The sequence below is a fragment of the Drosophila obscura genome, unplaced genomic scaffold (assembly GCF_018151105.1).
Source record: "Drosophila obscura isolate BZ-5 IFL unplaced genomic scaffold, ASM1815110v1 contig_9, whole genome shotgun sequence".
Lineage (NCBI taxonomy): Eukaryota > Metazoa > Arthropoda > Insecta > Diptera > Drosophilidae > Drosophila > Drosophila obscura.
Genome location: NW_024542883.1, coordinates 1,320,069 through 1,381,016, shown reverse-complemented (window position 1 = coordinate 1,381,016; position 60,948 = coordinate 1,320,069). Strand labels below are relative to the sequence as shown.

The 60,948-nt window shown below is 40.9% G+C and overlaps 3 protein-coding genes and 1 non-coding gene across 6 annotated transcripts; 2 read left to right on the top strand and 2 right to left on the bottom strand.

Annotated features, from left to right (window-relative positions):
* Nucleotides 1-8,236: 8,236 nt before the first annotated feature.
* LOC121405346 lies at nt 8,237-9,031 on the top strand. Its single transcript, XM_041596015.1, has one exon. The coding sequence runs from the start codon at nt 8,237-8,239 to the stop codon at nt 9,029-9,031; it is 795 nt and encodes a 264-aa protein (XP_041451949.1).
* Nucleotides 9,032-13,911: 4,880 nt separating this feature from the next.
* LOC111078935 lies at nt 13,912-29,186 on the bottom strand. 3 transcript variants are annotated; one of them, XR_005968516.1, is made up of 4 exons: nt 29,063-29,186; nt 28,653-28,991; nt 28,411-28,596; nt 13,912-14,327 (listed from the first exon to the last, which is right to left on the bottom strand). It is a non-coding gene; the product is annotated as an uncharacterized LOC111078935 (transcript). The 3 variants fall into 3 exon arrangements; XR_005968515.1 differs by having other exon boundaries at nt 28,411-28,591; XR_005968514.1 differs by lacking the exon at nt 28,411-28,596 and having other exon boundaries at nt 29,063-29,174.
* A 7,026-nt stretch (nt 29,187-36,212) lies between these two features.
* On the top strand, nt 36,213-40,681 carry LOC111078931 (cullin-associated NEDD8-dissociated protein 1). The gene is made up of 8 exons (XM_022373878.2): nt 36,213-36,401; nt 36,467-36,850; nt 36,912-37,201; nt 37,259-37,424; nt 37,482-38,840; nt 38,900-40,124; nt 40,182-40,328; nt 40,390-40,681. Exons 1-8 carry the CDS (start codon nt 36,357-36,359, stop codon nt 40,518-40,520), a joined length of 3,747 nt encoding a protein of 1,248 aa, XP_022229570.2. The 5' UTR covers nt 36,213-36,356; the 3' UTR covers nt 40,521-40,681.
* A 74-nt stretch (nt 40,682-40,755) lies between these two features.
* On the bottom strand, nt 40,756-41,804 carry LOC111078933 (ATP-dependent Clp protease proteolytic subunit). Its single transcript, XM_022373879.2, has 3 exons — nt 41,642-41,804; nt 41,157-41,582; nt 40,756-41,098 (listed from the first exon to the last, which is right to left on the bottom strand). The coding sequence occupies exons 1-3, from the start codon at nt 41,681-41,683 to the stop codon at nt 40,811-40,813; spliced, it is 756 nt and encodes a 251-aa protein (XP_022229571.1). The 5' UTR covers nt 41,684-41,804; the 3' UTR covers nt 40,756-40,810.
* Nucleotides 41,805-60,948: the final 19,144 nt, after the last annotated feature.

Sequence of the window (60,948 nt, the reverse complement as noted above, 5' to 3'; positions counted from 1 at the left end):
AGCTGTCGCTCTTACATCGAATGCACGCCCGCTCTTAGCATCAAACGCTCGCTCACTGATCGTAGATCAAGCCCGAGTGCATAGCGTTGAGCGGGCTGAGTGAGTTACATTGCTCTTGAGAGCGGGGGAGTCGAAACCGTGAGAGCAAATGGAACGGACTAATATAGTCCAACGACCCTTGAAAATTAGTTATATGTTCAGTAACCCTTCGCCATAAAACACACGGATTGAATTTGTCGCTTGTCGAGAATAAAGGCATTGTTAATGTTCGGTCTCCCAGCCGAGCATTAGTTAGTATTTATAGTCAGTGGTGCAGTCTTAAAGTTAATCATGTTATTTGTTCGTTATTTGCACTGCACACTGTACCTAATTGTAATCGACATGTATCTACACCCGCCCCCTCACTGTAATAGCCGTTTCAACCGTTCTTTCGTCTCTTCGTTTCGCACCTTTCTTTCTATCGCCTTTCGAAATCACTCTCTCGATCTATAAGCTCTCTCGTTCTCTCGAACACTCTCTCGCTCTCTATTTCGTAGCATCGCGTAGGGCACGGGCAATTCGGTCCGTCTGCCCTAACATGCCTTCGCAATGGTCATGATCTGGTCCAGCACTTGCATGCCTTTGCAATCTCTCGCACTTTTCTTTCGTCGCATATATAAACACGAATCGCGGTTTATATATGAATCTAGCTTTCGTCTTTCTTTCGTCTTCGCTTTCGCTCTCTTCATCTATCTTTCTCTCGCTTGTATTAGGGGCGGGCAAATCGGTCCGACTGCCCTTAGCAGAGTCTTGACGTAGCACTCGCACTTGACACATCGTCGCCTAATCGACCAGACATTTTATCAATAAACAAACATATATGTACATTAATCTGTTCGTGACGTTTCATTGTAAATAAAGGTGATACATTTGGTATCCTCCTCTAAACAGTTAAGTTTAAACGATTTCGCGTTCTGACTTTATTTTTTTTTTGTAAATTATTCAAGCGGTCGGAAAAGCCCGACAGCTCACAACAAAAATGTCTTTTTTTTCGAGAAAAAAAGTTAAAAACAAATAGCAATCAAACCAATGTGCAGAGCAAATGCTTAGAGCAATGCTTAAAGCGAAATAGGTAAAAATAAGATGAGATAAGAGCGTGGTTGCAGCAGCAACAGCTTATAAGTGAGAGCGTTACTGCACAGAAAGTTACGAGAGAGAGAGAGAAAGAACAGTTATTATGAGTTAGGTAATAGAGAAAGAGTGATAGACGGCAATAACTACGACAAAGTGCGGCTAAATGTAATGAGAGGGCGTACTTACAAAAATCAAAAATACAAAAACACGACTAACCGACGCACAAAATTAATTAAATAAGTTGGGGTTTTACACAATTATTAGGCATGCACCCGCGGTAAAGATTGATTTTAATGTTAGATAGTAGGAGAGATAATTTAAAGATAAAAACACCGGCTGTTTAAGCAAAATAAAAGGAAAATGCGGAGCCCAAAACGTGTTTTTGTTTGTTTTGTTTTTTGTGTTTTTGTCTGGTCACTACGAAAGAGAACGAACGGTTTGGTCTTTCCCATCCAATGGCTTCCAATGTAGGGAACCTTTGCTCGAGGACTTTCATAATTCCTTTGTATTTTGTATGGACTGCTCATACAGCGTATGAGTTGGACGATCTAATTTTTTCGTCAGGGAACATAGAAGAAGCGTATCCCATTTATCCGCTTCTATGTCAATGTTATTTAGCGCTGCTAAAGTTTCTTTTATGTTATCGTGTAATGCCTTTATTGATTTGGCATCATTCGATATGTTTGATTGATCCAATAATTTTTGAAACAATGCGTTACTGAGCACTCTCTTGTTGCTGAAACGCTCTTGTTACATATTCTAAGCTGTGATGTAAATTTCTTCTGTTAACGAAAGGGTGCGTACTTAATTTTCTGCCTCGCCCGTAACATTAGTCTTTAAATTCCACATCTTTTGAATGACGGGTATCAAATTTGGGGATTGCAACCTTAGGCAGGGGTAATGCTTTATGCATATGAGGAACAGCGCTAAATTGCTGCGCAGGTTCTGTTACAGCTATTGTTTGAACTGTTAACACTGCGCCTTCAGCTGCTTCAGCCGCACCTCGAAGCTGTGTAAACTCAGAAGAAAAAGGTGCAGTACCATCATACGCTCCCTTACGGGACATTGGTTAATAGGCACTCACGCAAACAAACTGGGTGCCCCTTATTATAATTTTTGCCGAAGCTGTATAGATGAGGAAGAGGAAGAAACGGTTCTGCTCCTGCCCGGCGCTCAGTAGAAGAAGGCCACAACACTTGTGCTAGCGCTTTTATAACTGACATTTCGGAACAGTCCACAATCTGTCCCAGAAAGATAGAAAACTTTATAAGCGCATCCGGATGGGATAACGGCTGACTTCGCGTCTCCCATTGCAGAGGGGGAATGGATTCCAAGCGGTATCACAACGGGCCGAACCGGCCTACGTGGGTCAAGCTCACAGCGAGTACTGAAAGCCGCCCTAACCTAACCTAACCTGGGCTACTATAATAAAAATTACAGCTTATACAAAAGTTTCGTTAACGGACAGGTGGCTGTCGATACTAGGGGCACCGCCAAGTGCGGAACGGCCGCGAAGCATTGCTTCGCACACACATAGCTACAGGGACTTTCGTGCTCGTTTGGTGTAAACTCCGCGGCCGCTTCCCATACCTTTAAGTCTGCCAGCATCACCGGCACCAGAGTCTCGGCCTGCTCCGGCCTATATTTCGGTATATTTCCTTCACCCCTCGCATATAGCTTTTCACAAAGTATTTCAATTGTGTAGGAAAAGGATTTCAATAGTGTTAGAGAAGTATCCCAATAGTAGCGGAAAAGTATCTGCACGGCGCACAACGTCTGCAACGTCACTTCGCTCTTTAGCATCTGGTTGCTTACCTTGGACCTCTAGTGTACAGTAGCGTCCTGGGTAGAACTCGCTAGACTTCCTATGAACGTACTCCAGAGGCTCCTTGAAGGACAGGCGCGTGTCGTTAAGAACTCCTGGTACCTAATCGACTTCTGTGATTGGATCGTACGCCGGGAATGCAACGTCGCACGACGCCGCTGCCAGCGGTCGCGCGGGAACCCTACGTTTGGGCAATGTACAGTGGGCGGAAATGCCGTTTTTTTTTTTGGCATTAACCTTCACGGTAAAGCTAGAAAGTTTAAACACGGCATATTGGCTGTTCATATTATCAGTCAATTTCGAATTAATTTTCTGACCGATGCGACCACGCCTTCTCCGCCTCTAACATATAAAAAAAGCATTAAAATTAAAGCTTTTAAAATTTGTAATGTAAAAATAGTTATAATTACTTAGGATGGTAATTATAATAATAATAATCAACAAAAAAACATTTAAATAAAAAGTTTCAAGATCGTCAATAAATTAACATTTAATTTTATGCATCTTCTAACTCTAGTTCAAAATCAAAACGTTCTTTTACTTTATGATCGGTTTCGTCTTCTGCTGATCTCTCTGCTATGTCGATTGCTGGTAACTCTAAAAGCGCAAGGACTTCACTCGGCTATTTTTCCTGGCATGAAATATTCGATCACGCTTATAATATTTATTTCCTTCCAAAGTTTGGCTTCTATTTCTTTTTTTCGATTCAACATTGCGGCTTTGTCTTAATCGCTACTGACTCGCCATTTGTGCAGACCATTTCGGTATGATATGTTTAAAACGAACTCCAAGAATCGAATCCATGCATGCAAAGGACTTACTGTAGAGTATTAGGGTTTGGCTCAAATGTTTGACTATTAATATCCGTTATTTTTTAAAATGTTTTGGACCAGCACCACAAATAGGGCATGATTGGGTGGAACGTGTCCCAGTTAAAGTATTTAATATCTTTGCATCAATAAGAGTCATGTGTAAGTTAAAAACAACTTCTAAATTTTTTGGCTTTCCTCATAAAGAAATGTATTTAAGTTTTCAATTTGAAAATCTAAATGTGCTTTTGAATTTAAAATGTATTCCCGACTTTCCTTAGCGAACTCGATTTATAGTGGCCTACAAACTTAATAGACTGTGGGTTTTGGTTCCTCCAGAATATTCGTCCATGTTCATCGATCATTTGAAGTGGGATTATTGTCTTGACGAACCAAGATTTGTCCAGGCTTTTGTGGTTCTACTTCATTAAACCCTGGCTTGAATATTCTCTCCCCAGTAGAACCGTCAAATCCGTATCTTACTGATTGCGTTATTTTACTTATATTTGAGAATTGTTCGAAAACTGGTCGTTGAAGTAAAATTATTCGAGATGCAGTGTGGTCCAGTAAGTTCTGCAAAGGCACTTCAGCATTAGTTTCTTATATACTCATACTCCGAGGTCTGCACTGTTTTTTAGCTTCCTTCACCTTCTCATAGCTTGGAAATATGTTGGAATACTTTTCAATATTCATTGCTCGTATGATTTTGTATTGTTGCTTGTAAAACGAATTTTCAATAATAAAGGCTAAGGCCTCATCAGGTGATATGTGAAAGTTGTTCCCTTAGCTTTGATTTGTTAGCAGCTTTTAAGGTTTCATTTAGAATATGTGAGGTGTCTTTATCCCGAGATTTCTTAGCAGACATGGCAGCTGCGTGAATAAGGAGAGTTGTTGACTTTTCTTTAGAAAGCTTCGAATCCAATTTTCGTTTCAAACGCGATCCTTCTTCTTCATAAGCTAGAAACGGCCTTCCACCTTTATCCTTGTCTCTTTTAATGGAAAATGATATTTCTGATGCGAGCCAGCTCTCTGTTTGCTTTATCCAACATCTGGTTAGTTTGGGCAAAGACAAGAGAGAGAGAGAGCGCTCTAGAGCCAGCCGCTCTCTTGTATGCATACAGCATACGAAGGCACACGAAATTGGTTCTTTACCGATGAGACAGCCGAGCCGAGTTGTCGTGACGACTGTATGTGTGCACATGCATACGATTTTTACAGCGCTGTCGAAATATATCCTGCACTTTATAAGTGTAAGTTAATTTTCTCGAAAATCGTCCGCTTCGCACAAGTACGCACACATACACACTTGCTGTTCTGTGTGTACTCACACATGTAAGCGGATTCTATTTTTAGATCCGTACGCTCTCAAATTTGTGCCAGCAAGATGGCGCGAATTTCGTCGCTGGCCAAAGAATTTGCTTGCATATGGCAATTGAAATGTATGAGCGTTACGCATCTTATACTTATATTGTCTTTGGTTTGGGCAATGAAGTTTTTTATTTTTATGTCATTCAGAGCAGTCTCTGGAAAAGAATCTTCATTTATTTGTTGGCACATCAAGTCAAACGTAATGCTTCTGCTGCGCCGATTGCTCAACCAAATTTCCAGCAAATCGCCTCGACGAATATTGACCTTGTCTGAATACATGAAAATAATTCGAAATTGCGGAAATATGCGCATAAGTTGTTAACTCAAATATACATACAATAACACACACTACAACATAAACAATATGACCAACCCCGCGCAATCTTACTACTTCTACTCCAACAAAGATTACTATTTTAAGGTTAGGCTAGAAATAAAACATCTGCCAATAAAAGCAATAAAATCAGAACGAAACAAAACACCATCTAACTAAAGCATTCTAAACTACATTCTTAATACCTTGATGAAAACTATCCACTTTAAATAAAGATTAATTAAATGGAGCTGGTGGAAACCATAAAACATTTTGACAGGCTCAAACAGCCGACTTTAAAGCAGGGGTCGGCACACAGACTCAAACATTTTTTTGGTGCGTTTATGTGCGAAGACAACAGACACGAAGTCAAACACTTTACTTATTTCTCTGCCGCTCCGAAAGCCGAGCAATTGTGCATAGGGCACACGAATATTTCCCTGCCGCTGAGGCAAGCGAACAGAACATAAAGCCGTTTGTGCAAAGCCCGAAGCATGTTTTTCTGCCGCTACGTCAGTGGGGCAGAATTTTCTATGCCGCTGCGTCAGCAGCGCAGAATAACGAAACCACACGAAGTCTTTACGCTGTACGTGTGCCGACTGCGCTGCCCGAAATTGTTTCCTATGCACAATGCATACGACTCTGCCGGCCTTTTTGGGCTACCAAAAAGCCAGGGGTGGCCAAAAAAATATGCAGAGTGGACATTTATTAAAAGGGAGTAATAATAAAATAATGATAATATTACAACTTAATTTTGGGGTTAATGCCAAAAAAAAAAGGCATTTCCGCCCATTCCATAAAGGTCAGCAAACTGCTTTCTGTCGCTATGTGCTTCTGCCGAACACGACCCTTAGGGAAGGGCATCGGAACCCCATCGGAACCCGACTTGGTCAGATCGATCATGGAAGAGCTCTTTCCGGGCATGGCGGACCACATCGGGTGATTAGATTCTTATCGAATAGGTGACGATCGAGGAAGTGAAAAACGCAGCCAGGAGCATTACCCCAAACAAAGCACCAACGCCAGACTCTATCCCAAATAGAGCGCTCATACTCGACCTCTCCCTGCGCTAGAAATCTTCGTGACGCTTCTAAACCAGCGCCTTCGGAAAGGAGTATTTCCTGAGAGGAGGAAGTCGCAAAAGCTGGTGCTCATTCCCAAGCCGAGTAAGCCACCAGGGTCAGCTTCGTCATACAGGTCAATCTGCTGAGTCTTTGCGGAGGCGGGCGACCCTTCACCGTACCAGTAAGGATTTCGCAACACCAGATCTACTATTGACGCCATTAATCGAGTGGTGGACATTTTCTCAAGTGCAATTGCCGACGAAGGATTTGACGGTGGTGGAGTCGACCTGCAATAAGTCAATTACTCTCATGCACAAGCGGCTGGAGCAAATTGTACTTGAGCTCGCGCTCCGAGGTAGTGCTGGCGTCCTGTCGAAAGGTTGAGACTGTCGTCACAGTCACAAACAGCACAGTGACGTCCAAGAGAGTGGTGAAGGATCATGCTGAACATCCAAGGACCAAAGCATTGGCAAAGACTGCTGCTGACGAGTGTGGCGAGATCGGTAATGCTCTATGCGGCTCCAGCCTGGTCCAATGACCTCAAAACTGCGAACTACGCCCAACCACGGCTGTTTTCGCTGCTACCTGTACCGCTTTGGGTACGACCAGACTACGGAGTGGAGTAGGACGCCGAGCACGTCATCTTTTCGTGTGGCCGATTTGCAGGACCAAGACATCAGCTGGAAGTCGTCCGACTATCACCACTCGAAACCTCCTCATGCTCCAGTTACCGGGCAAATAGAAAGCGACCAACTTCGCGGCAACCATCATGGGGGAACTGCGCGCTGTTGAGCGCGACAGACAGGATGGACTAGCCGAGGTCACGCCCCTGCAGGTGTGAAGCAATGCTGCACGGGCGTACCAAACATGTAGGGCTCGCTTAGTCAAATCTATAAATATATTAACTTATATTATATATATATATATATATATATTATATTATATATTAACTTATTAACTTAAAAAAAAAACCACCTTCATAATCTTGCGATATGATGTTCGGGCCAGCGGCTACTTAAGCGTCTATCATAATATTAAATGTAGCTGTAACTAGTTGTATAAGAGTGTCGAAACCTAAGCTTATGTATGTCCCCAGCGTTCGGCAGTGCTGCTGCGCTCTCCCTGTTAAAGGGCGCTCTGCACCTGCCGCGTCGGCTCTTGCATTGATCGGCCGTCGTGGCCCAAGTAGTTCTATGCTAATCTCTCGCAGCATAGGTTGCATACTGAACCCCCGCTTGTGCACATTTATCTGGCTGGGCAAAAGAACGAGCAATTGGCTTCAGCTAGCCGCCGGTATAAATAAACATTATAACGTTATAAATCAAAGGTCTTTAACTGATTTTGGATAAATATAGGTGCCAAAAAAGCTTGGCATCTCAAACATTGGTGACCCCAACGTGATTTAACTACAATTTTTAATCGCGTTACGTTTAAAAACTATAAAAATCGAATAAGATGTTCGTTGCTGTGCCGTTTAACGACCAACAAATACATTTTGTGCAAATAAGAACAGTTAAAGTGCAAGTTCATTGAGACTGCAGCCGTCTAATATTCCGTTGCTTAATCGCCGATTCTCTCTTGCTTTGCGTCGCTGCAGCCGCGGCCCTTGACTTTCCGTGTCTTCTATTCTCGCTCCCGTTCTTTCGCCGTTGCTTAAGCGGTCTTACATTTTCCGTTGTTTCGTTGCATTACACCGGTTGGCATGGGCAAAGAGCCGAATACAGGTGCGGGCGGAAATATTGCGATGGAGGAAAAAATGCTGAGGTTTTACAAGCGTAAAGCTGATCGGCTGCAGCGTCTTGGCCAGTCATTCTCGGGGAATAAAATCGACAATCTAAGTGCGGCTGATATAGATGTGCGCCTCGATATGTTGGCTGAAATGCGTGAGGAGTTCAACAAGTCCCATAGTGAGTTGGAATCACTGGATGAAGACGAGATTGGAAGTGAGCTGCGTGAAACGTTCAATACGCTCTTCATTTCTTTGAAAGCCGAGCTGCTGGCGGCTCTCGAACTGGGACATTTGCGCGTAGCTGCTCATTCCACTAGCATGCCAAATAGCTCTGTAGGTCATACCATCATCATGGCTCACAAGCAGCGGCTTCCTGTGCTGAAGCTACCTAGCTTTTCCGGTGGCTATGTGGAATATGCGGATTTTATTGCCATGTTCAATTCGGTCATCGAAGGGGATGCAGATCTCAGTGAAATCGAGAAGTTCCAACATCTTCGCTCATGTCTCTCGGATGCGGCCCTGGATTCGGTTCGATCGTTGGAGCTCTCCAGTGCCAATTATCGTGTGGCTCTGGACATACTTAGCAGACGTTTTAATAATAAACGACTTGTTTTGCAGTCACACATCAAGGAGATTCTTGGGCTCAAGAAGGTAGATTCGCCTTCTGCTAAAAGGCTTCGGGAGTTTTCGGACGCAGTCAGCTTGCATACGCGCGGCCTGCAGACATTAGGAAGTGCTGAGGAGATATCTGGATGCATGATAATCCACATGCTGCTGCAAAAGCTAGATGAGAAGACCCAAACCAAATAGGAAGAGACTGCGTCATCGGACAGGATACCCACAGCTGGGGAATTCTACGATTTCCTGGAAAAGCGATGACAGAAGATGGAGAACGTGCAATACGCTATAGCGACACACGCTGGTAGCGCTCAGGTAGGAAAAAGCTAGTCTACACACCTTAAGAAAACCTTTGTTGCCTCTAACTCTACCGCCGACCCGTCCGGATGCCCTTTCTGCCATTCAGCGGGACACGGAATAAACTCGTGCAGCATCTTCACAAATTTATCTCCTTTTCTGCGTCACAAGGAAGTGAAGAAGCTGTCGCTTTGTTTTAGCTGCTTAAAATCGGGTCATGGTACTCGTGCATGTACACGTGGGCAGTGTAGAGTTTGCGGAAGGAGGCATTATACCTTATTGCACTTCGACTCATCCATAGCGCAAAGCTCCCCAGCTGTTTCTCCTCCAGAACGAGCAGTACAACCAGGATTCTGCTAGCAGTGTGCCGTCTCATGCGTCTACCTCTCTTGCTGCCCAAGGTCTCCACTCCGATGTTGTGCTGTTGGCCACAGCTGTTGTTTTGGTGAAAAATCGATCTGGCGTTTTGGTTCCTTGTCGCGCCATTCTAGATTCAGAATCCCAGCTTCATCTCGTTACATCCAAGTTAGCCCAGCCCTTGTTTTTGGTCTGGGCGATACTAGCGTGTCCGCTGAGGGATCCACCGTCAGCATTTGCATGCAGTCTCGCACTTCAGACTATTCGACCACACTCACTGCTCTCATCGCACCCACAATCACAGATAGCCAACCAAGTCTGGCAGTTAATGTAGCCGATTGGAACATTCCCTCCAATATTCAGCTTACCGATCCTGCACTCTTTAATCCTCAGCGAGTAGATCTCCTCATTGGCGCGAGCATATTCTATGGCCTTCTCTGCGTAGGGCAAATCAAGCTCATAGATGGATTGCCTCTTCTGCAGAAGACCCGGCTTGGGTGGATCGTATCTGGTGGTGGACAGAGGGTATCAAGCTCGTCGCTTTTGGCAACCCAAAATTCTCCGGATTCGGATGATAGAATGAATGCAAGGTTGGATCGAACTCTTCGTTTGTTTTGGGAAGATGAGAATTGTGTGGAGGCTAGCTTAAGTACAAAGGAAGAAGTAGATTGTGAGGCGCATTTCGTAAGCCACTTTTCACGGTTGCCATCAGGGGAGTACTCCGTTCGACTGCCTTTAAAGCATGATGCTGATCACTTGGGAGAGTCCTATACTCAGGCGTATTGACGATTTCTCAGCTTGGAGCGAAAGCTGGATCGTAATCCCGCGCTCAAGGAGCGTTACTCAGCTTTTATGAAAGAGTATACTGATTTAAAGCATATGTCCAAAGCCCATCCTGACTCACGTAGCCCTCTGCAAGTATTTTCTGCCTTATCACTGCGTTTTAAAGGAGGATAGTACCACGACAAAACTCCGTGTCGTTTTCGATGGCTCTGCAGCTACATCAACTGGATGCTCCTTAAATGATGTGATGATAACAGGTCCTGTTATTCAGCCAGCATTGTTTAACATACTGATCCGGTTAGGCACATATCCCCCCTCACTGGTGACATTTGTAAAATGTACCGCTGCGTAAAGGTATCTCCACCCAACAATTTTCTCCAGTGTATCCTATGGCGAGATTCCATCCAGTCCGAGGTTCAGGTCTACACATTAGACACCGTCCCATACGGTACGGGGGCTGCATCGTTTTTAGCGGTCCGCGCAATGCACCAGCTGGCCATCGACGAGGGTAATCCCTACCCTCTTGGCTCAGCTGCTCTGCAACAGGAGTTCTATGTTGATGATCTCATCTCTGGCGGCAACTCGGTCGCAGAGGTCATGGAAAAGATGCGCCAAACTTCAAGTCTACTGTCTTGCGGTAACTTTAAGCTTAGAAAATGGAACCAGGAGGTGCTCGATGGACTTCCAGAGGACGACGTGGAGAAATTTCTGCGGTTTCATGATGGAAGCGACATTACCAAAACTTTTGGTTTAGCTTGGGACCCTGCGTCGGAGCAGCTGCTGTTTGCCATGTCCGCGCTGGACACGAATTCAAGGCCCTCCAAGCGGTCGGTTTTGTCAACTATTGCGAATTTCTACGACCCTCTTGGATTGATTAATCCTGTTATTGTCAGCTGCAAGATCTTTCTTCAGCAGCTTTGGAGAGAACATTTGGACTGGGATAAAAGCCTACCGACAGCGCTGCACTCAACTTGGATTGACCTGAGAAACAGTTTGGCAAGCATCTCTCGCATTTCCTTTCCTCAAGTTGTCCATCATTCCAGCGCAATTGTAGAGGTTCATGGATTTTGTGATGCCAGCATGGAAGCATATGGTGCTTGCATATATGGCGTGTCCAGACAAGAAGAGTCGTCGAGCAATGTTTTGTGCTCAAAGTCTCGAGTGGCGCCACTAAAATCATTGTCGATTTCAAAGCTGGAATTGAGTGGAGCCCATTTGCTTGCGAAGGTTATGCGCAACTTAAAGAAGACGGGAATTTTCCCAGGTCAGTTTTACTGCTGTCGGATTCGTCTACGGCGTTATCTTGGATTCGGGATGAGCCAGCCAAATTTCAGGTTTTCGTGGCAAATCGAGTGGCAACAATTCAAGAGTTGACGCAAGGCATGGAATGGCGCTATGTTCCCACATTGTTGAATCCCGCTGATATCCTCTCCAGAGGCTCGCTTCCCAGCTACCTCATCCAGTCAGATCTGTGGTTTCACGGCCCCTCGTTTTTGTTAGGTACTAAGGATGAGTGGCCTGTATCTGCCGTTTCTGAAACTCCGACTCCACATGCCGATCTCACGTCCGGATGCAAATTTGCTAATTCTTTCCTTGGCATGCAGCGCACATTCGCCTACATGCATAAATTCGTTCATCGTCTTAGGCATCCTGGACTCACGGTTTCTGACATACAGCAAGGAACGCATCCTCTTGTTCGACACGTTCAGCTGGCAAGTTTGTGGTCGGACATAAAGGAGATTAGACGCATCGGGCAAGTCAGGAAGTCTAGCTCTATCAATTCGCTATCTCCGTTCATCGATCCGTTAGGTTTACTTCGAGTTGGAGGTCGTCTCAGCAACTCATCGCTCCCGTTTAATGCTCAGCACCCGCTTATTTTGCCCAAGGGACATCTCGTAACATCTGCAATGATAAGCAATGATAACCTCGCGCCTTGCTTGCTAAAATTCGATTAGAATATTGGCCTATTGGAGGAATCAAAGCCGTCTCGAAAGCGGTTAGCAAGTGTGTAAGATGCTTCAGGACGAGGCCGCGCATGGTTGAGCACATAATGGGAGACTTGCCTAAGGAGCGTCTGGAAGGATCGCGGGCCTTCGAAGTAACTGGAGTGGACTATTGTGGACCCTTTTTCTACCGATCAGAAATCCGCATGAGGCCTCCGATCAAGTGCTACATAAGCGTGTTTATTTGCTTCACATCTAAGGCCATACACATGGAGCTTGTTAAAGATCTGACCACCGCATCGTTCCTGGGCGCATTGAAACGTTTTACGTCCACTCGAGGAAGGCCAAGTCATATTTGGTCGGACAATGCGACAAATTTCGTTGGCGCTAAGAATGAGCTTCTGGAGCTGAAGAAGCTTTTCCTGAGAAGCTTTTCCATGAATCCTGCTTGGCTGACACCATCGACTGGCATTTCATCCCCCCGCGCTCTCCGCACTTTGGCGGATTGTGGGAAGCGGCCGTGAAGTCCGCAAAGTATCACCTGTACCGCTCAGTTGGGCCATCCATCCTTAGCTTCGACGAGCTCCGCACCTTGATCTGCCAGATCGCGGCAATTGTTAATTCTCGCCCTTTGCTCTCGCTTTCAGAAAATCCTGATGACTTGGATGTGTTGACGCCTGCTCATCTGCTTTTGGGAGGCCCGCATCAGTCAATTCTCGAGCCTGACCTAACGAAGCTCAACTACAACCGTCTGGATGGTTGGCAGCGGGTCACTCAACTGCAGCAGACATTCTGGAGGCGTTGGCGCGAAGAGTTTTTGACTCTTTTGCAAGAGCGCTCGAAGTGGCGTACGCCTACGAAAAACCTCTGCGTCAATGATGTCGTCTTGGTGAAGGATGAGAATCTTCCTCCAATGCGTTGGCCACTGGCTAGAGTGGTCGACGTCGTCAAAGGCAAGGATGGAGTAGGCCGCGTGGCTGATTTGAAGACGGCTTCAGGAACCATCAGGTGGGCCGTTACTCGGCTGTGTTTGCTGCCCCTTGAGAAGTCAGTTGAAAGGCGAGCTTCCAACGGGGGGAGTATGTTCGGGCCAGCGGCTACTTAAGCGTCTATCATAATATTAAATGTAGCTGTAACTAGTTGTATAAGAGTGTCGAAACCTAAGCTTATGTATGTCCCCAGCGTTCGGCAGTGCTGCTGCGCTCTCCCTGTTAAAGGGCGCTCTGCACCTGCCGCGTCGGCTCTTGCATTGATCGGCCGTCGTGGCCCAAGTAGTTCTATGCTAATCTCTCGCAGCATAGGTTGCATACTGAACCCCCGCTTGTGCACATTTATCTGGCTGGGCAAAAGAGCGAGCAATTGGCTTCAGCTAGCCTCCGGTATAAATAAACATTATAACGTTATAAATCAAAGGTCTTTAACTGATTTTGGATAAATATAGGTGCCAAAAAAGCTTGGCATCTGTCTATACAGACTCAGCATAGAACATTGCTCTGCCGTTATTCGAGCCAGCGCGGGACACTGAAATCCATAATAATGATTTCTTCAGAAGATGCTGGGACGAATAAGAGTAGGACTATAGTAGGACCAAGTGAGCTGGGGGGAAGATTTCTTTTTAACTACCGCCTTAACTTAACTTTGTTTGTAATGCGTAACATCGCAATACAAATTAAACTTCGTACTCAATATTTTTATATCGGTTTTTATAATATGATGCAAATATAATTTTTTAGGGTTTTAACTTATGTACTGCGCACAGCAAAAAACAAAGCAATGTTAATTAAAAATTTAATCTATTAATTTTATAAGGGGTGGACGCGCCATTAAACCTGAGAGTGCTTTATTTTATCTTGTCTAAAATGGTATATCTATATCATCTAAATTGGGCATCGTCATCTGTGAATCCAATGTATACTCGCCGTGTTCAGTCCCAGTGTTATCAGTATCATCTAATTGAGACCAATTGTCAAGGTTTTCACAAAAAACATTGCGTATTGAGATAAAACACTCATTTCCCAAATCTTCTATCAAGCTGCCCAGATTATTTAAAAATTTTTCAGTAAATATATCATCACCAGATTCATTGTCCAACCATATTTCGGTAATTGCTAAAATAAAAAATAAATGTATTTTTAATATGTATATACATTAGGTTGAGTCAAATTAATTTTTTTTTTTTTAATTTAAACGGGACCCCTCCTCATTTTTTATACCCGTACTCAAAAAAGAGTTAAGGGGTATATTAGATTTGTGGTAAAAGTGGATGTGTGTAACGCAGAGAAGGAAACGTTTCCGACCCCATAAAGTATATATATTCTTGATCAGCATCAATAGCCGAGTCGATATAGCCATGTCTGTCTGTCCGTCTGTCCGTCTGTCTGTCTTGTTGAGCGCCTAGATCTCAGAGACTATAAGAGCTAGGGCAACCAAATTTGGTTTCCAGACTCATGTGATATCCCACTGCTACAAGTGCATTTCAAAATTTCGCCCCGCCCCCTTCCGCCCCCACAAAGGACGAAAATCTGTGGCAGGCACAATTTTAAAGATACGAAAAAACTAAAAACGCAGTATCGTAGAGAATGTCCATATCTACCAGACTGCCAAATTTGAATCAGATCGGATCATAATTATAGCCAGAATGAAGAAATTAATTTTCAGTTGCTTCCCCTCCCCCTCCCGTTCCAGACAACGCAACTCATTTTCCTTCTCGCTCGCACACTCTGCCGCGTTCAGTGCGCGAGCAACCCCCAGCGTATAAGTAGAGTCGTGTCCCCAGAAACGACTCACACGTTCCTTCTCGTTTTATATTGGGTTTGATAGTAATATTAAAGTTTTTATTTTATTCTGGAATTTTTTTATATAGCTTTTTTCAGAGGTAGAGTTTTTTTCCCCATAGCACTAGTATCTTACTTCTGGTTGTAAAGAACTTTGCTATTTTGAAAAGATAATTTAAACAGGGTAAGCCCAAATACTTTGTGATTTTAGCGTACCGTCTCGGAAATATAAAGCCTTGAAATGCCAAAATTATGAGTTTTCTGTGGTATTTTTAACGAAATTTTTACTTTAAAAACTCAGGAAAAGTCGAAAAAAAATTATATTCTGTGTTCTCTATTTTTCCCAATTCCCAATTGGCAGTTGGGCCCGCAACCTTCAAAAAGGTATTTTTTGTTAATTTTTTTCATTTTTTAGGTTTGGTTAACGAATTTTAGCTCCAAAGTTTTTCCATAGATTTTAATGAACAATGCCTAAAACGAGGCCTAATTAATGCACCTGTACAGAAAAAACGAGAAGGAACGTGTGAGTCGCTTCTGGGGACACGACTCTACTTATACCCGTACTCAGTCAGTATATACATTTTTGAGCTTATGATTTTTAAGAATTTTAGAAAAAAAAAAAATTTACATATTACATTTTTTTGCTACATATGCTATCTACATCTACATATACAATGTATATTCTACATCTAACATTTAGATTGTACATGTTCCATTCATATTCTACATCTCCTCCGCTAGGGGTTGCTCGCGCACTGAACGCGGCAGAGTGTGCGAGCGAGAAGGAAAATGAGTTGCGTTGTCTGGAACGGGAGGGGGAGGGGAAGCAACTGAAAATTAATTTCTTCATTCTGGCTATAATTATAATCCGATCTGATTCAGATTCGGCAATCTGGTAGATATGGGCATTCTCTACGATACTGCGTTTATCGTATCTTTAAAACTGTGCCTGCCACAGATTTTCGTCCTTTGTGTGGGCGGAAGGGGGCGGGGCGAAATTTTGAAATACACTTGTGGCAGTGTGATATCACATGAGTCTGGAAACCAAATTTGGTTTCTCTTGCTCTTATAGTCTCTGAGATCCAGGCGCTCATCAAGACGGACGGACAGACAGACGGACAGACGGACGGACAGACGGACATGGCTATATAGACTCGGCTGTTGATGCTGATCAAGAATATATATACTTTATGGGGTCGGAAACGTTTCCTTCTCTGCGTTGCACACATCCAATTTTACCACAAATCTAATATACCCCTTAACTCTTTTTTGAGTACGGGTATAAATAGATGTCACAGGATATCATTTTTTCCCGACTTTTCCCGAATTTTTAAAGTCAAAATTTCGTTAAAAATACCGCAAAAAAACCATAATTTTTGCATTTCAATGCTTTATATTTTACAGACGGTAAGCTGAAATCACAAAGTGTTTAGGCTTAACTTCTAGCTGTTTTAAATATCTTTAATAGCAAAGTTCTTTACAACCAGAGGTAAGATACTAGAGTTACGTGAAAAAAAGCGCTCTGAAAAAAGATTTAAAAAAAATACCAGATTTCAAAAATGTAAAAAAAAAAGTTCTGCCATAGAAAAAAAAAATTTGTATCAAACCATTTCTAAGCCCTAAGTCTTTAAGAAAAAGTTGGTTTTGTTCCTTGAGGAAAACTCGTGTCGAGTAATGTAATTGGTGAAATCTATTGCATATATGTATATTGTAGTAAAAAACCTGCACAAGTTTTTGCGAACTAGTTAACTAAATATATCAACCTCAGCTGAACTTCTTGATTTTCACCAATCGTTAATTTATTTAAGAGTAACTAAATAAAAAAAAATAAAAATAGCCTATTACACTAGTCAACACGATTTTTCCTCAAGGAACAAAACGAACTTTTTCTTAAAGATTTGGGGCTTAGAAATGGTTTGATGACATTTTTTTTTTTTTCTATGGCAGAACTTTTTTTTGAAGAATTTTTGAAAACTGGTATTTTTTTTTAAGCTTTTTCAGAGGTAGCGATAGTTTTTTTCACATAACTTTAATATCTTACGTCTGGTTGTATTTTAGGTTTGGTTAGCTCCAAAGTCTCTCCATAGATTTTAATGAGCGATACCTTAAACGACGCCAAATTAACGCACCTATACACAAAAAAATAGAGGACACAAGATATAATTTTTTTTCGACTTTTCCTGAGTTTTTAAAGTCAAAAGTTCGTAAAAAATACCGCACAAAAATCATCATTTTTGCATTTCAATGCTTTATATTTCCCAGACGGTAAGCTGTAATCACAAAGTGTTTGGGCTTAGCTTTTAGCTGTTTTAATTATCTTTTCAAAATAGCAAAGTTCTTTACAACCAGACGTAAGATATTAAAGTTATGTGAAAAAAACTATCGCTACCTCTGAAAAAAGCTTAAAAAAAAAATACCAGACTTCAAAAATTCTTCAAAAAAAAGTTCTGCCATTGAAAAAAAACCATAATTCTTTAAAAAATTTTAAAGCCCCATATCTATCAGAAAAAGTCGGTTTGGATCCTTGAGGAAAAAAAAAGTTCGATTTTGTTGAGTAGTGTTATCAATATGAACTAGTTTCTAAATTTCAATATTTTTTTAAATAACCGACGAATTAAACTGTTTTTTAATATATATTTAACCAAAAAAGTGTATTTTCTTTTGTGGAAGCAACCCCCAACAATAAACTAAAAATTGTATAATTTTATTGAATAAAGAAAAGAAAGAAAAGAGAAAAGAATTGGGGAGTGTCACCTTGAAAAAACAAAAAACAAAATTTTTTGTTTAAATTTTGGCCCAGCCTAATGTACACACATTGTTGCTAAATAATCGTAAGCGACCGAATTAAAAATACTATTTGGTTTTTTATTACCGATTTCAAAAAAATGTATCATCAAAAAGTCAAATTTGAAATAAATTTCGCTTACGATCATTTCGCATGGATAGATACACACACACATATTGATAATTTCCTTGAAGACTGTCATAACTAATAAAATATGGTTTAGCACCAAACAAATCTTCATTATAACCGTGTGACCGTGTGGTTTTCAAAACGGCACCAAATTCTTTAGAGAAATGAAAAGTAAACGTCTTTTTATACAACAAAACGACTCTTAAATGCGAAAGATGACTTATTGATGAATTGATTTGGGTTTGACACTATTACCAGTGCAATTAAGCTTGTGCCCTTTTTAACCCCTACTCAAAAAAGAGTTAAGGGGTATATTAGATTTGTGGTACAAGTGGATGTGTGCAACGCAGAGAAGGAAACGTTTCCGACCCCATAAAGTATATACATTCTTGATCAGCATCAATAGCAGAGTCGATAAAGCCATGTCCGTCTGTTCGTCCGTCTGTCCGTCCGTCCGTCTGTCCGTCTTGATGAGCGCCTAGATCTCAGAGACTATAAGTGCTTGTAACGAACCATGGTTCCCCATGGTTCGTCACAACGCAGGCAACACCTGTTTTTAAGTTGACAATATCTCTATATATATATAAATATATCTGTAACACTAAATAAACCTCAGTTACCGCCGGGGCCGCCGGGGGGGGGGGGGGGGGGGGGGGGGCGGGGGGGGGGGGGGGGGGGGGGGGGGGGGGGGGGGGGGGGGGCGGCGGGGGGGGGGGGGGGGGGGGGCCCACGGGGGGGGGGGGGGGGGGGGGGGGGGGGGGGGGGGGGGGGGGGGGGGGGGGGGGGGGGGGGCGGGGGGGGGGGGGCCTACCTAACCATCCCCCTCAAGAAACGCGAAGTGCCAGCAAAATTCCTTTCCCACGGTACCGGTGCACATCGATCACCTTACCTGGGACATTGGACACTCACATGCGCGAGCCCATGAGCAGTCTCCGACTTTCCTTACCGGGAATACTGGACACTGACTACAGGGCTAATGATTAGGTAACCTTCTGTTACCGATCAGCCAGTCTGCACGCGCAGACTATAATTCGGCAATATATATTTATGTAAGAACCCTTCCCACATTCTGGAGTAGAAATAAGATATCTGTAAGACATTCATGGGAAAATGGAAGGCCGGCCGATCTATAAAAAGGAGTCCACCAGCCATCGAGGAGGAGAGTCCACCAGCCGTAGCAGTCAGGCAAATAACAAACACGCAAGTCAAACCACAATACGCGTCGTAGAACAAATAAAAATAACACATAACATAACCGGGTAGCATAATAATACGGAAGAATAAAGATATCTTTTAAAAGTCAAGTAACCAAGAGTGTTGTGATTTCGCTAACCCATTTTCAGTTGCTGGCAAAGTTCCTGGTTTTCCAAATAAAGTCCTGCGAATTATAAACAACTCGTAATTCAGGACCATGGACAGACTGAATCATACCTCAGCCTGAGATAGGACATGACAGTTGGCGCCCGAGCAGGGACTTTAAAGGATTTTTCGTGGAAACTTCAAGAAAACCGAAATCAGGGACTTCGTGGATTAAAGACCCACTGCCATCAAAAAGAAAATTGAATAAAAAATTTCGCAAACGAAAACAAACGCGAAAGTATACGCAGTGCCAATCCTAAAAGTGCCGTTCAACAGTGACTCAATGCCAAAAATCAACAGAAATCAACATGGAACATCACGACGATGAACAACCAGAGGAGGCATACCCTGCGGGACACTTTTCCAATCCAGGGGTCAGCACCGGCTGGATCCACAAACTCCGTCGGGACGAACTAGAAGTCCTCGCCGAAGAATTTGGATTCGGCAGCAAAGGAACGGTCGATGAACGCCGAAAGAAATTTGCTGCACTAGTCGACGGGCCACTCGCGCAAGAAGCCTGGGTTCGCCTAGGAGAGTTCGAGAGGCACTATGCCAAGCCAGCCTCACGCTCTCGTTCCAAGTCACCACTGCCCACTACTCCTGGACCATCCGACACTCGCCAAATGGATCCTAAGACCGGATTACGAGTCCGCGCAGCCACCGAATACCGCACTCCTGCCGCCCCGTTTCCAAGGCCCCTAGCTACAGTATTTTGAACAATTGGAAGACCAGATCCGAGCCCGCAAGCAAGTGGCGGGGGAACTGTTCAAAGATTTCCTCATCGAGATACGCCTACTCATGCACCACGCTGGGTACGACGCAACCAAGGAGCTAACCAGGATCTACGACAACGCCCTTCCAGCATACCAGATGTACGTGCGCCGCCACGAACTGCAAGACTTGTCACAGCTAACACTGCAGACTGGATCAAAGAGAAGTTCAAATACCCCTCCTTGTCCTACCAAACATGTTGGATCAAGCTATCGTCGGCATGGACGACATGGACTTCCTAGGCGCCATTGAAACAACGATCCAGTGCGGTACCACACTTCTACAATTACGAGATCAGTGCCCCACACCACACATCCACACCGTTCCGACCACCAGAGTACAAGGCAACGAACCTCGACACCGGAAACCGAAGCTAACGGCAGCCGTCATACGTCCGCAAACTATCCCAACGATTTCGGCACCCAGCAACGCCAACATGACACCCATACAAACCCCAGCGAACACACGACCACGACCTACCCCAACAAATAAAACGACCCAGATCGTCACGAAGAAGACGATACCCAGCCCAGCCCCAACAAAGGCAAAGCGCCGGCCCACGAACACGAAGCAGAAGCCAACAACAAGAAACCACAACCAAGCAACCGGAAAGACGAATCCCACGGTCACTACGGAGCAACCGCGTCCTAGGCCAACCACAGGGGACACATATCCCAAAGAAACTACGAGAATCTCACCCACGAGACAAGCACTAATGCACCGGAACCCGGCGCTCGACACAGGAAGCCCAGGTCCAAGTCCAGCAACAGAGCATGTAAGTACCATCTCCTCCCAGGAGAAAGTGAACATAGAAACACCCTCAGAGACGACAATCAGCCCTGAACCAAGACAACAACATCGACACCGACAACGGCAGCAACAGATCAACAGCCCAGCAACAAGGGAAACAGCCACGCTGAACCCACCCTGGTCGGGGCCCATAATTAAACTGATATCCACAGAGCCCCTCAACGCGGGCCCGGAAACCAGTACGATGACCCCACGATACACCGACCGCAGCCCTGTCGTACCCACGGCCGACGTCACACAGATCTTCGCCAACCCATTGGAGTACCTTCCGCGTACCGACATGATTCTTAGCGCCATGCACCGAGCCATGCCTAGAGCCATGTCCGAGATCTTCGTCGCCCAAACAAGTCGTTGTTGCGATACCAGAGGCGTCATCGCGACTCACCTGTTCACGTACCAGTCTGGCTGTAGTATAACACGAGTACTACATCCAGCATACCAAAATATCGTACCCATGGTCGATACCATGGTCGATACCCATTGTCGCCCACATCAGCGAACTCCCCCGCAGAATCAAACCACCCAGCGCGTTTGACATCACCATCCTACCCGAAGCCCCGAACCAAAACTTTGACCCCGAGATCGAAGACGAGTCAGAACCAGCCCCGGATCCTTGGCCACCCGACATAGCGCCACAAATTCAAGCATTTCTGGACGAAGAGCTACCGAAGTTCGCTACCCTCCATGGCACCTCAGACATCGCCGAGCATACCATCGTCATGAGGGATAATCGACCCATCAAGCAACGATACTATCCTAAAAACCCGGACATGATGCGAATCATCGACGAACAAGTAGACCAATTGATAACGGAAGGTCTCATCGAGCCCTCCCGAAGCCCTCACAGCGCGCCAATCGTACTCGTGCGTAAAAAGAATGGGAAATTCCGCATGTGCGTGGATTTTCGACAGCTCAACGAACATTCCATCCCGCACGCGTACCCATTGCCCAGAATCAACTACATCTTGGAACGTTTACAAAACGCACGATTTATCACCACTCTCGATCTAAAGAATGGATACTGGCAAATACCAATGGCAAACGGAAGTCGAGAAGCAATAGCTTTCACAGTACCAGGCCGAGGCCTATATCAATGGAAAGTGATGCCTTTTGCACTACATTCAGCGCCGGCAACGTTTCAGCGGGCCCTCGACACAGTAATTGGCGCCGATATGGAACCCTACGCATTCGCTTACCTAGATGATATTATCGTCATTGGGCGAGATTTTGAGGAACACCTACACAATCTATAAGTGGTTTTTTCTCGACTACGAAGAGCAAATCTACGCATAAACTCGGAAAAATGCAGTTTCTTTCAAAGCCGGATCAAATATCTGGGCCACATGATCAGCCATACCGACTCCGACAAAATTGCCGCCGTCAAAGAACTCCGGCCTCCTACGAACCGGAAAGAACTTCGTCAATGCATCGGGATGGCATCCTGGTACCGGAGATTTGTACCAAACTTCGCGACAGTCGTCGAACCGATGTCCTGCCTGCTCAAGAAGGGAAAACCATGGATATGACCTACTGAAGACACTTCTCACGACCGCCCCCGTCCTTGCGTGCCCCGATTTCAACGTCAAGTTCTCGCTGCAAACAGATGAGAGCAATCTGGGAGTTGGCGCAGTTCTCACCCAAGAAATCGAAGGCAAAGAACGAGTCATAGCATATGTCAGCCGACGACTGAACCAGGCGGAAGAAAACTACTCCGCTACCGACAAGGTGGTCATTTGGGCCATTCGAAAACTACGCTGCTTCCTGGAAGGTTACCGATTCGATGTAATCACCGATCATCTCGCACTAAAATGGCTAAATACGCTTGACAGCCCATACGGTAGAGTGGCGAGATGGGCCCTCGAACTTCAGCAATACCAATATGACGTGCATTATCGAGCGGGCAAACAGAACGTAGTTGCAGATGCACTATCCAGGCAGCCATTAGGAACACTCGCACGGATCGAAGAGGAACACTGGCTCCAGCGCAGGATAAAACAAGTCCAGGACGAGCCTCGACCCCGACTATACCTACGCCAACGGGGAACTATATTGACATCTGGGCTCAAAGCTCAACAACGCAAGCCGGTGGGCCAGATGCTCACTCGCAAAGCCGAAAAGCCATTCGCTACACTATGCGCTGACTTCGTTGGACCACTACCTCGATCAAAGAAGGGAAACACGATGCTGCTCGTCTTCTTTGACACTTTCACGAAATGAGTCGAATTGGTACCACTCAAAAAGGCCACCAACTGGCTTTTCGAGAACGAATCCTAAGCCATTTCGGCATACCCAAACGCTTTGTGTGCGACAACGGCACGCAATTCACAAGCCGATCGTTTCGGTCATTTCTACAGACAGAAGGAGTAGAAGTGCAACATACCGCACAGTACTGCCCCCAGGAAAATCCAACGGAAAGGGCAAAGCGGACGGTCAAGACCATGATTGCCCAATTCGTAGGGGATCGTCAAAATACCTGGGACGAACTACTACCGGAAATATCACTCGCAGTAAATTCCAGCGTCTCGGAGACAACGGGATTTAGCCCACCTTTCCTACTGCATGGAAGAGAGCCCCGTTTGCCTGGAGCCCTCTATGACGAAGCCACGGCAGGCACCGGAAGCCCCCCAGAGACCGCTCTCGGCAAGGCAACCAACAAACTCAGCGAAGTATTCACCATTTTCAGAAATAACATCCATGGGCAAGCCAAGAACAAGGAAGGCATTACAATCTCCGCCGCCGGCAATGGCGCCCCACTATTGGATCCCTAGTACTCCTACGACAACACCACCTCTCCAACGCGGCCGACGGATTCGCCGCTAAGCTGGCACCAAAATACGATGGACCCTACCGAGTCAAAGGTTTTGCATCACCGAAAATTTTAAAACTACAGCATCCGGGCAACCGAAAATCGAAGGTTGCTAACATCAACGACTTGAAGGAATTCCACGAGGGCAGGGATGCAACCGACGAGGCAAATACTACCACTAGCCCCCCCGCAATCCCCCTAGCTACGACTTTGGTTCCATACATTGGCAGCTGACCAGCCAAAGCCAACGAATTTAAAGGCGAGAACGCAGCACGCGCGCAGCCAATGACCCAAAACCCTCTAGCTCAGAAGACGTAACCAACCCCCACCACAACGGAAGTAACGAACGCTCTCAAATGACGAGTTCAACACCCAAAGAAATGAAAACTCAGCACATGCGCCACCAAAATCCACGAAAATGGAAACAGCAAGAGACAAGACAAAGAAAAATAAATATCATCCTCAGCACACGCGCGGCCAACAGACAGAAAAAAACCGAGGACTCAGCACACGTGACATCGAACGTCAAGAAAAGGCGATCACCCCCCGCAGCAAAATACCACCAATAACCTGGAAAAGTGTCGCTCAACCCGCTAAGGCGAAACCCGGTAAATCAGTTCGCTTCTTATTTCGAGCGAAAGACATTTCTACAAGTTACCCACCGTTAATTGAACTCCCATCGAAATACCTAACCAACACCTACATCTACCGCAGCCTAAACAGTATGGACACTACATTGATTCTTTTCACCATGATCACGACGGCCCAGGCACTAGTCAAGTTACATGACTATACGACCGCCGACTACATCCCCATAGTGGATGGAAATGCCGTCATCTGGGATAGCTACGGATACCTACGCCACACGACAAACGTAACCTCTTACAAAGAATATGTGGTCCAAACAGAACAGGCCGCCGAACTATTCGCCGTCAATCGGATGACCGATGTAATTACTACCGACTTAGGCCACATCCGCAATAGCGTAGAGATTATACGCTAAAAATCCACCATCGAGAAAGGCGGAGCATCAACATCCTCGGGACGGCCCTTTAAGTTATCGCCGGCACCCCCGATATCAACGACTGGGAACAGGTACGCTTTAAACAAGGCCAACTGGTGGAAGCAGAGGCCAACCAGATGGAGATCAACACCAAGATCCAGGACCGCCTAAATGAGCTGACCCATTACATGAACACTATAAACAAATCCGACGACGCCGAGAGAAACCAACTGGTGGAGATAATTCTGGTTAAAAACAGAATTATTATCACCGATCTGGAAAACCTCATCCTCGGCCTAACTCTGGCACGAGCCCTACTAGACGGCGCCGACATCCAAGAGTTCGAGGCCTCAGCCAACCTCAGCTTGGTAGAACTTTTGGGAGTATCAAAAGTGAGCGTCTTCCAGAGCAGCGACCTACTCACACGTTCCTGATAAAGTTCCCCCAACCCAAACGAACATGCCGAAAAATACTTTTATTCCCAGTACAACACCAACGGAAAATACTGGACTTCAGCGAGGGAAACATCGTAGCAGAATGTGGAACACAAGCCGTCAAAGTTGGCGACTGCGAGGCTACCGTCGGTGCAACATTCTGCCGGCAATATCAAGGGAACACCTGCGCCCAGCAGATGATGGCAGGGTCCGTCGCCCACTGCGCAACGCTGCCAGGGCATCTAGAGGCAATCAGCTCCAACCATCATCATTAACGACGCGCAAGTGACCATTCTGGAGGAGACTGGCGCTCGAAAGAACATCTCTGGGACCTATCTGGTGACGTATTCCCACCGGATCGCGCTAAATGGGACCTGGTATGTAAACCATGGTTCCCCATGGTTCGTCACAACGCAGGCAACACCTGTTTTTAAGTTGACAATATCTCTATATATATATAAAAATATCTGTAACACTAAATAAACCTCAAATTTCCCCAAATGGCATTCCTTTCCCACTAGTATCCCCCTCAAGAAACGCGAAGTGCCAGCAAAATTCCTTTCCCACGGTACCGGTGCACATCGATCACCTTACCTGGGACATTGGACACTCACATGCGCGAGCCCATGAGCAGTCTCCGACTTTCTTTACCGGGAATACTGGACACTGACTACAGGGCTAATGATTAGGTAACCTTCTGTTACCGATCAGCCAGTCTGCACGCGCAGACTATAATTCGGCAATATATATTTATGTAAGAACCCTTCCCACATTCTGGAGTAGAAATAAAATATCTGTAAGACATTCATGGGAAAATGGAAGGCCGGCCGATCTATTAAATGGAGTCCACCAGCCATCGAGGAGGAGAGTCCACCAGCCGTAGCAGTCAGGCAAATAACAAACACGCAAGTCAAACCACAATACGCGTCGTAGAACAAATAAAAATAACACAACATAACCGGGTAGCATAATAATACGGAAGAATAAAGATATCTTTTAAAAGTCAAGTAACCAAGAGTGTTGTGATTTCGCTAACCCATTTTCAGTTGCTGGCAAAGTTCCTGGTTTTCCAAATAAAGTCCTGCGAATTATAAATAACTTGTAATTCAGGACCCTGGACAGACTGAAGCATACCTCAGCCTGAGATCGGACATTACAAGCTAGAGAAACCAAGTTTGGTTTCCAGACTCATGTGATATCACACTGCTGCAAGTGTATTTCAAAATTTCGCCCCGCCCCCTTCCGACCCAACAAAGGACGAAAATCTGTGGCAGGCATAATTTTAATGATACGATAAAACTAAAAACGCTGTATCGTAGAGGATGACCATATCTACCAGATTGCCGAATCTGAATCAGATCGGATCATAATTATAGCCAGAATGAATAAATTAATTTTCAGTTGCTTCCCCCGTCTACTTCAGCCAGAAAGCTACTCATTCTCTTTCTCGCTCGCACACTCTGCCGCGTTCAGTGCGCGAGCAACCCCTAGCGGAGGACATGAAGAATATAAATGGTACAACTATAATCTACATGTTAAATGTAAAATATACATTGTAGATTTTAATTCTAAAATTCTAGAAAATCATAAGCTCAAAAATGTATATACTGACTGAGTACGGGTATAAGTAGAGTCGCGTTCCCAGATCCTTCTCGATATAAATAATTTTTAAATAAACCAACCTCAAAATTAGATCTGAAAAAAAAGGTTAGGGCAACAAAAAGTAATGATTTCCTCCGAACATAACATGTTTAACATAACAGAGTCCTTTTTGTATAAGCTGGCACTAACGCGTGGGTATAACAGCAGTAAATTTTGCGCTTAGCAGTACAGGAGGAAATAAACCACACTTTTGCGAATGTCAGAACGATTTGAAATGAACCATATGACTTTTGGCTAAAAACGTAAAATGGAAAAGTAAGTGAAAGTCGGAGCTTGCCTTAACCATAAACCAAAAAAAAAAACGAGAAGGAACGTTGTGAGTCGCTTCTGTGGACGCTACTCTACTTGTATACCCGTACTCAGTCAGTATATAAATATGTGAGTTTATGATTTTTGTCGAATTTTTTAATGTTTTTTATACATTTTTTTTTTACATCTGTCAGCTACATCTTAATCTACAATGTAGATTATACATCTAAAATGTAGATTATACATATTCTCCGCGAAAGGTCGAGCACTGCACAGGGAAGTTTGTGCAAGCGAGAAAGAGAATAAGTAGCGTCTTTTACGCTGCGAAGGGCGGGGTAAGCAACTGAAAATTAATTTCTTCATTCTGGCTATAATAATGATCCAATCCAAACCAGATTCGACAGTCTAGTAGATATGGCCATTCTCTACGTTTTTCGTTTTCTCGTATCATCAAAATTGTGGATGCCACAGATTTTCGTTCTTTGCGAAGGCTGAAAGGGGCGGGGGAGAAATTTTAAATAATACTTGTAACAGTGTGATATCACATGAGTCTGGAAACAAAATTTGGTTTCTCTAGCTCTTATAGTTTCTGAGATCCGGCTGTTGATGCTGATCGAGAATATAAATACTCTATGGGGTCGGAAACGTTTCCTTCTCTGCGTTGCACAAATCCATTTTTTCCAAAAATCTAATATATATATCTATATATATAATATAATAATAATATATAATATAATAATAATATATGATATAATAATAATATATAATATAATAATAATATATAATATAATAATAATATATAATATAATAATAATATATATAACGAGAAGGAACGTGTGAGTCGCTTCTGGGGACGCGACTCTATTTATACCCGTACTCAGTCAGTATATACATTTTTGAGCTTATAATTTTTTAGAATTTAAAAAAAGAAAAAAAAAATTTTACATATTACATATTTTTGCTACATCTGATATCTACATCTACATATACTATGTATATTCTACATCTAACATCAGACAGACTTGGCTATATCGGCTCGGCTATTGATGCTGATCAAGAATATATATACTTTATGGGGTCGGAAACGTTTCCTTCTCTGCGTTGCACACATCCACTTTTACCACAAATCTATTATACCTCTTAACTCTTTTTTGAGTACGGGTACGCACAAACTCTCCTGAGCTGGAAAACGGGGTGCGAACATTGACAGAATTCATAACGGGGTACATTACTTGTGTCGCAGTTGCATGGGCTGGACGAGGAAATGGAGCTGGGATCGGCACGTATATATTCACATGTTTTTAGTGCATTTGTGTGAGTAAACAGCAGGCAAAGAACACTTTACTATGCACTGTGCATAGGACGCTGCCCCCATCTAAAATATACTGTTTAGCATCGCCTGTACCTACAGATTTCATGCCCTTCTGAGAAGTCGTGACTTGGTACTCGAAGGGGCCTTAACTTCTTCGGGGCCTCGGGATAGTCTGGAAGCCACGCCGTTAGAGACTGGTATTGTGGGCTCGGGATGGTTTGAAAAACGGACATATCTGCCACCGAATGAGCTCAAAATCTGCGATTTTTAAGTTATGACTGCTCTAAGGTAATTTAAATATGTGAACACGTATACATATAACATTTTAAAGCGACTTACGTCTCCAGCATTTATTCAAACACTTCGTATTTGAAAAGTCCATATAATCAAATAAATTTTCATAGGCACTCTGGAAACAGACTTCATTTTTCAAAGAGTAGAGACCCAAGTAACTAGGTGTACATTTCAGATTGACTTCTCCACGTTCATTATGTCTATGGCAATACTGAAGTGGTAATTTTGCAAAGCTCTTAGGGCATGATAAGGTATCGACGTTAAATGGAGTTTGGTTCTGACGCAGCATATTATCCAGTTTTCCCAGTACTAATTTTCTGGCATTTTGTTTTCTAGTACTATTATTTATAGTCAATCCATTCGTTTTTAGGGATATCGACGGAACTAAATGTAAATAAATGGATAAAACCTCATAAAATGCGAAAGTTCATCGATTGGTTTATAATGATATGTACCTGGATTTTCTTTGGCCACAAAAATTTGTTCCATTCTATAATAATCTTCTGCATATAGTAACAGATAAGCAATTCAAAATATGTTTGCGGGCACCTAAATATTTTAGCGATAAAAATTACATTTAAGAGTAAATCGAATATTGAGTCAAGTTAGCGCTATAAAGTTTGCAACCTTTCGGTACAAGCAAAAATGGCACACGGAAAATATTTCTATGATGTAATTACAGCTCTTTCAGGCTTCTAATAGCCTGATACCACAAAATACATCTTTAAGGAATGGTTGGAATATTTGACAGATGTGACACTCCGAATCCCACTGGCACTATCCACCATGGAAAAATAGATGATGAGAATAATAGAACAAAGACTTGTGCGGAAATTATGGATATTAATATGTCAATTGTCTTGGCTGTTATTCAACAAACACACAAGCTTTCACAAGCTAATAATCTTACAAATGACTAATGAGTCAATAATTAATGAATTCGAAAAGACGGAGATTTAAGAATTATATGTACAATTCCAGCCGCTATCTTGGACTGGGCTATATACATATAAGCATGGCAAACCACTTCAAGCTGCCGCTTGTTTTTCTAATGGCTTTAAAATTCTTATAGCACGTATACAAAGTAATAAAAAATAAATAACAGGGAAATTTTTGGAGCGGCAAAACCTTATGGACCTTCCAAAAATAGATGGAGGATGTTCGCCAGTGTAAAAAGGCTATTACGAACATTCCCAGATATGGATGGAAGATGGTCGGCAGTGTGAAAAGACCATAAGTTATCATTCATTTCCTGCCCGTTATCTATTTTTCCCTCTCGGTGGCTGCTTTTTATGCTGGATTATACAAAAAAAAATATTATATTGTGTAAGAAAAAACTATGTAAAACGAGAAGGAACGTGTGAGTCGCTTCTGGGGACGCGACACTACTTATAACCGTACTCAGTCAGTATATATATATGTGAGCTTATGATTTATGTCGAATTTTTTAATATTTTATACACATTTTTTTTTACATCTGTCAGCTAGATTATACATATTCTCCGCGAAAGGTCGAGCACTGCACAGTGAAGTTTGTGCAAGCGAGAAAGAGAATAAGTAGCGTCTTTTACGCTGCGAAGGGCGGGGTAAGCAACTGAAAATTAATTTCTTCATTCTGGCTATAATAATGATCCAATCCAAACCAGATTCGACAGTCTAGTAGATATGGCCATTCTCTACGTTTTTCGGGGGGCGGGGGAGAAATTTTAAATAATGCTTGTAACAGTGTGATATCACATGAGTCTGGAAACAAAATTTGGTTTCTCTAGCTCTTATAGTTTCTGAGATCCGGCTGTTGATGCTGATCGAGAATATAAATACTCTATGGGGTCGGAAACGTTTCCTTCTCTGCGTTGCACAAATCCATTTTTTCCAAAAATCTAATATATATATCTATATATATAATATAATAATAATATATAATATTAATAATATTATAATATAATAATAATATATAATATAATAATAATATATATAACGAGAAGGAACGTGTGAGTCGCTTCTGGGGACGCGACTCTATTTATACCCGTACTCAGTCAGTATATACATTTTTGAGCTTATAATTTTTTAGAATTTAAAAAAAGAAAAAAAAATTTTACATATTACATTTTTTTGCTACATCTGATATCTACATCTACATATACTATGTATATTCTACATCTAACATGTAGATTATACATGTACCATTTAGATTCTACATCTTCTCCGCTAGGGGTTGCTTGTACACTGAACGCGGCAGAGTGTGCGAGCGAGAAAGAGAATGATTAGTGTTGGCTGGGGCTATAATTATGACTATAATTATGGCTATAATTATGATCCGATCTGATTCAGATTCAGCAATCTGATAGATATTGTCATTCTCTACGATACTGCGTTTTTAGTTTTATCGTATCATTAAAATTATGCCTGCCACAGATTTTCGTCCTTTGTTGGGTCGGAAGGGGGCGGGGCGAAATTTTGAAATACACTTGTAGCAGTGTGATATCACATGAGTCTGGAAACCAAATTTGGTTACCCAAACTTTTATAGTCTCTGAGATCCAGGCGCTCAACAAGACGGACGGACGGACGGACAGCCAGACTTGGCTATATCGACTCGGCTATTGATGCTGATCAAGAATATATATACTTTATGGGGTCGGAAACGTTTCCTTCTCTGCGTTACACACATCCACTTTTACCACTAACACCACTCGACAAAATCGAACTTTTTTTTTCCTCAAGGATCCAAACCGACTTTTTCTGATAGATATGGGGATTTAAAATTTTTTAAAGAATTATGGTTTTTTTTCTATGACAGAACTTTTTTTTGAAGAATTTTTGAAGTCTGGTATTTTTTTTTTCAGCTTTTTTCAAAGGTAGCGCTTGTTTTTTTCACATAGCTCTAGTATCTTACGTCTGGTTGTAAAAAACTTTGCTATTTTGAAAAGGTAATTAAAACAGCTAGAAGTTAAGCCCAAATACTTTGTGATTTCAGCTTACCGTCTGGGAAATATAAAGCATTGAAATGCAGAAATGATGATTTTTGTGCGGTATTTTTTACGAAATTTTGACTTTAAAAACTCAGGAAAAGTCGTTCTCTATTTTTTTGTGTATAGGTGCGTTAATTTTTTACGAAATTTTGACTTTAAAAACTCAGGAAAAGTCGTTGGGAAAAGTTGGGCCCGCAACCATCAAAAAGGTATTTTTTGTTCATTTTGTTCATTTTTTAGGTTTAGTTAACGAATTTTAGCTCCAAAGTCTCTCCATAGATTTTAATTAGCGATACCTTAAACGACGCCAAATTAACGCACCTATACACAAAAAAATAGAGAACGACTTTTCCTGAGTTTTTAAAGTCAAAATTTCGTAAAAAATACCGCACAAAAATCATCATTTCTGCATTTCAATGCTTTATATTTCCCAGACGGTAAGCTGAAATCACAAAGTATTTGGGCTTAACTTCTAGCTGTTTTAATTACCTTTTCAAAATAGCAAAGTTTTTTACAACCAGACGTAGGATGCTAGAGCTATGTGAAAAAAACAAGCGCTACCTCTAAAAAAAGCTTTAAAAAAAAATACCAGACTTCAAAAATTCTTCAAAAAAAAGTTCTGCTTTAGAAAAAAAACCATAATTTTTTAAAAAATTTTAAATCCCCATATCTATCAGAAAAAGTTGGTTTGGATCCTTGAGGAAAAAAAAAGTTCGATTTTGTCGAGTAGTGTTATCTTTTCAAAATAGCAAAGTTCTTTACAACCAGACGTAAGATACTAGGGTTATATGAAAAAAACCATCGCTACCTCTGAAAAAAGGTTAAGAAAAAAATACCAGTTTTCAAAAATTCTTTAGAAAAAAGTTCTGCCATAGAAAAAAAAATATATCATCAAACCATTTCTAAGCCCCAAATCTTTAAGAAAAAGTTCGTTTTGTTCCTTGAGGAAAAATCGTGTTGACTAGTGTAATCTAACATACCCACTAACTCTTTTTTGAGTACTGTATATGATGTCCTAATAAAATGTTTTTTGAACATAACTGTGAATTCAACTGCAGGAGCTGGTGTATGTTTGTTTTGTTTTTCGAACTAAGTTACCTTCATTGTGTTATAGCTTACGTATGTTTATTTATTTTTCCTAGGTGAATGGAATATTTCATGATAGCATACGAAATATATGAGCTGCGCAGCTGATGCACATATTTCAGAATAGACGAAATGTCGCGGAATATTTGCTTACATTGACAGGCGCAGGTAATTAAGTCATTCTCATAACAAAGAGTCTAGTCTTAATCAAAACAATTATGGAAAACATGTAAAATATACATTTAGGAAAGAGACTTGATGCTCATATATGTATCAGAGAACGGCATCGGTTGATTGCAAATACGTTTAGACAAAAAAATCACCCGAGTAAGCTCACTCAGCGTTGACGGATGCACACTTGCATGCGCACATATTCGCAGATGATTTTAAATCACTCAAGCTGTGCTTTCTTTTATTCTGGCTGAGTTTATTCATGCTCGATCGTTATTCGGGTGTCTGTTACTTCGGCTCAGCAATGATGTTATTGACTATGACCAAGGACGCAAATGAGTAAACTCAGTTCGTATGATTTTATTTAAGTCAAGAAGCATTCCACACACAGCCATGCACATGTGTCCGAAGACCTCTTCGGCTGGAAATTTGCACCGTTCGGCTCTTCGGTCGAAACCGTCGGCATCGACTTTGCATGTATGCGTTTAAGCCCTTTCACATACATGTTGGATATGATTGTTTTGTATACGAAGCTGGAATTTGTGTGAGTAAGAATTGAAGCGAACGAGGAGATTGCCAGCACAAGCTGAGTTTATTCAACGCTGAGTATTTTGAGTGATTATATATGAGTAGAGCTGTTTCTTACCCTAAGCTAAAAAGTGATCCGAAGCGTTGATAGCGCAAGACGACTTTATTCAGCGCTGAGTATTTTTGAGCGATTGCATGTGAGTAAGAACTTTAGCTCATGAGTAAATCAAGAAAAATGTGATTTTTGCAGTTCCCTGATATGTATACAATTTTGAGTTACTTTTTTGTGGACTTGTTCATTTTCAACGAAAAGCGATAAACTTTTAATAAATAATTTTTTTTTAGGATTATATATATGTATATATGTAGTACATATTATGTACCATAAATTTTACGCGCTAAAATTAAATTTTTGATCTGTTATTTTCTTGCTGTAAAATGTATGTTCCACTAGCGCACTCGGCGAACGAACAACCGCGTACCGTTGCGAAGTTTCGGATGATTCAGATTCCTCAACATTATGATCGCGTATCAATTCCGTTTAAAAATTCTGTGGGATAGTTTGTCGCATCATCCTCGTCGGTCACGCTATCAACAGATTTGCTATCCAGCGATTTGATCTTGAATAATGGAATTCAAGCTTTCCGACATCCTTATTTTTCGCTGCTAGTATTTACCGTTCACTAATCCAATCAAGATTTTTATGATTTTTTGCAATGCCGGAACACTTTAGTGATTAGTTCTTCCTTCGATGACAACAATCGAGTTGAAACATGAACAGGAATTTGGCCATTGCCAAGCGCCAGCAGTCATCTCAAAAATTCAGTACGGTCGTTCTGCAACGCTACGCGAACTTTCTTAAAAATTTTCTTTCATAAGAACCTTCTCCTGACAAACACAAAAAAAAACGAATGAGCGAAATCGGTCCAGCCGTTCACTCCTGATGACGGGACCAAGGGAAATAGGGATTCATTTAAATATATATATAAAATAGATATAGTTTTCGAACATTTCCGCGAAGAGTTTGTGTGAGTTAACATTATGACAACCGTCGATGTTCTCTTCCCACGTATCCAGCAGTGTCATTATGGTCTCAGGGTCTTAAAAAATGGCTTATGATAATAACACAATTAGTTTAAAGTATTTGATTGAAAATTTTATCTACACTTTTACCTTTTCCCAAATTTGAGTTTTGATCTACTTGTTATTGTTGTTATTAGTTGTGATAGTTGCGCTTATCAGGGGTACCACAGAAATCACTAGTGAAATGAGAAACCGCGCAGAGGATTTCCGCTTCAAAATTTCCGCCGTGCCACAGAATTCCGAGCGATATTATTTTTCCTAGCATTGTCACAAACCAAATTCGAACAAAGGCTAGGATTCACACCTTTCAAGATTCAATTAGAATAGGGATCATTTTGCAGTTTTATTTATTTTATCATATCAAAACAATTGGTTTTTAATTTTTTCCTTTTATGATATAAAACAATTGATTTTTCAAAGCTGTACTTTTATAATTTCAAAGCAAAAAAACATCCCATATCGTGCGAGTCAAACAAAACAATGTACTCGGCAACTCTAGCAGTTGTCTGGCTACTCTGCACGCATGGCAGCAATCAGCTGTTAAAACAAAACACACATCTGAATTTTGGGGTAAACTTAATTAAAATGCCTTTAACGAGACTGTTGGCCATCGAAGAGCTACGGAGACAACATATTAGAATACAAACCTTGCAGCGCAGGCTTCTCAGATGCGCATCGGACTCGTTTTCACATTCAGACGATACGTATGTGGTTTTTGTGATTGTCTTCTCAAACTACTGCTAATTTAGTTTATTACAATTACCAATTATTGGTATAATGATCGCTATACTTCTCTTTGTGCTGCCATGGGTCTGCGCTTAGCCGAACAGGGGTTTTTGACATAAATGCAATGGCAATAATGTGTAGAAATGGTTTGTTAGTTTTGTTTTGGCATTTTGAAGCGATGCCACCTGGTAGAACTACAAATGACTACAAATGTTTTCACAATTTGCACAAAAAGTATATACACGTTTGACGTAAAGGAAGTTTTACTACAATGAGCTATTTTTTGTAATGCTTAATTAAAGAAAAACAGAATGCTTTCAATATAATTAATATTAAATATATTGCTCCAAATTCGACTTAAAAAAGGTGGCATTACTGTATTAACTTCGAAAGTCGGAATCGCCATAGGTGGCCACCTCGCTCTGCGGCGGATTGAGAGCGGAATCGTTAAGTGAAAATTCAGTCAGCGGATTGAATAGTGATTTACTAAAAGCTTATTTTATTAACTCAATATGTGTAATGTTAAATTATTTGGAGAGGGTTAACCACCAAAGTAAGGAAGATTCGAATCGTTTTAGGTGTGTTTTATGGGTGTATTTAATCAAATCGCTGGATAAATTGTGAGCGATTTTGATTCCGCTGAAAATCGGTGTGTGGCCGGCGGAATGGAATTGAGGTGATTTTCCAGCGGAAGTGATTTCTGTGGCACCCTTGTATATGTAGGTAGAAAAGTGCAAAAATGTGCTTTTAAACGCAAAAACAATTTAATATTTTTAAAAGACGTACATGTAACCGAGAGCAAAGCAGTTTTTTGGCACACATAGGTCCCTATGCTTAACCTATGTAGAAATATCTGCGTCTCTGGCAAGACGAAAAGAAGCACCCGCAGCCCCGTTCTGAACAGCCTCTAATGCTCTTTGTCATGAAATACTAATTTTGTACTTTATTTGATTTGGTGTCTATTCCATTGTTTCAAATCTTTAGCCTTATGACGTTAAATACATTGTTGTATACGTATAATACAGACGTCGCTACCAGACTGCTTTTGGTATGCCTCTATTTTCTGCCGGAACATTTTAATATACAATTTTCCAGTAATATAAAGTTAGAGATATTTCTCTGCAATTACCTCAAAAATACCGTTTTTATAATATAATCACTTCAAAAATACTTGCAAAGACACCATGTCGTCCCATCAATACCACCAAATTGCAAATTTGCTGGAAAAAGTACGTACAGATTTTTATTTTCGAAATGAATGAAATACATATATAGTTGAGTTTTACACATGCAGATGACCTCAACCGATAAAGATTTTCGGTTTATGGCAACTAACGATTTAATGATGGAACTGCAAAAGGATAGTATTATTCTTGATGATGACTCGGAAAAAAAAGTAGTACGAATGGTCTTAAAATTATTAGAGGACAAAAACGGCGAAGTGCAGAATCTAGCTGTAAAGTGTCTTGGCCCCTTAGTCAACAAAGTAAAAGAAAACCAAGTAGAGACAATTGTTGATTCCCTCTGTGCCAATATGATGTCAAACACAGAACAGCTACGAGATATTTCGAGTATTGGCCTAAAAACTGTAATTGCCGAACTCCCTCAGTCTTCAAACTCTCTTGCTCCAAATGTCTGCCAGCGGATAACAGGCAAATTAAGTACGGCCATTGAAAAGGTGGGTATTTTTTCACTTGTCAAATATATTATTCACAATGATTTATTTTTTACGTTTTCAGGAAGATGTTTCAGTTAAATTAGAGTCTCTTGATATTTTGGCAGACCTACTCTCTCGGTTTGGCGAGTTTTTAATTCCCTTTCATAGCACCATATTAAAATCACTAATACCACAATTGGCTTCGTCCCGTCAAGCTGTACGAAAGCGTACTATTGTGGCACTCTCATTTCTTCTAATACAAGCCAATTCTAATGCCTACAATGGCGTCATTGATCATCTTCTCGATGGACTCGAAAAACCACCAAACCCTGCTGCGATTCGAACGTACATTCAGTGTTTAGCTTCAATATGGTAAGATATAATAAATATGAATATTAGCAACGTAATAACTGATGTTTATCTTTGTAGCCGCCAGGCTGGACATCGGCTTTGTAATCATACTATTAAACGCTCAATGCGTGTTCTTGAGCAATACAGCGAGCAGGATGACGATGAATTACGTGAGTTTTGTCTACAGGCATGTGAAGCATTTGTTATGCGTTGTCCCGATGCCATACATCCACATATATCAATGGTATGTAATCTTTCAGCTATGTAGATCTATTATATTGATAGAGTTCTTTGTTAAAAGATTCTTGCGCTTTGCCTTAAATATGTTACATATGACCCAAATTACAACTATGAGACGGATGATGGTGACACTGGATTTGCAATGGATACCGAAGATGATGAATACGTTGACAGCGAAGAATATAGTGACGATGATGACATGAGTTGGAAGGTTCGACGAGCTGCAGCCAAATGTCTGGAAGTTTTAATTGCAACTCGACAAGAACTTATTGAAGATTTTTATCGTACCTTAAGCCCAGCTTTAATAGCTCGTTTTAAGGAAAGAGAGGAAAATGTAAAGTCTGATATTTTTCACGCATATGTCGCATTGCTTAAGAGCACGCGTCAGACCGATGATGTGACTCCAGATCCCGACTCAATGGATCAAATATCGGGTCCAACTTCATTATTAATCGAACAGCTGCCACTAATCGTCAAAGCGGTGCAACCCTTAATGCGAGAAAAATCAATGAAAACGCGTCAAGATTGCTTTTTGTTACTACGAGAGCTCTTAAATTCACTACCAGGAGCTTTGGGTCCCCATTTGGACAGTGTTGTGCCTGGCATAAGTTATTCGTTAAATGATAAAAGTTCGACAAGTAATATGAAAATCGAGTCGCTAGGATTTCTTTATTCTCTACTTCAAGGTCATCCACCGAATGTGTTTCATCCACACATACCGTCATTAGTTCCTCTAGTAGTGACTTCAGTTTTCGATCCATTTTATAAAATTGCCACAGAAGCATTAATGGTGCTACAGCAACTTGTTAAAGTAATTCGACCTTTGGATACATATGATTCAAAATCTGGCTTCGATGCGACATCCTTTGTTGGGCAAGTGTATTCTTGCACGTTGCAAAAATTAAAAGTAACTGATGTAGATCAAGAGGTGAAGGAAAGAGCTATAGCATGCATGGGACAAATTATTGCTAATATGGGAGATATGCTAAAACCCGAACTGTGCGTTTGCCTACCAATTTTTATGGAACGCCTTAAGAACGAAGTAACCCGGCTAAGCAGTGTCAAAGCGCTTACTATGATAGCAGCATCTACGTTACGTATAGACCTCACGCCAATTTTGCGTGATGTATTACCGACTTTAGGTACATTCTTGCGTAAGAACCATCGTGCCCTGAAGCTCCACTCTTTGGATCTAATTAACAAAATTGTTATAAACTATTCAAGCAACTTTGAACCAAATTTATTGCAAACAGCAATAGTAGAAATTCCACCACTCGTATCTGATACAGATTTACACGTAGCTCAGTATTCTTTAACGCTACTCAGTACCGTAGCCCGGAGGCAGCCGCAAGCATTAGTTGGCATACATGAACAGTTCTTACCATCAGTACTTATCCTAGTTCGGTCACCGTTGTTGCAGGTATGTCAAATACTTAAGCTTAAATTTAATATAATAAAAAAAATTTAATGTCTTTATAGGGAACTGCATTAAACTGCACGTTGGAGTTATTTCAAGCTTTGGTTCAAACGCAGTTACCTGGCTTGGACTATCACTCCCTTGTGTCAAAACTAATGGCGCCAGTCTTGATTGGTGGTGACATGTTTTCTAGAAGTACAACTACGTCCCCAAATGAACAATTACAACTTCATAAACAAGCATATCATTCATCAGCCAAGTGCATTGCTGCTCTAACTCAACAATGCTCGCAAGTTGCGACACCATTAGCAACCAAATTGATAACAGACCTACAAAAACGTAACGATACAGAAGTAATTTTTTGTTTGTTAACAATTGGGGAAATAGGTAGGCACTTTGATCTGAGCTCCATACAAGTGCTCCCACAAACTATAATAGAATGCTTTGGTGCAACCTCCGAAGATGTAAAAGCAGCAGCGTCCCATGCCCTTGGAGCGGTATCTGTAGGCAGCTTGCAGACATATTTACCGCTTATTTTAAAAGAGATCGAAGTACAGCCTAAGCGACAATATTTGCTTCTTCATTCCTTAAAAGAAGTTATATCGTCTCTTTCTATAACATCAAGTGGACTCGCGCAGTTGTTACCATCTGTGCCATCCATATGGACACAGCTTTTCAAGCATTGTGAGTGTTCAGAAGAAGGTTCACGTAATGTAGTGGCCGAATGCCTTGGTAAGCTCGTGCTGGTCAACCCTGAAGAATTACTGCCGCAATTACAGCAAGCATTGCGTTCGGAGAGTACTACTATGCGTACTGTTGTTGTATCTTCAATTAAATTTACCATCTCCGATCAGCCACAGCCAATAGATGTTCTTCTTAAGCAAAGCATTGGAGAATTCCTTTTTGCGCTGCGTGACCCAGAGCCCCAAGTTCGACGAGTTGCTCTTGTTGCATTTAATTCAGCTGTACACAACAAGCCAAGCCTTGTGCGTGACTTGCTACCTACTCTTTTACCATGGTTGTATTCTGAAACAAAAGTTAAAAGTGAACTTATACGAGAGGTAGAAATGGGACCATTTAAACACACAGTTGACGATGGTCTGGACATACGTAAAGCTGCTTTTGAGTGCATGTACACCCTGCTTGAGCAAGGTTTAGATCGTGTAGATGTTATGCAATTTTTAGATCATGTGCAAGCTGGTCTTTGCGACCACTACGATATTAAGATGTTGACGTACCTAATGACAGCTCGCTTAGCCGTTTTGTGCCCGGATAAGGTGTTGCTAAGTAAAATATATTTTCAAATATGGTTATAGTCAATATAATTGTTTCTTCCCATTCTAGGACTTGATCAATTTATTCAACAACTACGTGATACATGTACACATAAGGTGAAAGCGAATTCTGTAAAACAGGAATACGAAAAGCAAGATGAATTGAAGCGTTCCGCACTTCGCGCCGTGTCTGCACTTTCTCAAATACCCAAAGCAAGTAAGTAGTCCTGGTCATATATGCCTCAGCGTAAGAAATAATCAAATATGTTCCCGTTTAGAAAAAAATCAACATTTAATTGATTTTCTAAAATCAATTAAGGAAACTCCAGAATTGGCAAAAATTTACGAATATATACAGAAGGATTCAGTCACTGGGGGCTCGGAGATTATTTTAATGGATCAAAGTTAAAAGCCCTGTGAGCTCGGACATAATTTTAATGGATCCAAGTCAAGCATACATTTTTAGTTTCTTTAATCTATCAAACATTTGCGTATGCACAAATAGCTATCTTTTCTGATAGCTTTCTAAAGAGCAAAATTGCAGTTATGTCTGAATTAAATATATTTAAATAAATATATATAAATTTATATTAATTTTTTTTAATTGACAAAAGTATTGAAAAAATAGTTTCTATATGAAAATTGTTCTTCAATTTTAAAGATAAAGCTTGTATTTTGGTTTTCACAAATGAAAAGATCTTAAGCTGCCTGCCTTTTCCTCTGGGGTTCATCAGAAACAGATTTACCAGCATTTTTACCACCATCAGATGTTGGCCCACTGTCCGAAACTGTTTCTGGTGGATGTTCAAGCACGTGATCAATAATACCCAGTGTCTTGGCCTCATCGGGGGTCATGAAATGATCCCGCTCCATTCGTTGGCACATTTCTTCATACGAGTTTTTAGCATGCTTAACATATATGCTAGTAAGTTGCCGTTTAATTTTGATGATTTCCTCGGCATGTATTAGAATATCGGTGGCTTGACCCTAGAGTAAGTAAATCGTTAGAAATGGTTGCATATGAAAATAATGTTATTCAAAATACTTGTGCGCCGCCAGAAGGTTGATGTATCATAATTCTGGCATTAGGTAATGAATATCGCATTCCCGGTGCTCCTGCCGCTAATAAAAGTGAACCCATTGAACATGCTTGACCAACGCACCACGTCGCTATAGGCGGCTTAACATACTGCATAGTGTCGTAAATGGCAAGGCCAGCAGTAACAACGCCACCCGGAGAATTTATATATAAGTGAATTGGCTTGTTAACATTCTCAGATTGTAAAAATAGCAATTGAGCAACAACTGTAGAGCTAATATCATCGGTTATGTTTCCCATGAGGCAAATGATCCGTTCTTTCAGCAGTCGCGAAAATATATCATAGGCCCGTTCTCCTCTGCCAGTCTGCTCTACCACCATGGGAATTAGGTTGATCGTCCGAACAGAAGTTGTTCTGGCAACACATTTAACCTATTAAAACAAGGGAATTCTACGCATTTTCTCTACATATAATCTATATACCAACTTACTGAATTATTTTGTAACAAGCGGCTGATAGCGTTTCTAAGCATTTTGCTGGTATGGCTTTAATGATAATTAACCAGAATGGCAAAACAGATGTTTTGAGAGGCTAAGCATAGACATTTCTAATAATTTTAGAGACGGATGAAATAGAACACTGGAAATTTAGACTGGGATGGCATACTTTGCTAAGGTGATACATATATATATATATGTACAACCAATGTACGTAAAGGTTTATGCTAGTATTATACTTACATATTAACAGATCGAAACCGACTTTTACTAATGGACTTCGGGCTGCAAGAATGCTTAATAGGCTCTGCCCACTAAGCCCCTCCCGGGGGAACGGTGGGAGTTTTTGAATATACCATCCATGAACAACAATTAAATGAGCATAAGAAACTTAAGCATAACCTGTGCGGAACATGTTATTATTTATTAAGAAAGAATGGATAATAATTTGGAATTTGTGTTGGCTGTCGTTCAACAGCAACATAAAATTATTTTGCTCAAGTTAATAATGTTGTTAAATATGAATAAATGAGTTCAAAATTAAAGAATTCGACGAGGCCTAGCGTAGATATGTACATGAATGATTCCAGCCGCTATCATGGACTGGGCCATCTCCGTAAAAACATGGGATTTCTTCCGTGGTCCCTGCAAACCCTCAATACTCTCCTGTCAAACATAAATCAAAATTTTCTACATTTCAGCAGACCACTTCAACCTTCCGCTTGTACTTCTAATGGCTGTAAAATTATAATGCATAGGAATAAGAAGCAAATGTATATATCCATTAATCATATAACATATACAATTTTCTGTTTCTTCAAGTTTTATTTATTCTAAAAGAAACGAGAAGGAACGTGCGAGTCGCTTCTGGGGACGCGACTCTACTTATACCCGTACTCAGTCAGTATATACATTTTTGATCTTATGATTTTTTAGAATTTTAGAAAAAAAAAAATTTTACATATTACATTTTTTTGCTACATCTGATATCTACATCTACATCTACAATGTATATTCTACATCTAACATGTAGATTGTACAATGTACATGTTCCATTTAGATTCTACATCTCCTCCGCTAGGGGTTGCTCGCGCACTGAACGCGGCAGAGTGTGCGAGCGCGAAGGAAAATTAGTTGCTTTGTCGTCGTCGGGAGGGGGGACAGGGGAAGCAACTGAAAATGAATTTCTTCATTCTGGCTATAATTATGATCCGATCTGATTTAGATTCGGCAATCTGGTAGGTATGGGCATTCTCTACGATACTGCGGATGGTGGCGGGGCGAAATTTTGAAATACACTTGTAGCAGTGTGATATCACATGAGTGTGGAAACCAAATTTGGTTGCCCTAGCTCTTATAGTCTTTGAGATCTAGGCGCTCAACAAGACGGACAGACAGACAGACGGACTCTTTTTTGAGTACGGGTATAAAAACGTTAACAGCTGATGGACTGTGTGTGATTTTTGTTTTTCCCATTTTCCGGTCTGTCATTGTTAACATTTTCGTAGTGATTCGTTGTCAAAATGATCGCACAGAAACGTGCGAGTTAGGAACATCCCAGATGGATGGTGGAATTGCAGGGAAATTTTCGGAACGTCAAATTCTTACGGACCATCCCAAAACTGGATGGGCGCCAGTTTGAAAACGCTAAAAAGTGGATATCCCAGGCAAAATTGTGTTCGATGAGAATATAAATGTTTCCATCTTGTGTGTGTTCGTGCGAATGCTATAGGAACTTATCGAATGTGACTTAAATTATACGCTGCACAGCAGGACATCAATCGAAAAGCGGCGGCAAAAGTTATTTTATGAGTGAGCAGTTTGTATTATACGCATCTGATAGACATATAAAACTTGGCTTGTTTAAAAGAAATTTTTTTCGAAACAACAAATATTTCTTACGCAGGTATAAAATTATTATCCATTTCGCAACAGAAATCACTTCCGCTTGATATTCCGCAATTCCATTCGGCGGTGCCACGCCCCAATTTTTACGGCTATTTGATTCAATAAACACACTTTAAACAATTTTATAGGCTGCTAACATTGGGACTGCGTCATGCTTCTTTGCGTCTTGCTGGAGACGCATTTTTTTAAAATAGGTTAAGCATAGGGCCCTAGTGGTGGCAAAAAGTTGTGTCGGTCTCTGATTATGTTCGCCTATTCGATATATTCGATTGCTTTTGCGCTTAACACCACATTTTTGCCTATCAGCGCAACTATCACCACTAATAACAACAAAAACTATTAGATAAAAAATTAAATTTTTGCCGCTAAAAATTTAAGGCTGTGCAAAAAGGTGAAAATATACATAAAATCATTAAATAAAATACTTGAAACTGATTGTATTATTATCATACGACATTTTTTTGATCCCCTGATGCAATGGTGGCAGACGAGACTGTGGCCTTGAGGGAGATCAAGAACGAGCTGGTGGAGCTAAAAAAACGTGCAGGAGTTGTTGGAGGAGCGCAAAAAGACAAATGTAATCTTAGAAAAATTTGTTTTGGCCATAAGGACGAATTTAAATCTTTAAAGTTAATATAGAAATAATAAAAATACCTGACAAAACTAAAAACATTTATTCATTACAAATAAAATATCGTTAAGTAAGCATTAATGTCCTCTTAAAGATGCTGCTATGTCATCCCGAATTTGTGAAGTCGATTCAGGCTGATCAGATTTGCTAAAATTTCTTTGCGTCCTTCATCAACTTCGACAGCGCGAAGTGATGCTCATGCATGCGGAATAAATTATGAAGAGAACAGCACACATTTATTATTCATGTGACCTTTAGGGGATTTTTTACAAAAAGATCTCTTGTCCCACACAGCACATCTCTGAGGAACGGTGGTAATTTTTGACAGATGTGAAACTCGGATTCCCACTGGCACCATCCATGAAAAATAGCTGATTTTTACACTGGGCTCGTCTGGTATCGATATCGGAATAGACGCAATGAAGCAGAAAAGGCGTTTACATTGGCGGACGTGCGTCTTGAATTTGGATTTGGGTGCTTGATGACAAGGAAAGAAACACAAATTTTTGAAAATCAACAGAATTATGCAAGACGGCAGAAAAATGGACGAAAGAGAATTGATTCTCATATTTATATATTATTTTCAGATATTTCATTGTAGAGTGGGAGTTCTTCTTCAAATTATGAAAACCACCGAAGTTCGTCTCCAGCAGTGTCTTAATGGCATCAGGGGGTCAGACAAATTTCTCATGATAATAATACAATCAGTTTCAGGTATTTTATTGAATGATTTGACGTATATTTTCACCTTTTTGCACAATAATACATTTTTAGCGCCAAAATTTGATTTTCGATCTACAAGTTTTTGTTGTTATTAGTGGTGATAGTTGCGCTGATAGGCAGAAAAGATCAAAAATGAGCAAAAGCAATCGAATATATCGAATAGACGCACATGAATCAGAAACTGACGCAACTTTTTGCCACCACTAGGGCCCTATGCTTAACCTATGTAAAAAAAACTGCGTCTCCGGCAAGACGCAAAGAAGCATGACGCAGCCCCAATGTAAACAGCCTATAACATTGACGAGGAGAATTTATTGGAATGGATCTGTTTTGAAAACACTGAATCGTGGTCATTTTTGACTGCTTCTACTCAATTCAATCAATGTTTTAAATACAATTATATATTCTATGTTTGAAGAGAAGCGGTTTGGGACATTTTGGGAGGAAGATGTACCCGAAAACAACGAGGCGTTTTTTAAGGATTGTTTTGTATAGCTATAGCATTGTATACTTTGGGCTCTTTTTCTGAGTGCAGAACAGTCGGAAGGCTGTCAGCCAACAGCGTGTGCAATATACTACATGAGTTTTGCAGAGAATTCATAAAAGAATTCCGAGAGGATAGTCGACAAACCGAGGTTTTCTGCCTGAGACAATTCTGACATATCAGATGTTTTGTTGTTGTTTTTACCATTTTCCTGTTTGTCATTGTTTACATTTTCGTAATGAACTCCGATTTTTTGTTGTGTAGGTCAAATATTTATGGTTGCATTTGACAATTACACTAGTCAACACGATTTTTCCTCAAGGAACAAAACGAACTTTTTCTTAAAGATTTGGGGCTTAGAAATGGTTTGATGATATTTTTTTTTTTTTCTATGGCAGAACTTTTTTTTAAAGAATTTTTGAAAACTGGTATTTTTTTTTAAGCTTTTTTCAGAGGTAGCGCTTGTTTTTTTCACATAACTCTAGTATCTTACGTCTGGTTGTAAAGAACTTTGATATTTTGAAAAGATAATTAAAACCGCTAGAAGTAAAGCCTAAATATTTTGTGATTACAGCTTACCGTCTTGGAAATATAAAGCATTGAAATGCAAAAATGATGATTTTTGTGCGGTATTTCTTATGAAATTTTGACTTTAAAAACTCAGGAAAAGTCGAAAAAAAATTATATCCTGTGTCCTCTATTTTTTTGTGTATAGGTGCATTAAATTGGCGTCGTTTAAGGTTTCGCTCATTAAAATCTATGGAGAGACTTTGGAGCTAAAATTCGTTAACCAAACCTAAAATATGGAAAAAATGAACAAAAAATACCTTTTTGAAGGCGGCGGGCCCAACTGCCAATTGGGAACAAAGCAAACGAACAAGGGTTGTACATTTGGTACCTCATCGCGCTCCTTTGTTAGGTTTGGTTAACGAATTTTAGCTCCAAAGTCTCTCCATAGATTTTAATGAGCGAAACCTTAAACGACGCCAATTTAATGCACCTATACACAAAAAAATAGAGGACACAGGATATAATTTTTTTTCGGCTTTTCCTGAGTTTTTAAAGTCGAAATTTCGTAAGAAATACCGCACAAAAATCATCATTTTTGCATTTCAATGCTTTATATTTCCCAGACGGTAAGCTGTAATCACAAAGTGTTTAGGCTTTACTTCTAGCGGTTTTAATTATCTTTTCAAAATAGCAAAGTTCTTTACAACCAGACGTAAGATACTAGAGTTATGTGAAAAAAACAAGCGCTTCCTCTGAAAAATTCTTAAAAAAAAATACCAGACTTCAAAAATTTTTCAAAAAAAAGTTCTGCCATAGAAAAAAAACCATAATTCTTTAAAAAATTTTAAATCTCCATATCTATCAGAAAAAGTCGGTTTGGATCCTTGAGGAAAAAAAAGTTCAATTTTGTCGAGTAGTGCTATCGAAAAAATACCGCACAGAAACGTGCGAAATAGGAACATCCCAGATGGATGGTGGAATAACTGGGAAATTTTCGGAACGGCAAAACCTTATGGACCATCCAAAAATAGATGGAGGGTAGTCTGAATCGCCTTTTCATACTCCAACAGTCGTCCCAATCAAATTTCTTGCAGAAGCACGATGAATTGGCTGGCTCTAGAGCTGGCTCCAGGCTCTCTTGAAATTTTTTAGAGAGAGAGCGATCTAGAGCGAGCCGCTCTCTTGTATGCATACAGCATACGAAGGCACACGAAGTTAGTTCTTTGCCGATGCGACAGCCGAGCCGAGTCGTCTCGACGACTGTATGTGTGCACATGCATACATTTTTTACAGCGCTGTCGAATACACCCTTCACTTTATAAGTGTAAGTTAATTTTGCAGGAAGCTTACCACCCCAATATTAAAAAACTCATATATGTATTATATGTATATATCCCTCCAATGATAATTTCTTTTCAGATGGTATATTCGATAATAATGATCGGATATACATATATAATAGCCTTTTTACACTGGGCGCGTCTGCTATCGATATCGGAATAGACGCAATGAAGCAGAAAAGGCGTTTACATTGGCAGACGTGCGTCTTGAATTTTGTTTTGGGTGCTTGATGACAAGGAAAGTAAACAAATTTTGAGAAATCAACAGAATTATGCAAGACGACAAGAAAATGGACGAAAGAGAATTGATTCTTATATTTATTTATTATTTTCAGACATTTCTTTGTAGAGCTTGTGGGAGTTCTTCTTAAAATTATGAAAACCATCGAAGTTCGTCTCCAGCAGTGTCATAATGGCATCAGGGGATCACAAAAATGTCGTATGATAATAATACAATCAGTTTCAAGTATTTTATTTAATGACTTTATGTATATTTTCACCTTTTTGCACAATCATACATTTTTAGCGCCAAAATTTGATTTTTGATCTACAATTTTTTGTTGTTATTAGTGGTGATAGTTGCGCTGATAGGCAGAATATCCCAAAAATGAGCAAAAGCAATCGAATATATCGAATAGACGCACATGAATCAGAAACTGACGCCACTTTTTGCCACCACTAGGGCCCTATGCTTAACCTATGTAAAAAAAACTGCGTCTTCGCCAAGACGCAAAGAAGCATGACGCAGTCCCAATGTAAACAGCCTATAAAAATACATATGTAATATATATTTAATACATGACTTCACATTGGAATAATTTTCATTAGGGTATTTAGCATGCAACGTATTCAAACCCGGTAAATAATTTCGTTTCTCAACTCATAAAAAGGTTTCCGTCTCGAAAATCGTCCGCTTAGCACATGTACGCACACATACGCACTTGCTAGTTCTGTGTGTACTCACACATGCAAGCGGATTCTATTTTTAGATTCGTACGCTCTCAAATTTGTGCGAGCGAGATGGCGCGAATTTCGTCGCTGGCCGAAAAATTGTCTTGAATATGGCAATTGAAATGTATGAGCGTTACGCATCTTATACTTATATTGTCTTTGGTTTGAGGCACATATGTATATAGAGGAAGCAATATCTAGAAGTTAATAAAATGTATAGGTAAAATTGGAACAAAATACAAAATACATCTCACTTGCTGCCATTACATTTAAGCTAAAATAGCCCTTTCTATTAAAATAAACCTTCTCGGCTTTGCCGGGCTTCATGATCTTGATGTGGGTGCCATCAAAGCACCCAATAACACCAGGAATTCCAAACATTTCAAAAAAAACCACGGCGCAGTCGACAAGTCAAGAATGGGCGGAATCGAGGAAGATGGGATATCCTCTTGGATCACACTAACAGTTAAATCAAAACAATACTTGATCAAAAAACACTTAAATCGCGATTAAAAGTTCATGGGCTGTATTATGAAGATCAAAAGTACTTTACGACCTATGCGCAGACCTATACGACAAAAGTTTCATGAAAATCGGTCGAACCGTTTGCGAGGAATTCAACCACAAACACGGCACTCGTTTTCTGAAAACACGTTGCAAAATTCGGATATCGCGTTGTTGAAAAAAAGAAGAAACCCGTGCTTAATAGGCAAAGGTTAATGCATTTGTCTCAAAATGTTCTCAAGCTATGAGAAAATTTGTTTGCCCTAACATAATGAAGAAATTTTAAATATGAATTTAAAAAGAAGGGAATATTTTTTTGCGATTATATTTTATTCGATTTTTTCACTATTTTCAATTTTAAGCGGGATATAAAAAAGTTTCGATATTTAGCAAACAAACTAAAGAAAAAACCATTGCCACAATTGCATCTTTTAGGAGATATTAGTTATTTTCCATTTCAACCCATGGTAACTAAACGGCCCTACGTAGTCGGCCATTAGAGAACGCTGCAGAGATGTTGCTCGATATATTCTTTGTTTCTAATTCTAACTAGCTTAGATTCAACAAACAAATTCATACTAATACTAATTTTAAGTCCGGAATGGCTGTCATCCGGGAAGCTAACAGTAAGTTGAACAAATCTTCGTTTTCTCGCTTTTCTTATGAACTGTAGATTTTAGCCATTTGCTGGAAAGGCTTTTCTTGCACACTTTTTAAAAACGCTTCGATTGCATCTCTATTTCATGATGCAAAAACTTAAAAAAATCGATAGCAGGACAGTTCCATTATATTACGTTTAATTTTTCAATGTTGTTACTTGCCTTTGTTTGGACGTTTCGTGCTATCAGCTCAAGAAGTGCAAAATAAATAATTTTTTTTTTTTAATAATTTAATTTATAAAAAATTAAGTTTTGTAGTAAAAAAATCAATTTGCCTATTGTTGAATTTTATTTATATATTTGATGATAGGTATTAAAAAAGCGAGTGAGATATGTGCCAATAATGGATACAAGAAAGCTGTTATTTGTTGTGATGGTCTAGGAGCGATAAAACTAGTAAACAATGAACAAACAGACTCATACATAGTAAGAGACATTCACAATATTATCGACACATCAGGCATGCAAAAACTGGATATTCTATGGATTCCAGGGCACAAAGGGGTAACGATAAACGAAAGGCTGATACGGCAGCAAAAGACGCCATACGAGAAGGGGAAACCATTTACATTCAATTTAGTGTGAAAGAAGCCTTAAGAGAAATTAAAAACTCCTTAGAACACAAGTGGAACGAGGAGTATAAACAAAAATGTAGTAACAAGTGCACTAGTTTAATCGAAATCTTTCCAAACATACCCAAAAAACCATGGCACTATAATTTAAAATGGAATGCAAAAAGCATAAAGACAATAAACAGACTGATGACAGGACACACGTACGATCAAGCCTTTCTATACAAAATTAAAGCGATTGATTCGGATATCTGTGAGTCATGTAATGTCACAGAATCCGCTGAACATCTGATTTTTAAATGCCAAAGATTCGTCCGTCTTAGGGGTAAGTATCGAATTTTTAAATATTATAAGGATCTAAATGAACTTTTGATCAAAAAAGAGCCACTCCAACTCAGAGAATTGGCACAGTTTATAAAAAGCGCTAATATGGACTTTTAAGCTTTTTGTGATAAATCATTTTAGATTAATAAAGTATAGGGAAATGACTTTTAACGCCTGTCAAGCTCGCTGACAGGAAGTCTGTGCAGGCCAAAAGGGGAGGCCTGTTATAAAAAACAAAAAAAAATATATATATAAAAAAAAAATTACAAAAAAGATACAATTTTCACAAACAAGTTTTTAAACAATACTTTCGGAGGTTTTACACTCTTCGATCTCAAGATCTCACTAAACACATATTCTGGAGACACACCTTGGGCCCATCAAGCGTCCGAAACTGAATAATCGGACAATAAGTCACACACCAGTACCTGATCAATGTGGCAACACAGCTGCGATCAAACCCCTGTCATCCATGCGATGATTTAATCAAAAAAAAAAAATATATTTGATGATGGTTTGACGGTTAATTACACCCCTTCCACTGCCTACTTTAATATTTCTTTTAAAAATTTATTTTATATATATCCAAATTTTGTTTCACGACTCATGTGATAGCATTGTGTTACAAGTGTATTTTAAAATTTCGCCTCGTCCCCTTCCGCCACCAAAAGGACGAAAATCTGTGGAAGACACAATTTTAAAGATACCAGAAAAGTAAAATCCGAATCTAAATCAGATCCGATCATTATTATAGCCAGAATAAAGAAATTAAATTTCAGTTACTTCCCCGACCTGCTCCAGCACGAGACCACGCTACTCATTCTCTTTCTCGCTGGCACACACTCTGCCCTGTGCAATGCTCGACCTTTGCGGAGAAGATGTTGAATTTTCATTGTGTATGTAGCATCTACATTTCAGATGTAGAATCGACATTATAGATGTAGATGTAGATAACAGATGATGCAAAAACATGTAAAATTTAAAATTCAACATAAATCATATGCTCACATATTTAGATACTGACTGAGGACGGGTATAAAAGTAGAGTCGTCCACAGAAGCGACTCATACGTTTCTTCTCGTTTTAGTTTGTGCCCGTCCAGAATACAAAATAACTATTAAAAACATTGGAAAAAACGACCACGACTCGGAAATTACATAGGGAAACGTTAGTATTGTTGTGAAACGTTTGCTTGATTTTTTGTATGGAAAATGTTACATAAATCCAAAAATAAATTCAGTCAGTTTAGTGCTTATAGAGTACAGATGAAATAAATCTTTTTAGATTAATTTGGCTAATTTTCGAAAAAAATAGTTTAAGTTTAAAGAAGCTGGTTTGTTGAAAAATTCGAAAAATTGTGGGCATATAAATTACATAAATTTTTAATTTGTGTGTGTTTGTGTGAGTATTATCATCATTAATATATGTATACAGATTAATATAGATGCCGCGACGAAGAATACCAGCTAATCGTACAGATCAACAACGAGATAGTATTCGAACTGCAAGAAGAAGAAATGACTACAGTTTGCATTGGTCCAATGGAAGTAGTTTGCGAGCATTGTGGGGCATTGAAGTTTGCTGGATAGGATTGTGCTGCCTGCAAGTGAAATTTCTACTATGATATTGACTTTGTTCTCTCACAGATTCAATGCCAGAACTATCGAATTGGAGCATTACAACCTCTCGAAGATGCAAAACATAAATTCTTGCAAATATACTTCATGGGAAGAGCACACAGCAATGAAAAGCGGATTTCTAAAAGAGGCTTGCCGCTTACACACAATCTTATTTGTTCAATTATCAGATCAAATAGATGATATCATATGTGCAGAGATTTCTGATCTATAAACAGATCCAGACCTTTGTGAAGTTGTCATTGCGAATATGATTCATGGACCATATGGCACCATCAACCGCCAATCACCTTGCATGGTCGACGGCAAGTGTCCCAAACGTTATCCACGAAAATGTTCGCCACTTCTCTCAAAAACATTCAAGTCACATTGTAACGTTGAATATTGCAATTTGGTAAAGTTCATTAAATACATTTGTAAATATGTCACGAAAGGCAGCGATATGGCCGTTTTTTGCATCCAAAGATCCAATACCGACGATGAAATTACGCACTATCAAATTTTGGGATATGTTAACTGCAAAGAGGCAATTTGGCGTATATTCTCTTTCCGTATTCACGAACGTCATCCCACTGTTGTACACTTGGCGGTGCATCACAGCGTCGAATGCTGTTCAACGTGCTGAGACACCTCCAGTGACAACGTTAACCAGTTTCTTTACAACTTACCAAAACGATCCGTTTGCACGATCGTGCAGCATATGAAGAGCTTAAATTGCTTGAAAAAGATTTTCATTGGGACAGACAATCGCTGATGCAATTATTTCTTCATTTTTTACTATAATAATTTCAACGTGCTTCCCATCTAATTCACATGACCTGTAGAACAAATACAAAGATAACATGTCAGAAGACATTTTACATCGAATTCGCGTCTGTTCAAGAATTCCTGACCTTAAGGCGAATGAGGAGATGCATAACTAGGCTTTGCTCTTAATCGAAGATTTGTGTTGACTCATGTGCCGTAGTTTGTTAGTCAGGTTAGGAATGCCAGCGCAATTGGAACGTGAACGTGAATATGATCGATATGAATTAGAGCAATCAGTTCAAACAAATGTACCTCTGTTTTACCTAAAACAGAAGGAAGCCTCTGATACATTAATTAATGCAATTAATGATGGCAATGTTGTCTTATTTTTCCTGGATGCCTCTGGTGAAACTGGAATGACATTCCCCATGTCATTGATGTCAACGACTTCAGACATATTTTTATATTGCTCCGCCGTGAAAATCAATAAATCGCAAATTAATTCGTGAAAAACCGCTCGGGGTATGCATGGGTACTAGTTCTCGTGCTGCCCATCCCATCGAATCCAATTTCATCCAATCGTGTAATAAAGAATAAAGAAATGATAGAAAAAAACAAATGTCGACGTATAAGGTCACCAGCTCGGTAAAAAGCACAAGCACTGTAACCAAAGTCAAAATGAGCCAAGCCCGGCAACAGCAACAAGACGAGCGGTAGCAGTACCAACAAAAACTGCATCACTGCAAGTGAACGAGGAGAGAGCACGCTCTCTCTCCCCTGAATTGCAAAGTGGGTCATGGAGTGCTCAGGGCCCATCCCCCGACTCGTACTGCTTAACCAACGATTTGCTAATATCGACAACAAGTGTCCCAAATGAAGATGAGATCGCCCAAACACCCAAAGCTAACAAATTAAGGCCTATTTATGTTAGTCAGGCAAATTGTGCTTATCTGGTCCAAAAAATACCTAATACAATTGGCGCAAACACATTCTATGTCTCGTCCATAAAAAGGGGTAACACAAATGAAACAAAATACAAGTCAATGAAGAACAAAACTATCGATCAGTTGCTAAATACCTCGAAAATGAAAAAATGAATTATTACACCTACCAACTTAAAAGCAGCAAAGGATTACAAGTGGTTATCAAAGGAATCGAACCAACAATCCCAATCAATGTGATAATAGATGGACTTAACGATAAGGGCTTCGAAGTAAAAATGGCTATCATCACTCGCCCAAGATTTTCTAAAATCTAGCAAAACAGATTGGCTCAAGTACATAAGTTCCCATATTGATAGCTGCCCAAAAATTTATTGTAAAGATGACATTGATAGGTCAGTCGAAGCATTAGTATCCTCAATGTCACTGGCGGCAAACCACTCAACACCAATATTAGCAGCTAATATACTTAACAACAGCAGTCGTGTTTCTGGGCACATTGAAGTGCTGCTACGCGATAAATGATGGCTTCGGCGAGAGTGGCCAACCACCTACTACGCAGAGTCCTAGAAGATGAAAAAAATCGATCTCAAATATCCTATATGGAGCAACTCTCCCCAATTAGCAAACGATTCCCACTGTGGAAAGCTAAATCAGTTGTATGCCCACCAATCGAGAGTGAATCACCTTTGCGTACACAAACAGGAGAGTGGGCTCGCAGCAACAAAGAGAAGGCAAATATATTTGTCGTCCATCTAGAAAACGTCTTCAAACCACACCCAGCAACAAATAGCTTTGTGCTACTAACCAAGAATACTGAAGCTACTCCGCCTATCATATTCCAATCAGGAGAAGTCACAAGGGTCATTATCTGAAATCTGAAAGCAAAAGAAAGCTCCGGCCCACGATTTCATCTCCCCTAAAATGATCATATAATTGCCGAGCTGTGCAGTATATTTCCTTACTGTGATATTGAACAGCATGATGAAATGGGGCTATTATCCTCAAGAATGGAGGAAATTAGTCATCACAATGATCCATAAAGCCGGAAAAGACAAGTCCAGACAAGCTATCATCATATAGACCTATCTGCATACGGCCTTGCCTAACAAAGATATTTGAAAAGCTGCTCCAGAGTCGTATGCACCAATTTGGATTTCGCGAAAAACATGGAACCATTGAACAAGTAAACCGTATAACCTCTGAGATGCGAAATGCATTTGAAAGACGGGAGTATTTCTCCGCTGTTTTTCTGGATGTCGCACAGGCTTTCGACCGCGTTTGGTTAGATGGCTTAATCCACAAAATCCTTGCCTTCGCCAAGACGATTAATAAATCACAAGGCCAATCCTTGACTGTTTGTGGTCTAAGCTTAGAAAATCCATGTTTTTCTCATGGCTGTTTCTACGTGGCATGTTCTCGTGTCGGCAAATCATCCGCTTTATTTGTTCTTGTGACTGATAAAAAAACAAAAAATGTAATATATAACAAGGTGCTTCAATAAAGAGCTGATTTTTATTCCATTTAAATAGTTATATTGCAATTTAAACTATCAGGGGTGCCACAGAAATTAGAAGATTTCCGCTTAAAAATTTCCGTCGTGCCACAGAATTCCGAGCAATTTCGATTTGCTTAGCATTGACACAAACCAAATTCGAACACCTTTCAAGATTCAATTCGAAAAGGGTTTATTTTGCAGTTTTATTGATTTTTTCATATCAAAACAATTGGTTTTTAATTTATTTCCTTTTATGATATAAAATAATTGATTTTTTAAAGCTGTACTTTTATAATTTAAAAGCAAAAAAAAAACATCCCATATCGTGCGAGTCAAACAAAACAATGTACTCGGCAACTCCAGCAGTTGTCTGGCAACTCTGCACGCATGGCAGCAATCAGCTTTTAAAAAAAAACACACATCTGAATTTCAGTGTAAACTTAATTAAAATGCCTTTAACGAGACTGTTGGCCATCGAAGAGCTACGGAGACAACATATTAGAATACAAACCTTGCAGCGCAGGCTTCTCAGATGCGCATCGGACTCGTTTTCGCGTTCAGCCGATACGTATGTGGTTTTTGTGATTGTCTTATCGAACTACTGCTAATTTAGTTCATTACAACTATCAGTTTTAGGTATAATGATCGCTATGATTCTATTTGTGCTGCCATGGGTCTGCACTTAGCCGAACAGGGGTTTTCGACATAAATGCAATGGCAATAATGTGTAGAAATGGTTTGTTAGTTCTGTTCTGGCATTTTGAAGCGATGCCACCTGGTAGAACTACAAATGACTAAAATGTTTTTATAATTTGCACAAAAAGTATATACACGTTTGACGTAAAGGAAGTTTTACTACAATGAGCTATTTTTTGTAATGCTTAATTAAAGAAAAACAGAATGCTTTCAATATAATTAATATTAAATATATTGCTCCAAATTCGACTTAAAAAAGGTAGCATTACTGTATTAACTTCGAAAGTCCGAATCGCCCTAGGTGGCCACCTCGCTCTGCGGCGGATTGAGAGCGGAATCGTTAAGTGAAAATTCAGTCAGCGGATTGAATAGTGATTTACTAAAATGCTTATTTTATTAACTCAACATGTGTAATGTTAAATTATTTGGATGAGGGTTAGCCACCAATTGAACAACCTTTATGGGAAAGTAAGATTCGAATCGTTTTAGGTGTGTTTTATGGGTGTATTTAATCAAATCGCTGGATAAATTGTGAGCGATTTTGATTCCGCTGAAAAATCGGTTCTGTGGCACCCCTTGTAACGAACCAAGAATCCCATGGTTCGTCACAAGCAGTCGATGCAACCAACGTTACTCCAAGGTGAATATATCAACACCAACAAATTAGAAGAAGCAGCACAGATCGAAAGACAGAAAGACGTCGACCGAAGAAAGAAAGTAAACCGAGAACTCAGAACACGCGCGGTCAATCGACGGAAAGGCGCGAGCCAAGATTATATAACCAACTCCCACCGCAGCAAAACGAAGTAACCAAAGCTCTCAAATGACGAAGTCAACACCAAACAAAATGAAAACTCAGCACACGCGCAACCAAAATCCACAAAAATGCGAACAGCAAGAGACAAAAAAAAGAAAAAGAAACTACCACCTCAGCACACGCTCGGCCGACAGACAGGAAAACCGAGGACTCAGCACACGGGCCATCGAACGTCAAGGAAATGCGATCACTCCACGCAGCAAAATACAACCAATAGCCAATCAATAACCATGGAAAAGTGCCGATCAACAGGCTAAAGCGAAAACAAGCCCGGCTCGGAGAAATTTCCCATACATAGAAGAACTGGCCCTATCAAGAAAGGGAAAACGCTATATATATCGGAGTTCTCCCTGTACTAAATCGGTTCGCCATCAGTTTGCAAATCGGGAGTTCGCTAGCAGTTCGCTAGGAGTTTGCTTTGAGTTCGCTTTCGAGTCGTTAGGCAGTCCATCAGCCATAGTCAATCGGCAGTCGATCGGCAGCCCATCATCCATAGCAGTCAGGCAAATAACAAACACGCAAGTCGGCAGTCCATCAGGAGTCAAGAAGTATCATACATACGTCGCGGTCAAGCATTAAAACTAACTGTTTGAGCGAAGAGGCGTCTCGAAGTCCCACAGTTGAATTCCCAAAGATAAACGCGAGTGGCAGTTCCAATTTCTTCAATGTTTACAGGTATCGGGTTTTATTCGTAGGGTTAATTGTAGTTAAATATGCATGTCGGGTCAATCAGCCTAAATATGATTTAATTATGTTCATTATTTGCACTGTACCAATCATTGTTAATCAGCCTATGTTATGCACGGCAGCGGCCGCTCTTTCATTTTATCTCGCCTTCTTCGCTTTGTTGTTGCAGTTGCAGCATCTAAGCTGGTCTCTCGCGTTCCATATGACGTTCGTGCTCGGCTAAGCATCTGCCCCGATCTGCTCTCCTTTCATCGCTCGTTTTCGCTCTCTTTTAACACTTGCTGCATAGGGCGCTGGCAAGTCGGCCCATTTGCCCTTGTAGCCAGTGGAGAGATAATCTTCGTATCAATCGCATCGCTTTATTATATCGGTCATACTAACGCCTACTTTAATTACCAATACAAAATAAATTGTACATTCCCCATTGAAACGCTAGACCTTTTTCTTAAAATCAAACGAGTTTCAACGGCTATTAAAAACTCTTAATAGCCAAACATTTGGTGACCCCGACGTGATTGTGCATTAGTTAATATATTCGTGCAATCACAAACTACAATTAAGCATTCAAACATTGCCATATATTGCCGGTTGTTCGTTATTGTCGTTCTTCACCCGGACCTATCCAATATTGAAAAGTTCCAGCATCTGCGATCTTGCAATTCGATCGTTAGAACTCTCGGATGGCAACTATAACATGGCATTAGAATTATTGGAAAAGAGATTTAATAATCGACGGTTGGTCTTTCAGGCACACATTACTGAGATCCTGGGGCTCCAGGCTATGGAGAATGGGTCAGTGGCTATGCTTCGGGAGATTTCGGACAGTAAGTTAAGCAAAGTGGGAGGAAACTTTAGACTACAGCTTTTGTCAATCTCATTCCTTCGTGGGAATCTATGGCCTCGTTCTTGGAACAGCGATGCAGGACATTGGAAACCGTGGATTTCGCTATGGCAACTTATGCGCCGAGCAGTCAGGTGGGAAAAAGTACAAAAACTAACCCTTCTAGATCCGCACTTGTTGCCACAAGTCACAGCTCATCGGGATGCGCTTTTTGCAGTGAAACTGCTCACGAAATCCATTATTGCTCGAAGTTCAAGGCCCTGTCCCCTGCGAATCGCCTTAAGGAAGTCAGGAGACTCTCTCTATGCTTAAACTGTCTCAAAGCAGGTCATCGGGTGACTACATGCAGCTCGAGCAGCTGTCGTATCTGCGGGCGCAGGCACCACACTCTTTTGCACTTCGGTAATCCTGAAGCTACTGCAGTCCAAACTCAATCAGTGGCACTTGAAACTCTATCTCCGTCTGTGCCGTCTAATCTCAGCACTCAAACATCTACTTCAGCACCTACGTTGTCTCATAATGCCACTGCACCCTCTACTTCGTCGTCTACCTCTGCTGCTCTTATTGCCCAAGGTTTCAGTAATGATGTTGTTCTGTTAGCCACGGCAACATTCTTGGTTAAAAATCGTTCAGGAGTCCTCGTTCCTTGCCGAGCTTTGCTTGATTCCGGCTCTCAGCTGCACCTAATAACCTCTCGTTTTGCAAATCAGCTTCAGCGTTGAAAAATAAAATCATTGACTGCAGTATCTGGAATATGTGATTCAAACTTCGTCACGGATGGACTTTCGGTCAACATTAGCCTGAACTCTCGCTCGACGGACTACTCAACTCTCATCACTGCTGTTGTAGCCTCTAACATAACCGATCGTCAACCAAGTTACGGAATAGACACTCACGACTGGAACATTCCAGCAAACCTACCTCTTGCTAATCCAGAGTTTCATAGTCCTCAGCGTGTCGATCTTTTAATTGGCGCCAGTCTGTTCTACGAGCTTCTTTGTGTTGGTCAGGTCAAATTACTGCCAGGATTGCCATCAATTCAGAAAACTCGTTTGGGATGGGTCGTGTATGGAGGTTCTTCTCCGGTAAAGGGATCTTCTTTGATTGTGTCGCGTGCTCCGGCCGCAGTTGCTGATAATAGTAACCTAGAAGAGCGACTTGAGGTACTGCTTCGACGGTTTTGGGAGGTAGAGAATTGCATGGAACCCATTGTAAAGTCTACGAAAGAAGAGCTAGATTGTGAGGCTCACTTTGTTCAACATTTCCATCGATTACAAACTGGCGATTATTGTGTTCGGCTGCCAGCTAAATATAACTTGGATCTCTTGGGGGAATCTTATCAACAAGCTCAACGTAGATTCTTATCTCTTGAGCGGAGGTTAGATCGTCGCCGTGATGTGAAATCTCAGTATGCTGCTTTCATAAAAGAGTACCTTGATCTAGGTCACATGTCTTTGGTTCCTGCCGAGTCAATCAGCTGCTGCCGCTACTTTTTGCCTCATCATTGCGTCACAAAGGAAGATAGCTCGACAACCAAGCTGAGGGTCGTTTTCGATGGATCCGCAGCAACATCATCCGGCTATTCCCTGAACGACGTCTTAATGGCCGGTCCTGTAATCCAACCCAAGCTTTTCCATATTCTCACTCGATTTCGGTCATATGCAGTTGCGATAACGGGAGATATTTGCAAGATGTACCGGTGTGTAAGGATCTCACCCAGGGATAGTAACTTGCAGTGTATTCTGTGGAGGAATTCCATGTAAGAGGATTTGCGTGTGTTAAAGCTGGACACCGTTACTTATGGGACGAAGCCTGCCTCATATTTATCAGTGCGGGCGATGCATCAGCTGGCAATGGATGAGCAGGTAGCGTTTCCTGTTGGTGCTGAGATTCTTTGCCGGGACTTTTACGTCGATGACTTGATATCTGGAGCCAGCTCTCAGGATGAGGCTATCCACATTCGTGAGCAAACCACTGGAATTTTGTCGAGAGGTCAGTTCCGGTTGAGGAAATGGTTTTCGAACGTGCCTGCTGTGCTCGATGGAGTTCCGGAACAGGACAAGGAAACCTTTTTAAAGTTCGACGATGGCAGCAATTTCACCAAAACTTTAGGACTTGCCTGGGATCCGGTTTCTGATCAGCTTTTATTCTCGTTTTCGGCCCTACAGTCATCTTCGCGTCCCTGCAGGCGTTCCGTTTTGTCAACAATAGCTCGGTTCTACGATCCCCTCGAACTAGCTGGGCCTATCATTACAAAATCAAAAATCTTTCTCCAGCAGTTGTGTAAAGAGAAGTTATCCTGGGATGAAAGCTTGCCATCCGCACTCAACACCTCGTGGCAGGAAATATGCAGTAGTTTTGGCCAGATTCGGCGTTATGAATTTCCTCGGCTTGTGCTCATTCCGAACTCTGAGTTAGAAATTCATGGATTTTGCGGCGCGAGCATAGAGGCTTATGGTGCCTGCATTTATGTTGTGTCGAAGGGTCAGCGATCCAGCAGTCACTTACTCTGCTCAAAATCTCGTGTTGCTCCATTGAAAACACTAATACCAAAGCTTGAGCTTTGTGGAGCGGAATTGCTAGCTAGGCTCATATCTGAGGTAGCAGGAATGAGTGTCTTCAAAGGAAGGTGCTACTGTTGGTGTGATTCGGCCGTTGCGCTCTCTTGGATTCGGGACGGGCCATCCCGATTCAATATATTTGTCGCAAATAGAGTGGCAACGATACAGGAACTGACTGAAAAAATGGAATGGCATCATGTTCCCACAGCTTTGAACCCGGCCGACATTCTTTCACGAGGAGCTCTACCAATCGAGTTGAGTGAGTCACC

Bases quoted from the DNA above. Each gene is read 5' to 3' on its own strand.
- LOC111078931 (XM_022373878.2), top strand. From the start codon at position 36,357: ATGTCGTCCCATCAATACCACCAAATTGCAAATTTGCTGGAAAAA. The intron at 36,851-36,911 runs GTGGGTATTTTT...TTACGTTTTCAG, and splicing joins TAAGTACGGCCATTGAAAAG to GAAGATGTTTCAGTTAAATT. The intron at 37,425-37,481 runs GTATGTAATCTT...CTTTGTTAAAAG, and splicing joins TACATCCACATATATCAATG to ATTCTTGCGCTTTGCCTTAA.
- LOC121405346 (XM_041596015.1), top strand. From the start codon at position 8,237: ATGGAGGAAAAAATGCTGAGGTTTTACAAGCGTAAAGCTGATCGGCTG.
- LOC111078933 (XM_022373879.2), bottom strand. From the start codon at position 41,683: ATGCTTAGAAACGCTATCAGCCGCTTGTTACAAAATAATTCA. The intron at 41,583-41,641 runs GTAAGTTGGTAT...TTGTTTTAATAG, and splicing joins GCTTGTTACAAAATAATTCA to GTTAAATGTGTTGCCAGAAC. The intron at 41,099-41,156 runs GTATTTTGAATA...TACTTACTCTAG, and splicing joins AACCTTCTGGCGGCGCACAA to GGTCAAGCCACCGATATTCT.